Source organism: Pinus tabuliformis, chromosome 3_1 (genome assembly GCF_031772625.1).
Source record: "Pinus tabuliformis cultivar Carrire ecotype Pingquan chromosome 3_1, CPIR1, whole genome shotgun sequence".
Lineage (NCBI taxonomy): Eukaryota > Viridiplantae > Streptophyta > Pinopsida > Pinales > Pinaceae > Pinus > Pinus tabuliformis.
Window position 1 is genome coordinate 810,247,708 of NC_142301.1, and position 72,089 is coordinate 810,319,796.

The following is a 72,089-nucleotide window of genomic DNA, read 5'->3' on the forward strand; positions in this document are numbered from 1 at the left end:
AACCCTAGCAGACTGAAAGTTGTCTATTCAAAGAAACATGCATTCACACAACCATTATGCTATTATAAGCAAATTATATGATATGGGTACGTACCTTTGGTCCTACGTTTGAGAAGGCCCTTAGGGTCCAAACCCTTCTTGGAGTTCCCTTCTTCTCTTTTGTGCTACAAAACAACCAATTCAAAGAACATAGCAGTATATGAACAAAAACTTATAAAGAAACCATCTTCATGTTATAAAGAAAGGTAGTTAGTTATGAAATCCAAACATCCATTTACATATGAATTCTAAACATAAGTATCATCAACATAAAGAAGATTCATTTCGGGAACCAAGACATATGTTTCTTTTATTATAGACAAATAAAGTACATAAAAAAGGAATATTTTCACTTGAGTCACCTTCAGCAGGCTCCAAGCAAAGCTTCCTTCCGGATTCGTTCCAACCTCAAGCCTCTAACAAACTCCTTCCATGACTCCCTCCATGATGTCATAAATGGTGGATGAACATCAAGACACAAGGAAACAAAGGTTTCATGCACAAAATGGGGGAAGTGCAAAAGGCACAAGGGACTTCAGACCTGGTCAAGGGAAAAATCTCAGCATAATAACCTTTCTCTCTCTTCTCTCTTCCCTTTGGCCTTCCCTTTGAGGTCTTTTTATACCTCTCCCAAAGTAGTTTTTTAGTTGGGAGTTGGTTGGGAACAGTTGGGCCATGGGCACTAACGGGTGATCAGCAGGTAAAACCCGCGATCTCCGCCCGAAAATAAGGAATTTTATATTTTTTTAAGTGTTTTAATACATACACATGGGTTGGGTATACACATACCCGCGTATGCACGCGTTTAACTCAGGGCAATGTTGCGTATAAGGGATAAAACATTGTTTTTTAAATTTTAGGACCAGGTCTGGAAGGAGGGGTTGCCCTAGGCCATGAGTACAGCATCACAAACCATAGGAGTGATATTTGGAGCTATAACACTCCTGCATGGATACTGTAGTAAGAAGCCTAAGATTTCGGATGAAGACTTACATTACATCTAGCATGACTATAACAAAGCCTAGCATTCATGGACTCAAACATCTCCATTTGAAGCACGTTTGGGATATTTACCAAAATCTCCCTTAGATTTTATCTTTGGTAAAGATGTTCTGGTGGATGGAAACAATGATATAGATAAGGCCAAGTGCTTCATTGAATAGATTTAGTAGGTGCATCAGTTGGTACAAGAATAGTTGGAGAATTGTCAAGCCAAGTACAAGGAAAGACATGATAAGCATCATGTTGACCACAATGTCTAGGTGGGAGATCAGTTTTGGATTTAATTAATTAAATTATTTATTTATTTAATAAATTATTAATTATGGAGAGGATTGTGTTCAAAATTGGTGTCCAATCACCTTTGTGGTCAGTCAATGCCTATATAGGCACATCGCCATGATGGATTGTAATCATCATTCAAATATTGTATTCATTAATAAAAAATTATTACACATTTCTTTTGTCTTCTGCCACAAGTCTGCTACTATAGTATCCATGTGGCTTTCCTAACATGTGAAAGCATGACCCTCTAATTTCAACCACACAAATGAAATGTTTTATTCTTCCTCAACATGATGGACACTGAAATAAACTTCTTATTGATACAACGAGTGATTTAGTTTCAGAGCATCGATCTCACATGGGTATAACTTGATATCGAACTTTGTTTCCATTTTGAATACGGGCTATGAAATATTACAACATTTGATTTAGGTTGACATTTTTTGGGTCCTCTCTTTGGCTTGTTCTCTATTTCTTTCCAATCTCTTGATCTCCCCTTTGATTTTTCCTCTACATTAGAACCCTCGTAATCTCCAAATATCCTGAGCTTATTGCTCAAGTTTGATGTGAGGAGATTCATATTATGACTTATATCTGTAACTTGTACTTCCAGTAGCAAAAACCTTTTCTTTGTAGGATAAAAAGGGTCATTTATAGATTTGTCGGCTATGATTAGGGTTTTATGACTTTTGACCTAGCCGATATAGATCCCCTACAAATATCCATAATATACCCAAAGAATCATGTTTTGATACCAACATGATTTGTAAATTTTCATGGATATTCCATTGGATAGTTCATCACAATAGATTTGATAAAACTATAAAAATCTGAAATATACACTATTAGGGTTTTATTTGTCTTTAGAATTTTGGATTTGTAGATTATTGTTAATTGCATATGCATGCAAAATTGAAATTAAGTAGAAGATAGAGAATAATGAAATGAAAAATCACAAACCATGGTTTGACACAAGATATGACCTAGGAAACCCTTTAGGGAGAAAACCCAACTAGAAGGTGAGGTCACTTTGCTCTCTTCCTCTGAATAGAAAATGGCTGTGAGTATAAGGAAGTATAGTTTGTGGCCCATGGGATACTATAGTACATAAATCATCTTTGTTTTATTTATATCCTATCCCTCTCAACTTTATTTTTTTCATCTATGGAGAAAATGCACTCGAAATAATGGATCCCCTTTTCCTCCTAGTGGCCTAGTTGTAACACAACCCAATAGCCTACTAGTGGTTAGGTTTGACTACCTCAACTGTTAACCAGAGTTACAATATGGATTCCTCTAGACTCTTCTTCACAATAATCATGTGGCTTGCCCCTTTTCCATGAATAATAGGGGCTGATGTGACATCCTCCCAAATTATGGTGGTGAAAACAAGAAGCTCAACTTTTGAGCGACATAACTTTTGCATACAGGATCTGATTGATGCAGTTCTTGCACCGTTGGAAAGGTATTTGTATGTACAATACGAATGTATTGTTTCATTCTAAATAAAAAACAATTATCCCGAAAAAACATTATTTGATGCCTCTAAATGCTCCTTAGAGGTTTAAGACCCCAATTTTTCAAACTGAGTCTCGACAATAAAAATGGTCCCATGAGCTTATTCCTCCATTTTTTCCACTTTGAAAGCATTGAGATGGACGAAAAAAAAATATAATTATCCAATCCAGATCAAGGATGAAGAAGTGTGATGGAGTTGGAGGCCCAAGGTACTCATGACGCCTTACAGGGAAACCAACACACATTGAAGGTGAAAACTCAAATCCCACACACATCCTTACAACAAAATAGTGGCATCTTCCTAGTCATGAAGGATGTTACCTAGGATATTGTAGATATCCCATGCATTGTCACTAGTGATGTGCGTCTCCTGGGCTTCTAGGTATGCTACTATGCACGATAACAATGGGGGATGCTCTTGTCGAATTTCTCTATTCCCTACCTATACGAGGGGGGAAGAGGCATCCTACCTCTACCTCTACTACCACTAAGAGTTCTACCATGTTCCCTTACCGATGCAGCTGCAAAGGAGTTCTAAGACAAATTATTTTGATTTTGATTACCTTTTACTGTTAACAACCTTCGCTCATACCAGTTGATACCACTATTTGTGGTGCCCTTAAAATTATTTGTGTGTGAGCCATAATTTCGAACAAGATAATGAGTGTACAATGGCCTGAACACCCATCAAGTCTTGTTTGAGAGGAGGGTGTCATTTTAGCATATGTTGGAGTGATAGACAGGCGAGGGGGTAGGCTCAAGGCACTGTCGTTCCCTTGGATTAAATACAACAAGTGGGTCAACCATCGAGGTTGTAAATGTTTCCCTCTGCCAATGTGACACCCAAATCCAAGGTTATCTTTTTAATGGTTAATATTGAAAAATGAAATGAATTTAAATTAATATATTTCATTTTAATGTATTATTATTTTATTTATAATATCGATAGGCCTGTGTATTTCACAATAGGACTTATACCATTAACTTAAATAACTAAAGGCTTCAAAACTTTCCTCTTTTGTTTCTAAAATAATCATTCTCTCTAGTTTTGCTGCAAACTATTGCCAGGTTCACATTTACATAACTAAAGAATCAAGGAAATCTCATCACTCTTCTTTTCGTTCACCACAAAGAATCTTGTGTTTTCATTTCAATTTGAGATCTATATTGGATCCTGGCATATTGTTTATTTGTCAATTTTTTTTTATAAGTTCTTGGGATTCTACAGTTGTGACATCAAGTTGGTTATACATGTGTTTTCATAGTAATTTACATATTTCTTTTTAATAATATTTCTTTCTATTTAAATCAAAATAGCTATCCAAAAAATGTAATGAGATTTTACAATAATTTTAAGAAAATAATAATAATAATAAACTTGTATGCAATCAATCAAACTATTTTTGGTGGACTTGACACTTATAGCTTGATTTAACTACATTATTTTATAGATCGTTGTGGTAGTGTTTATAAAATTCAACTATTACAATTATAAAATTTGTCTTATTGAAATTCTAGAAACAAGGAATTAAATATACTCTCAGCAATGGCATATACCCAAATTGTCTATTCAAGACTCAAAAACATAGAAATTTATTCCAATTTTAGTAATATTTCCCTACAATATTTAATAATATAATTTAACAAGTGCCACTGGCATAGTGGTAGTTTGCAATTCAATTTTTTCTAGGGTAAAAATGGTAATTTGTAACATGAAGAATTGCTAGGTACATTTTGATTGCATGTTTCGGATCTCTATAAATTTTAAGGAAATATTGTACATGTGTACATGATAATATAGTGCCAATAAGAATCAGTTAAATTTATCTGTATATATGACATAAGAATTTGTTGTACAGGCAAGTTTTGTGGACCTCTATAAATTGTAAGGAAATATTGTGCATGTGTACATGATATTATAATAATAGAGGATGGGGTTCGAGAAAGATTTCAATGATAATGTAGTGGCAACCAGAATTACCCAAATTTATCTATATATATAAAAGAAGCATTTGTTGTACAACCAAGCCTTTTATCAACCTAAAAAAAAATGCTATATGAAAATTAAGTATTTTGATATTTCTTATATATTAATGCCTATTAACAATTATGAACTATTTAATTATATCTAGAGGCACTGCCACTATGGTAGATATGCTGTAATACAACATAATGTCTTGTAAGCATTTTAATAGGTCAAATTATATAAGAATAATTTAAAGAAATAAAATGAATTACAACAAAATATAAAATTAATAGTATAATTATAAATAATAATCAAATCATCCTAGATTCATCTTAACTCCAAATCTACTCACTTTAAAATATTTGTGTATCTCAATATATTAGAGCCCTCTAGGCCCTTAATACATCTAGGTTTGTATCTAAAGAGATTTAATCCTTCTCAAGTAGATAAAAAATTAAATTCAACCCATATTAATATATATAACTATACTAAATTATTTCATTTTAATATATTATTACACTATATAATATAATAAAATTTGTAAACATATATAAACTAAATCTAAAGTAGAACCCTTCATTCCATAATCACCTACTAAATTTAACTCACATTATATAATAAAAAAACTAGTATTATATATAACAAATATATTATAATCATTTTACATTCAAAAAACGTTTTGATCCCTATCACATGTATTAGTCTTGCCTTAGACATTTACGAAGTCATAAGATAATTTCCCTTACCCCAATATCCAACTAGGTTGAAGATTAAAAGGATATGATTCTTATTTTTCCCATTTACGAAGTCATAAGATAAATTATAGAAAATAAATAACGACAACAATGTACACAAGAAAGCAACAACAGAAATTGATAACGAAGTTTGACTATCTCAAATCCTACATCTTTGGGTCTAGTCTTCAATGGGGATACCTCTTTATTAATTCTTAAGTCATCAAAGTATATAAAAAAATACATCAATTATATTCTTGATTGGTCGTGTTGTATTTTTCTCAACCTTAGATTCCAACGCAATTAACGACACTCAAAAAGGCCTCCAAGATGTCCTAGAATGAGCCTCCATTTTTTTTTTTCTCACTGGTCTGTCACTGTCTCTGCATAAGAATTATTTCTGCTACATATAAATCTAACTTCTGCCTCCTTGGTGCGTTGGTCAAATTTTTATAATAAAATGTGAGAGGTATGGGGGTCAAATCCAGAACTCCCCGTCGGGTTATTGTGATACGAATAATATATAATCAAAAAAATTAAAAATAATGTTGGCGGGCCCAAAATTCCCTGTCGGTCACTGATTCCATGGCCTATGGGCCATCCTCAAAGCCTTAACCTTGCATTGGTTATGATCATATGGGGGCCTTCAGACTTAGAGGAGCATGGAAAGCATTGGCAGAGCTGCCAGATATTGCAGGCTCTACCACACTCCCCACCTTTTTTTAATATATAACAACCATTACACAATAAGTAAATCTGGTTCCAATATTTAAAAAATGAATAAAAAAATGGTGTAATGGTGAATGAGTGGTTTTGGTGTTGATAGGCCTTTGGTTTGAATCCCTCTAAGGACAGTCAGATCCATAACATTAATTTTGACGAATAATAATAATTCGTGTGTAACCCATTGATAGGGTTGCATGGTGGCCTCTTAATGGGTCCATTCTTGGAACCTTTACTATTCGCACCCTACTTGCTGGAGCCATGATTTGAGAACTCTAACTTTGACTTTTAATATTCTTTGACCAAAACATTGACTATGAATAATGTTTGCATACAGACTCAGTTTTTTCCTATTCAAGTTGTGTTGGATTTGTTTTTTCAAGCTCTATGTAGTGGAACTTTTTTTCCTTGAATCGGGAGACTTTGAATTTTTGGCTTTTTTAGATCCCATTTTGATCAATTGTCTTTCAATCTTTTACTCTTATTGTAATGTATATGAATAATTTATCTGCAATATTTGAAGTGTAAATGAATTTTACTATTGGGTGTGAAACATAGGATGAGTCTGCAACATGAATGAAAAAGTTTCTTTTATATATCCAAGCCCAAATGACATTGTTTGACGCTAGACAACCAAAAAATGTGAACCCTACATAACTAGAAATTGATATTGCAAAGAAGAAAATCAGTAGTAAAATCCATTGTTTTCACAAGAACAAATGGGAAAGTGTTGTTAGTTCGGTGGATTGACATTGTAAGAGAGGACTCGGTTCAATGATCCTTTTCCTCTTCCCGGAAGGAAGAGGAACAATCCATATAGCCTGCCCCATGATAGTAGCACCTATGTGAGAGAAGAATAGAGAGATACGCCTTTGCGTTGATTTCTGTGAAATTTTTGATGGTTATACCCATCAATTTAGAGATTTATCCAGACAGCGAACAAATTCATATGCGTGGAGACACTCATGTTCCATTCCCAACCATATTGAAATTTTTTGTTGAATTTTCTAAATTGAGTTTCCTATGTTTAGAAGTTAGTATATCTATATACGTCTTATCAATGGAGAAAATATGTTTTTTGGGACCTCATTTCAGTTATATGTAAAACTATAAATTTTTTAGTTAAAATATTGGGAAAGGGCTTTCGTACGCCTTCATTTCATCGTGACTTGATGAAGTGCTTAACTTCTTTGGAATTTAATCATCTCTACACAATGGTTCACCAAGAGACTGGTCGTCCTTCACCTTTATTAAACTATAAATTACCCCTAAAGGTGCAATGATACACTAAATAAATAGAAGATTTTGGAAGATCATCTTGAAAAAATAAATCACTAAATATGAAAACTCTTATATAAAGATCATATTGATCTCCATCTAGTTTAAAAAAAATGTTAAAATTCTTTATTACATTTAAAAGTAAGATGACATGGTATACTTTGATAGTTGTCACTAATTTGTTCTATTCTTCAGTTTTATTTACATGGCTCAACAACATGTTAGTTTGATTGGAAAAAAGATTTTCAAGCATATACATTGAGTTTTCATCTATAGCCATTGATTTTTAGGGTTAAATTCAATGCTTTGGGGTTTCTTCCTCAACTTCAATCAACCTAGGTAATTTCATATCCATTAATTTCATTTTAGAAAAGGCTATGCTTATCATTTTGAAGATGGATTTTAAATTGGTTGTTGTTGATTCATTAGATAACTTTATTTTATGGTTCTTCTCTCTAACCATTATGTGTTAATAACATTTTCAAGTTTCCATAGCAAAATTACTTTATATAAATTAAATTTCAACTTTTCAAACCAACAAATTTAATAATCATTTTCTTTATTAATATAAAATTGAAACTTAGCATTTAATTTACTCTAATAACATATTAAAACACTCCAATAATCAAAATTTAAAAATTATACCCTATTACAATCAATCTAATTTAAATTAAACAATAGCATAACCTACATAATGAAATGTAATGAAATCTTCAAATGATTTTCCTTACCCCTATTCATTCTCCAAATGACTTTGTTATCATTGCAGAGAGAAAGATATATGTGGACTTTCAATTGTATTTGTACTTTATGTTTGTTACTCAACTCTACTTAACAATCTTGTGATTTAAGTCTCCTCATGGGATGATAGAGCAGTGGTCTCATTGGGATGTTATCCCTGCCACCTAGTTTCAAATCCCATTATGAGACACTATGACTCGCCATAGTAAGGCTGGAATGACAGGCATCTTCAATAGTATTCGTAGGTCTAAGTCCTTGGATGAGCTATCAGATCTTCTAGTATGTTTGTCTTGTGGGTCATTGGATATACGCTTTATTGTAAACATTGCCCAAATTACACCAAAAAATTATTGATTCACCGTGGTTAAAAAATAAAATAAGATCCAAAGACTTTACAATCTTCTTCAAGGAGTTTATAATCTGCCATAAGAAATTCTTATTGGGATATTGTTGGTTTAAAAGGTTGAAATTTAAATATATATAGTAATCTTGTCATGGAAATTTGAAAATATTATTAACACATTATGGTTTAAGAGAAGAAGCACAAAGTAAATGTATCTAATGAATTAACAACAACCAATTTAAATCCATATTCAAAATGATAAGCAAATCCTTTTCTAAAATTAATGTCATGAAGATGAAATTACCTAGGTTGATTGAAGTTGAGGAAGCAATGCCAAAGCCTAAAAACAACCCTAAAAATGAATGGCTCTTGCTGAAAACTCAATGTATATGCTTGAAAATCAATTTTCTAATTAGACTAGCATCTTGTCGAGCTTTTTAAATAAAACTAAAGAATAGAGAAAATCAATAACACCTATCAAAGTATACCATGTCATCCTACTTTTAAATGTACTAAAAGGATTTCAACATTTTTTTAAAATCTAGATGGAGATTGATATCAATCTTTATATACGAGTTTTCATATTTGTTTATTTAGTTTTGCAATATGATCTTCCCAAATCTTTGATTCCTTCGATGTACCTTTTCACCTTTAGGGGTAATTTCTAGTTAATAACTTTTTATTAAAAGGTAATTTATTGAATGGAATTTTGTGGAAGTAATCATTTTTGAACTCTACCAACTATTATTCTTTTAGAGTACCATTTTGACATCTTTTTTTCTAACTTGAATTAGGGAACCCACCCACTCTAACCTATCTGCACAAGATCATGGGCCCACTCGTTCCTACTACCAAACGCTTTCTAAATTATGTCGAATAAAGCTGGCTAAAAAGTAGTTATGCTTCTCAATTGTCAATCAAAATGTTTTTAATTTGATTGAATCAAAATGTTTATATAACATAATAGGATATTACATTACATATCTTCTATATTGAGTTGGGTATAATCAATAATTATTAGGTGAATGGTAGATATTTAACCACCACAGAATATTCTAAAATATTCTTAGTATTAGTCACAAATGAAAAGTTGATATTTATCTCAAAAGTATAATAGCCATTTTTGATATGGCGTTGTCTAAACATGCTATGTTTTGGAGCTTTTGGCTAGAGTCCAAAGTTTTTGTTTTTGGCCAAATCTTAATTTTTTTTTTTAAATGGGTTTTTCATTGCATATATGGATTCAAAACCCTGAAAAACTTTTTGGGCACTTGGATTGTGGAGATTTTATAACTCAAACATGTGGTTCCAAGAAATCCCTACTAGATTTTGGGAAAATTAGACTAAAAAATATGCCCAAAAACCCTAAAAACCATAGAAAAACTAAACTACAACTTTTCATATCCCTCTTGTAAAGATTGCTATGAATTGTAATTCATATAAATAATATGGAAATGTAACCCATTGACTCATTGAGCAAAGTAGACATAGGTTCAAAGGTCTAAGGAGGAGGAGATGCTTATAAACCCAAACCACTGTATTTATTTCACCACTTGTATCCCTGATGGATTTATGGCTTTGATAGTGTAGCGTTGAATTCAAGAATGGGTTTCCTATGTGAAGGATAATCCATGTAGTCTTTGTCCTAATGTGAAGCATGAGTGCGAGTCAACATGCATGGAAACAAATTGGGAAGCAAAAGCCCTATAAGAGACAAGGCGAAGAGGATATCTGCAAGACACGTAAATGAGAAAAAATATGGTGTAGTGGTGTCAAGTAAGGGAGAGTTCATTGTTAAAAATAAATAACAACGAATGCGCAAAAAATGAGAACATTTAACTTGAAACTAGTAGTGTTCCTGGATCTGCTAGGGAGAATTAGCCTTTCTCCATCCTGTGTTTTCTGTTTGGGATAACATTTGTTGTCTTTCGTTAAGGCTAGTGTGTGTACCTATGACTCAATTGGTAAGGGAGAGTTCAATGGAGTTGAAACAACCAATGTTATCCTTGGGGCTAATAAACCACTACGGGGTTAGCTGAGGTTGATAAACCACTTGACACGTTGAGACGCTTAGGTACTAGTTTAAAGAATTGATACAATACTAAGTGCTAGAATTGGGGTCAATAAACCACTTATGTACTTGCTTAGTAAGTGGATAAACCACCTAGATAGTGGGCTTATGGCTCTTATAGTGTTATCTTAGAGAAGCCAATTTATAAGTCACCGAAATAGTGTGTTCATTCTCCTAGAATTGAGTTGTAACTCATTGAGAATTGAATGAACCCATGTGGTTGATTTCCTATTGAATAAAGAGTCACTATGGTGTTACTATTGGGGGAAGTTCATAAATCATGTGGAAAGTGGACTCTTCTTCTTACTATTTTTTGACTAGTTATTGGTGAGAATACTCCTTTGAGAAATTACCCCATCAGACTCTCAATTTGACTCGAGGGTTGTTAGCTACAAGACGGATTGAAGTGTAATAAAAGAGTTTAATTTTTTCCATAAATTTATATAACTAATTGTACTATTATTATTCATTTTCTTTTTGTGTTTTTTTTCAAGCTTATATAGTTATGCACTTCCTCTTTAGCCTAAATAAAACATAGTAATCAAATGATATCATAGTTAGTTGAAAGATGTAAAAATATTTTTCTCAAAAAACTTCCTTGGTTGACATGTTTAAATGATGAATCCAAGGAAACTCTACCTATGTCCAATGTGTTCACTGTTTTCTGTTTGTAGCCTGCAATTCAATTTTTTCTAGGGTGAAGATGGTACTCTGTAACATGAAGAATTATCAGCTACATTTTGCTTGCATGTTTTGAATCTCTATAAATTATAAGGAAATATTGTACATGTGTACATGATAATATAGTGGCAATAAGAATTAGTTAAATTTATTTGTATATATGATAGAATCATTTGTTGTATAGGAAAGTGTTTCAGATCTCTATAAATTCTAAGGAAATATTATACATGTGTGCATGATATTATAATAGAGGATGGGGTTAAAAAAAAATTCAGTGATAATGTAGTGGAAATAATAATTAGCCAAATTTATTTTTATATATGACATAAGCATTTGTTGTACAACCAATCCTTTTATCAATCTCTGTAAATTGTAAGGAAATATTGTACATGTGTACATGATAATATAGTAGCAACAAGAATTAGTTAAATTTATCTGTATATATGAGAGAAGCATTTGTTGTACAAGAAAGTGTTTTTGATCTCTATAAATTGTAAGGAAATATTGTACATGTGTACATATATTATAGTAGAGGATGGGGTTCGAAAAATGTTTCAGTGATAATGTAATGGCAATAAGAATTAGCCAAATTTATTTGTATATATGACATAAGCATTTGTTGTACAAGCAAGCCTTTTATCAACCCAAAAAAAAAGTGTTATATGAAAAGTGCATATTTTGATATTTCTTATATCTTAATGCCTATTAACAATTATGAACTATTTACGTACTTATTGCCCTTACCTCAATTTGTGTATTTCTTTTTAATAAGATTTCTTTCTATTTAAATAAAAATAGCTATAGAAATCAAAATAGCTATACTAGGAATGTTTGAATGAGATTTTTACAATAATTTTAATATAATAATAATAATAATAATAATAATAATAATAATAATAATAAATCGTATGTTATTAATGAAAATATTTTTTGTGGGCTTGCCACTTATAGTTTGATTTAACTGCATTATTTTATAGATCATTGTGGTAGTGCGATAAAATTCAACCATTGTAATTATAAATTTTGGCTTATTGAAATTCTAGAAATAAGGAATTAAATATACTCTAAGCAATCGAATATACCCAAACTGTCTATTCAAGACTCAAAAACATAGAAATTTCTTCCAATTTTTGTAATATTTCCCTACAAAGTATTTTAATAATATAATTTACTAACATATAATATATACGTAAAATTTGATTTCATATTTTTAATTAAATAAAAATAACTTATTATTTATGTTTATACAAACTAGCATACCTTGAGAGCATGAACATAAACATAATGCAAAGTGTAACAAAAGAGTTTTCTATTTTCTATAAATTTATGGAACTCATTGTACTATTATTATTCATTTTCTTTTTGTGTTTCTTTTCAAGCTTATATAGTTATGTGCTTCCTCTTAAGCCTAAATAAAAAATAGTAATCAAATGATATCGTGGTTAGTTAAAAGAAGTACAAATATTTTTCTCAAAAAAATCCTTGGTTGACATGTTTAAATGATGAAGCCAAGGAAACTCTACCTATGTCCAATGTGGTAAGTGCATTCTGTTTGTAGCCCACAATTCAATTTTTGCTAGGGTGAAAATGGTTGTCTGTAACATGAAGAATTGCTAGCTACATTTTTCTTGCATGTTTTGGATCTGTATAAATTGTAAGGAAATATTGTACATGAGTACATGATAATACAGTGGCAATAAGAATCAGTTAAATTTAACTATATATATGATGGAAACATTTGTTGTACAGGCAAGTGTTTCGCATCTCTATAAATTGTAAGGAAATATTGTACACGTCCATGATATTATAATAGAGGATGGGGGTTGAGAAAGATTTCAGTGAAATGTAGTGGCAACAAGAATTAGCCAAATTTATCTGTATATATGACAAAAGCATTTGTTGTACAACCAAGCCTTTTATCAACTAAAAAAAAATTGTTATATGAAAATTGAGTATTTTGATATTTCTTATATATTAATTCCTATTAACAATTATGAACTATTTAATTGCATCTAGAGGCACTACAACTATGTTAGATGTGTTGCAATACAATATAATGTCTTATAAGCATTTTAATAGGTCAAATTATATAAAGAAATAAAAAAAATTACAACAAAATAGAAAATTAATATTAATATTATAATTAATAATTAAATCATCCTAGATTCATCTTAACTCTGAATCTACTCACTTTAAACGATTTTTGTATCTCAATATATTAGATCCCTCTAGGCTGTGGATAAATCTAGGTTTGTATCTCAAGAGATTTAATCCTTCTCAAGTAGATCGAAAATTAAATTCAATCCATATTAATTTATATAACTCTACTAAATTATTTCAATTTAATATATTATTACACTATATAATAGAATAAAAACTTTAAAAATATATAAACCAAATCTAAAGTAGAACCCTTCATTCCATAATCACCTACTAAATTTAACTCACATTATATAATAACAAAACTAGTATTATATATAACAAATATATTATTAAAAACCTAAAATCGTTTTTTTATAATTACAAATATATTTCTCATTTTACATTTTAAAAACGTTTTGATCCCTATCACATGTATTAGTCTTGCCTTAGACATTTAAGAAGTCATAAGATAATTTCCCTTACCCCAATATCCTAACTAGGTTAAAGATTAAAAGGATATGATTCTTATTTTTCCCATTTACGAAGTCATAAGATAAATTATATAAAATAAATAACGACAACAATGCACACAAGAAAATGACACCAGAAATTGATAACAAGGTTCGACTATCTCAAATCCTACATCTTTGGGTCTGGTCTTCAATGGGGAGGCCTCTTTATTAATTCTTAAAGGTCATCAAAGTATATAAAAACATACATCAATTATATTCTTGATTGGTCCTATTGTTTTTTTCTCGACCTTAGGATTCCAACGCAACTAACGACACTCAAAAGGGCTCCAAGATCTCTTAGAATGAGCCTCCAAAGTTTTGTTATCTCGCTAGTATGTCACTGTCTCTGCATAAAAACTATTTCTGCTACATAAAAATCTAACTTTTGCCTCCTTGGTGTGTTGGTCAAAATTTTATAATAAAATGTCAGAGGTCGGGGGGTGAAATCTCGAACTCCTCATCAGGTTGTTGTGATATGAATAATATGTAATCAAATAAATTAAAAATAATGTCAGCAGGTCCAACCTTCCCATCACTCGCTGGTTCCACACCTATCCACATTACAATTTATATAATATATGGCCTATGGGTCATTCCCAAAGCCTTAACCCTATGTCAATTATGATATGGGGGCCTTTAGACTTAGAGGGGCGCAGAAAGCATTGCCGAAGCTGCCAAATATTTCAGGCTCTACCACACTCCCCACCTTTTCTTAATATATACCAGCCATTACACAATAAGTAAATCTAGTTCTGAGAGTTAAAACAAGAATAAAAAAATGGTGTAAATTTGTAATGGTGAATGAGTGGATTTGGTGTTGATAGGTCAAAGGCTTGAATACCTCTAAGGATGGTCAAATCCATAACATTAATTCTCAAGAATAATAATAAGCTGTGTGTCACCCATTGATAGGGTTGAATGGTGCCCTCTTAATGGGTCCATTATCGGAACCATGAGTTGGAACCTTTACTATTCAAATCTTTCTTATTGGAACCGTGATTTGAGCACTCTCACTTTGACTTTTGACCCGCTTTTACTATAAATTTGACTATGATTAACTTTTGCATACAGACTCAGTTTTTGCCCATTCAAGTTGTGTTGGATTTGTTTTTTCGAGATCTATGCAGTGGATGTTTTTTTCTCGAACCTGAAGAATTTGAATTTTTGGCCTTTTTAGATCCCATTTGGATCAATTGTCTTTGGATATTTTACTCTTATTGTAATGTATACGAATAAATTATCTACAATACTTGAAGCGTAAATGAATTGTATTATTGTGTGTGAAACATAGGGTGAGTCTGCAACATGAATGACAAGGTTTCTTATATATATCTAAGCTCAAATGACACTGTTTGACACTAGACAACCAAAAAATGAAAACCCATATCACTAGAAGTTGATATTGCAAAGAAGAAAATCAGTAGTACAATCCATTTTTTTTGCAAGAATGGATGGGAAAGCATTGTTCATTCGGTGGATTGAGATTGTCAGAGAGGACTTGGTTCAGTGATTCTCTTTCTCTTCCCATAAGGAAGAGGAATGATCCATATAGCCCACCCCCATGATAGTAGCATCTGTGCGGGAGAAGAATAGAGAGATACACGTTTGCATTGCTTTCCGTGATTTTTTTGAAGGTTATACCCATGAATTTAGAGATTTGTCCACAGAGCGATCAAATTCATATGCGTGGAGACACTCATGTTCCATTTCCAACCATATTGAAAAATTGTACTAAATTTTCTAAATTGAGTTTCATATGTGTAGAAGTTTGTATATCTATATAAGTCTTGTCAATGGAGAAAAGATGTTTCTTGGGACTTCATTTACATTATATGTAGAGCTATAATTTTTTAGTTAAAATATTGGGAAATGGCTTTTGTACGCCTTCGTTTCATCATGACTTGATTAAGTGCTTAACTTCTTTGGAATTTAGTCATATCTACATAATGATTCACCAAGAGACTAGTTGTCCTTCACCTTTATTAAACTAGCAATTGCCCCTAAACGTTCAACGATACACTAAAGAAATAGAAAATTTGGGAAGATCATCTTGAAAAACTAAATCACTAAATCCAAAAACTCTTATATAAATATCATATCAATCTCCCTCTAGTTTTAAAAACAAATGTTAAAAGTCTTTATTACATTTAAAAGTAAGATGATATGGTATACTTTGATAGTTGTCACTGTTAGTGCCTAGATTTACCTTAGGTTGAGGAAGGTAGGATCCAGGGCCAACATCAAACCACGCTTAACCTGGTAGCTAGCCCTACCAGGTCGAGAGAGGGTTCTCTCCGGGTCAATCTCAACAAATTATAATCGATTAGGGCTTGAGATGACTGATATAAATACTGATCTTAGGCTAGGTATATGTGTGAAAAGGTTTGATTGAGTAAAATGATGTTTTTGTTGGCTCAGATGGAAAGGTAGATTTTGGGTGTAGGGATTGAGGCTCAATCTTATAGAGATCTAAATGGGGCAAGGTAGGAAAATGTTTTTGGCACTTAAAATTGAATGATATGGAAGGATTTAGATAGGTGAGGAGATGGAGAGGGCAAGAAAACTCATGGATCCTCTCCAAACAGCTGAAAACATAAAAAACTAAAGCAGACCTCAAGTAGAGCACTGCAATTTCAATGGATTCTACTTACACTCTTGTTTGATTTAGCTGAGAAGAAATAAGAGAGATTGATATGATAATCACCCTATGAGTGACCTCAGTTGAAGATTTATTAAACAAAAGGTATTACAGACCCATGTGTTGGTGTGTGTGTGTTTTGTGTTATTGAAACAATGGATCGATCAGATTGCAAATACATAGAAAATAAGTTGAAAGACAACAGAGAAATACAGTAAGAAACAAAAAGACACAAACACTTTTTAATAAGGATTTCACCCTATTCTCCAGGACTACGTCTCCGGTCCAGCCTCAGTGGTGGCCTTGTTTTATTGTGTCTTTCAGTAGAGGAATTACAATATAGGAACTCAATGAGTTCTCCTGAAGCAGGTTTCGCTTGGCAGGGTGGTCCTTGGATTCCCCAAGCCACTCGGAGTACACAGACTCGTGTTCTTCCTACCAGCTCTATGACCCTCTATCTACAGTGGAAAGAGCCAACTGTGATGCTCAATCTGGAAATATTCCTCTATTGGAAGGCTTGAATCTTCAAGCTCTCTGGTGCTTGATGCTGCCTGCGGTCAGCTTGGCCCTCTCTCTCCTCTGCTTGGCTTTACTACTCACTGTGCTCAGTCCTCCTCTCAGGGTTCACCTTTCACTGTCTCTCTTAGTCGCTTGGACTCTTCTCTCTCTCTCTGTGAATCTCCCTTTGGCTGTCTCTGTTCATGGCTTTAGCCATTCGACCTCCATGCTTGTTCAGTTCCTCTCCTGCCTGCGTCGATTCACCTACCACCTACGTGCTTAGAGTTCCCCGTTCGGCATCAGCATGAACACTCAGGAAGTAGCCACGTGTCCTCATTGGAACAATGACAGCCCACTCGTCGATTCATTTCTTTCGTTATGCCATGGATATGTTCTTTCTCCACCGTGGTGGTCAACGGATTCCAAATCCCCTTAAATCACGGCTTAATTCCCTGTCGATTCTACTTCTGTCTATCGGGTGCAATCTCAGCTGTCCGATCTAGGCTCCTCTAGATCCAACATCATACGCATGTAGAGCGCGGTTGACTTGCTCGACCGATAACATGCGATCACGATGGTTTTTCTCTCACCTCCGCTGCCACACGTCGATCGCTGAGTGTGATCACTCCATTTTCTCTAAAACCTCTTACCGTTCGAGGGCACCCCAATCAAACCACCGGTTTCCAAGTCGTGGGTCCCACCTTCATACGATGGCACTTTTCGTTTCTCCGCCCAGGTCCTCTGGCTCCCAACGTGACCGAGTGCTTAAGGCTCTACCATTTCAGCCCTAATCGTGCATCGAAAATCAGCTCCTTTTCCCATTCTGGGGCTCCCATGGGCTACATCGACGTTTTGCGTAGTCTCCATGGGCCTCGGTTAGCGTGCATTGACCAAGGTCCTCATCGTTCCACGCCGGCTGCCATGGCCACTGGTTCAAGATGTTTTCGATTGTTGTTTTGGATTTCATTTGAGATTTGTTTCGTCCCGATACAGTCATGGTTCTATGACAGTTGTTTATGGATCTGATTTGGATCATAGGTAATGGCATACAATCACATAAATAAATGCACAATTACAAAGGAAAGCACTGTACCAAGACAAGTTGCCACATGGATCCCAAAGAGTGCTGCAAACCCTGGTCTCATTTCCTTAGCCAAAATGCTAATATGAGTGTACAATGAAGCTCAAGGCTTTCTCAAAAGTCCATCCTTCTACCAAAATCCAACCCCTACACTATGAAATTCATAAAATATATACATTTTCTCATCCTTTTACTAAGGGATTGAGCTCAACCATTTTCTTCAAAATAGAATCAATTACATTAAACTTGGGCCGAATTTCTGAAAATAGGTGTTGAAGATGAACTCATATCTTATAAACCATAGAACCTGTTACAAAAATAAAAGAATTTTTTGTAGATAATTTCATGTTGGAGAAAAACATCTCTCCAATTTGGGAAATTTGTTTCCATTTGCTCGCAATCCATTCCACAAAATCATCTCTAAAATAGAAAATCATTAAAAATTTAAATATGTGAAAATGAGCTGTAAATATCTAGTCACATATCCCAATTCGTGACACCTGTGAATAAAATGAAAGAGGTTTTTGTTATATATCTTGTTCTTAACAAAACCCTCCTTGGGTTTTTTAAAATTACTTTCCATCTATTGTAAAATGGCCCCTCACTAAAATGGCTAAAACAGTAAAAAATATGAAAATTTTGACTTGTTTTAATATAAGCTCCAAATATCACTGTATATCTCCAACATAGTAGCACCTATGCATAAAATGAAGGAGGTTTTTGTTATTTGGTATTTTATGAATAGAAACCTCTTTCACGTTTGAAAAATTCCTTACCATTATTTTACAAACTGATTTTGTACTAAACTTGTCATTGTTTGCAGCAACTGACCTCAAAACATGAATAACCAAGAATTACTCATTCATTTCAATCATATATTCTAATTCGGGAGCCGGTTATGGGAGTGTGATATACTGTTGGAAATATTTTTCTGAACTTCTTCTGATGGACACACTTGTGACATGTTTTTTTCTGAACACCATGTGCAAAACATCTAACAAAACCAGACATAGTAAGAGCTCATGTTGATCCTTGGTGACAGGCCGCAAAGACTAAAACTAATAGTCACTAATTTGTTCTATTCTTTAGTTTTATTCACATAGCTCAACAACATGATAGTTTGATTGGAAAAATTATTTTCAAGCATATACCTTGAGTTTTCATCTAGAGACATTGTTTTTAAGGCTTAATTCAATGCTTTGGTGTTGATTCCTCAACTTCAATCAACCTGGTTAATTTCATCTCCATGAATTTCATTTTAGAAAAGGCTATGCTTATCATTTTGAATATGGATTTTAAATTTGTTGTTGTTGATTTATTAGATACCTTTATTTTGTGGTTCTTCTCTTAAACCATTATGTGTTTATAATATTTTCAAATTTCCATAGCAAAATTACTTTATATAATTAAATTTCATCCTCCGGTGAATCATTTTCTACCACATGCAGGATTTGAAAACTCTTGGATTTCGTCTCTGAGCTCCCAAGACTAAAGTATATGGATCTCTCTGGAAATAAATTTAGCGGTTTGGTTCCCACCGCCTTCGGATAGCTACGAGAGTTGCACGTTGTAGATTTCAAACTATCAAGGTCTGCTTTATTACCAGATATAGAAGATTAATCTCTAGATCATTTATCAATTGTGTTGTAAGTTGTGTATTGTTGTGTGACGACCACCAAAACCAACACATTTCTCTCTGAAATTAGCCATTATCTACTAGTTTGTTTACTTGAGTTTACCTTGGCGAAGGGCTATTGAACCAACCTCTCAATTATCTGTTTCTAGATTACATGACATATGGAGTCCAAAAGAAAGCCTTTAGATAATATTCAAAAGAACTCCTCTAGGATGCCCTAGGCACCACTCTCCTATCAACCCAGAGGTTGTCTCTAGGAGGCTTCTATATCTTCTGAAGCACTTGTGTGACAGGAGATAGAAAAGGCTACAACAAGACAAAAGCAAGATACAATTTCTTTGAGTAGTCCCGAGGTAGAGTATATTCTAGCCTTTGAAGTAAGCATAGATGTGTTCTAGTTGAGGAAGCTACTAATTAACCTATTTGAAGGACCAATGATCCCTACAATGATACATTGTGATAACACCTGTTGTATATGCTTATTTGAAGACCCGGTGTTTCATGGAAAGACAAAGCATATCAACAACAAGTGTCACTACATTTCAAAGCTAGTACAATATGGTGTGTTGCAGCTACATTATATCTCCACTGATGAGCAGTTAGCTGATATATTGGAAAAATCACTTCCTAATAAAAAGCTTGTATATTTGAGAGAAAAGCTTGGTTTGGTTGATGTATCCTCCCTAATTGAGAGGGAGACATAGGAACATCATTCTTGTCTTCACTTGGGAATATAGAATGGAGGATTGGGTAAGCATCTAGCATCTGATACTCTTTGAGGATGAGGTAGGTAATCCAATATGAGAGTAGTCGTGGATCAATATTATTTGAGGACTAGTTATCCAATATAATAAAGTCCAAAGAAGATCATACTTTGTGAATACCTCGGTGGAGTATGTACCTTGAGAGATAATGATGATGGTGTCTATAAATCATTGGTCTCACCAGCATTGTGCTTTGATCTTGTGGAGAGATAGAGTTGTTAGTCAATGCCTTGCTATGTGAAAATGTTGGTCGATATGATGCTAAAAAAATGGGTTACTAATCCAACTCCTCTTATGAGATTTGTTTAGATTGAGAATGTCCATGTACCATTTATGAATACCTCGCTAGTTAAGAGGGAGCATTGAGAAATGTGTAACTAGGTTCGGTCTTCATAAATATGTAATGTACTTTGATTCTTGTAAATTGTAAAATGAAAGAAAATTACTATTATAATTATTATTTGGAGCATGGGTTTCATGCTCAGGGTATTTTATTTTATAGGTGAAGCAGTCATTGAGTGCTTCTAGGTTTTTTCATAGTCAAGAAGTGACAAGGGTCATTGTCATAAATTCAAGACCCCATTTAGCACATTATAACTTGTAAAAAATATTTTTGTCTTTAAATTCGGTTTGGCAGCTAGCAATTTAGCCTAAAAGGAAGAGCCACATCCACCCTAAAGATCCTATATATAGGAGGAAACTTGTCCTCCTTGAGAGACATTCATGAATCACTCATTCTCGCGAAGAAGGAGAAGAAGAAGAAACAACGAATGAAGAGGACGAAGTAGATTTTTATTTGATCTATTTTTCTCTCACATGTACTAAGGAGGACTAGGGTTTCTACTACATATCTAGGGTTTCTATCTACAAATTTCATCTTGGAGAAAAGAAGGCAAGAAGCTCAAGTGAAGGTCATCAAGGATCATCCTCAAGCTCCAAAAGTTAGAGAAAGGAAAGCGAAGGTCAAAGGAAGGCTCAAAAGGAAAATCAAAGCTAACACATATGGAAAAACTACTTGGGGGGTAAAAAAATCAGATTTGTAATGGAGGCTGAAATTCACTTGCTGGAGGTCGAAGAAGTGCTACTGGAAGAGATTTGACTAGGTTTGACTGGATCAAAGTTAGAACATCATCCGGAGAGGTTTTTGTTGGTCTTGGAGGGTATAGGTTTTAGTATTAAGGTATTGGAATTCATCAATTGAAGAATCTATAAGGAAGAGAAGAGATTTGCAGGTTTTCCTCTCAAGTGGAGAGGTTTTGGCCCTGGCTTGCAACCTATATTATGTGTTCCTATTATTCATTTTTTTGGTAGTTTCTTAATGATATACACACATAATAATAATAAACAAAACTAATAAGTAAAAATACATCACAAGTAGTTATCAAGTAAAGAGAAATCACTCTAATCATTTCCCTATAGATTTTTCAACATGCTATCAGAGCTTAGGTTTGCTAAGGGCATTATGAAGATCTATACTAAATTGAAGAAGTTCCTAAAGAAGTTTTCAAAGGTATCAATTCATTTCATGAAAGGCATCAAGGAAGCTTGAAATCTTATATTTACTACAAATAATGAAGTAATAATGACAAAGGGTGAGGGTCTCTTCTTATTACTCACTAGCACATTCCAAGATGATAACATTTGGGTAATTGATAGTGGTGCATATAGGCACATGACTGGTCATCACAAACAACTGAAGACATTATCAAAGGGAAAATATTCTTACTCACTGGAACTCGGATATAATAAGAGTTATCCTTAGGATAAAATGGATCAACTTCTATAGATTTGGAGAATGGAAGCAACATTCATCTCAATAACATCCTCTTTGTTCTAGGTTTTCATAAGAACTTACTTTTCATTTCAATTCTTGAATATATGGGTGATAGAGTAGCCTTCATTGATGGAAATTTTGTAGTATGGAGTAATAAATCAAACATAGAGAATGCTAAAGTAATTACTATTCGTGAAGGAAGACTTTGTAGGTTGATATCTCCTCTTGTACAAAATCTGGTTCAAATTGAAATCAACCCATGTGAACTTTGGCATAGAAGATTTGGTCATCTTCATTTCAAAATCCTTCCACTTCTAAGTTCTATAGTAGATGGAATCCATGAATTGAAACAACATCATGAAGGAGTATGTAAGGATATGCATTAGGTAAGAACACCAAGAGACCATTTGGAAGTAGTGCTTCATGGTCAAAATAAATATTAGATCGTATTCATTTCGATGTCTATGGACCTATGACCCCTAAAACACTTGGAGGTCATGTATATTATGTAACATTCATAGATGACGATTCAAGAAAAACTTGGGTTTACTTGATGAAATCCAAGGATGAAGTATTTAGAAAATTTCAAGAATCTAAAGCTAAAGTAGAGAACCTTACAGAAAGGAGAATCAAGATATTGATTTTCGATAATGGATGAGAATATAGATCCAAGGATATCATAGATTTTTTTAAGGAGTCTGGGATTAAGAGGGATTTAATAGTTCCATATAATCCTGAACAAAATGGAGTTACAAAATGAAAGGACCAAACCATTGAAGAAATTGTAAAAGAAATGTTGCATGTTCAATATCTATCGAAATTTCTGTGGGGAGAAGCCATGAAGATAGTTGCTTATATTCAAAATAAAATTCCTCACAAGACACTAGATAACATAACTCCTGAAGAAGTATTCACTGGGAAGAAAACATCTATGGATCATGTTTGAATCATTGGTTTTCCTGTCATAGAACAAGGACAAAGAAATATGTTAGACCCTTCAAGCATGAGAAGAACATTTTTTGACTACAATAACTCTTCTAAGACCTATAGGATCTACATAAAGGAAGGATACCGTGGACTCTAATGATGAAGAAATTACAGTATTTGAAGAAGAAGTTGATAGGGAAAAATAAGAATCCCACCATGAATATGAAGGTACCAATGAACCTATTCAACATGTGGTCATTCTCAAATCAAGAAAGAGTCCTAACTGGTTGAAGTCTACACTACTTGATGCAGAGGGTCATGGAGAAGCTCAAGGCACATTCAAGGAAAGAAAGAATCCTAAAAAATATTTTGGGTATGCATCCTACATGAGAAAACTAATAGAAGTAGAGCCATCCACTTTTGAATAAGTTTCCAATAATCAAGAATGGAAGAATGCCATGAATGAATAATATAAATCTATAATGAAGAATGGAGTTTGGGAGATCATTCCTAGGCTTGAAGACAAATCTTTGGTAACTTCCAAATGGACCTATAAGATCAAAGATGAAGTAGATGGAAGTATTGACAAGCATAAGACAATATTTGTGGCTAGGGGTTTCTCTCAACTAGAAGACATCTACTATGAGGAGACATTTTCTCTGAAAACAAGGTATACAACTATACATTTGTTGGTCTCTTTAGCTGCATCAATGGGATGGAACAACCATCAAATGGATTTCAAGACTACATTTCTAAATGACACAATTGGTGAGCAAGTCTATATAGAACAACACTTGGGGTTTGAAGTTAAAGATAGAAAGGAATATGTTTGGATATTGAAGAAGAAATTATACAACCTTAAGCAAGAACCAAAGGCATGGTATGCTAAGATGGAGGCATACCTACATAGATTAGGCTTCACAAAGCGTTATGTTGATCTGATTCTTTATGTCAAGTTTGTGAAGGGATAATCATTCTTCTGTATGTAGATGATCTTGTCTTAATAGGTGTAGAAGGTCAAATTGAAGAATGTAAGAAGAAACTAGCAACGGAATTTGACATGAAGGATATGGGTCTAATGCATTAGTATTTTGGACTAGAAGTATGTCAAGGACCTGATGAAATCTATATTGGTCAACGAAAGTATGTGATCAATATGTTGAAGAGTTTGATATGATGTAGTGCAAACAAATGACAACTCTAATTATCACAAACTTGAAAAGACTAAGGAGTTCTCAATCAAGCCCTATGGATCCTTCCAAGTATAGACAATTGATTGGCTCAATAATGTACTTGGTGAGTACTCGACCAAACATATGTTTTGCAGTTAATGTCCTCTGTCAATTCCAAGTGGAGCTGAAGCATGATCATTGGATAGAAGAAATACATATACTAAGATATATGCAAGGAACCATGCACTATTTCCTGAAATATGATAGGAGGAATGATTTCCACTTGATGGGATATATAGATTCTGACTGGGAGGTAGTGAACAGGGTGGAAGGAGCACTACTAGAGAATGTTTCAGTTTAGGATACTCCATGATCTCATAATGTTCAGAATCATTCGAGAACTCCAATAAAGATTAAAAAAGGGTTCCATCGCAAAATCAAAGGTCAACGGGCCATTTTCTCTCTCGTCTCGTTGGACACTCTGTGGTATATGATTGGCCTTGATAAGCTACAGTGTCATCCGATGTCAGCATGATGTGGCAGCACGACATGACATGTGGCAGGAAATTTTGGAATTTTGAGGGGCCTAAGGGGGATAATTTGGGTGACACATGTCACCACTCATGAGGTGCCATGTGGAGCGATGATGTCATATTGAAGGTTGGCATATTGGAGGTTGAGGATGTCAGTATTTTGTAACACTTGAAACTTGGAAAAGTTTTGATAAGGGGTCTTCAATATTAGGATTGACACATGGTCGAGAAGAGCTTATAGAACCAAGGGCGCTAAGCACTTAACAAAGAAAAAATGGCCCCAAGCAAGAATAAAATTCCTTAGTGCCTTAAAGCTAAGACTCGAGTCACCGAAACTAGTCACATGGAGGAAAATATAAAAGGGCTAAACAAAAGGGGCCAAGGACATCAAAACTCTGTTTTTGTAATGTCTTTAAGAATAAAATTCCTGATGAGTAAAAGCTATGATATAACACTATTGCAATAATATAAGACATATTGGGCTCCGATAGTGCAATACAGAGAGCTAAAGGCATATGTGTCAGCAGCTACAATATTTAATGTGGGAACAAAGGAGTTGGTCTGAGGAGTAATGGAAATTGTCAAAGATCATTGGGTCAAGGCAGTAAGGTCCATGATCCATGAGAAAGAGTGTTGGGTTTGACTTGATAGGATAAAAGCCATCTTTGTGCTCCGAAGCACATCTTTAGGGAGTAAATAGAGGTATGTGACTTAGGAAGAAGTCTATGGGTCACATGAGAATTAATTTCCTAGCATGGAGATCCACGTAGTTAGGAAATGAAAGGCTGCCAGGTCAATCTCTATTTTTGCACTGTGAGAAGCAACTGACAGTTGATCGCTCCCAACTCTAGAGAGTGGGGAAGTCAAGCAGTTAAGTCAAAAGAAACAGGTGAACCAGCTGAGTAACTAAAGAGGAACATCATGGAATAGAAGTGGCCTGATTGGAGGGCATAACAAGAATGACAGGGAGATATTTTCCTCAACCATAATTCAATTTTATTTATGTCTATTACTCTATAATTCTTGCATATTCAAGAACAAAATCAAATCTGATTGTAATCATTTTGGGTAGCAAAACCTTCGCACACTCAGACATCTATTCGATTAGATAATTGGATCTCCATTGAGATATTTTGTAATTGTGGTTCAAAGCTCCCCCTATCCTTATAAATAGAGGGAAGAAACACTTAAGAGAGGTTCCCCAATTCTACATTTCTAGAGGACTAAATTCAAATTTTACATGTTTTTTAGCCCTATTTTCAGAGAGAGTGGTTCCACTATGGTTCAATTTACTTGTTCATAAGGTGCTCGAGCATAATTGTTAAATGTAATGGACGAGTGATTTGGGCTCGACCTTCAGATATTAATGAAACAATTTTGTTGATTCCAATCGGAGCAATGCGTAGTATGTTTTCCCCTTTGTATATCATTTCATGTATGTCTTTCCTCATATGCGATTGTGTTATGAAGCTATCAGTTTCACTCTCTCATGGTTGTATACATGATGCTAAGTAGTGAGAAGTACCTGTGTAAACATAGATTTACTAGTGTTATTTGATATCCTATGGTACCTATATTTAAGCACATATTTACTCATGATAATTGGTGAAAAATGTATTCATGAGGCATAGAGATTGAGACCTTAATTCGTGCTCCAAATTTTCTGCATTTTCACCTCACCACTCTTCCATATTTCTACTTGAGATCGTTGCTTAGGATTTTATGTTATTTCTAGCCCTCTACATCGATTTCCCTCCTTTCCTTCCTCATGTTCATCTATCCTACAATAACAATGTTAATTTTTGTATTATTGTGTGTCAACCACCAGAACCAACACATTTCTCTTTGAAATTAACCATTATATACTAGTCTTTTTGGTTGAGTTTACCTTGGCGAAGGGATATTGAACCAAGATTTGAATTATCCCTTTCCAAATTACATGACATATGGAGTGTAGTAGAAAGCCTTTAGATAATATTCAAAATCACTCCTCTAGGATCCCCTAGGCACTGGTCTCCTATCAACCCAGAGGTTGTCTCTAGGAGGCTTCTATATCTTCTGAACCACTTGTGTCACAGGAGATAGAAAAAGCTACAACAACAAGGAGGAAGAGTATATTGTAGCCTGTGAAATAAGCAAAGAAGTTTTCTAGTTGAGGAAGGTACTAATTGACCTATTTGAAGGACCAATGGACCCTACAGTGATACATTGTGATAACACCAGTTGTATACGATTATCTGAAGACCCAGTGTTTAATGGAGAGAAAAAGAATATCAAAAAAAGTATCACTACATTAAGAAGTTAGTACAATATGGTGTGTTGCAACTACCTTATATCTCCACCAATGAGCAGTTAGCTGATATTTTGCCAAAATCGTTTCGTAATAAAAAGCTTGTATATTTGAGAGAGAATATTGGTTTGGTTGATGTATCCTCCCTAATTGAGAGGGAGAGATAGGCACATCATTCTTGTCTTCACTTTGGAAGACAGAATGGAGGACTGGGTAAGAATATGACATCCAATACTCCTTGAGGATGAGGTAGGGAATCAAAGTTGAGAGTAGTCGTGGACCAATATTATTTGAGGACTAGTTATCCAAGATAATAATCATCCAAAGAAGGTCATACTTTGTGAACACTTAGGTAGAGTATGTACCTTAAGAGACAAGGATGATGGTGTCTATAAATCATTGGTCTTGCCAACATTGTGCTCTAATATTGTGCAGAGATAAAGTTGTTATCCAAGGCCTTTCTATGTGACAATGCTAGTTGATATGATGCTAAACAAATGGGTTACCAATCCAAGCCTTGTTATGAGATCACTTTAGATTGAGAATGTCCATGTACCAATTATCAATACCTCCCTATTTAAGAGTGAGTGTTGAAAAATGTGTAACTAGGTTTGGTCTTCATAAATATTTAATGTACTTTTGATTCTTGTAAATTGTAATATGAAATAAAATTATTATTATTATTATTATTATTATTATTATTATTATTATTATTATTATTATTTGGAGGACGGGTTCCATGCTAAGGTCTTTTATTTTATAGGTGAAGCACTTGTTGAGTTCTTATAGGATTTTTCCTAGTCGAGAAGTCAAAAAAGTCATCATAAATTGAAGACCCCATTCGGCGTAGTGTAACTTGTAAATAATTTTTTTTCTTTTCTTTAAAAGTGTCTAAATACCCTCCAAGACCAAATTGGTTTGGCAACTGGGAATTCAGCCTAAAAGGAAGAGCCACATCCACTAGGAAAGAGCCTATATATAAGATGAAACTCGTCCTCCTTGAGAGACATTCATTCATCACTCATTCTAGCAAAGAAGGAGGGAGAAGAAGGCATCGAAGAAGGAAGAGGAATGAGAAGACTTTTGTTTGGGCTATTTCTCTCTCACACATGCCAAGGAGGACTAGTGTTTCTACAACAGATCTAGGGTTTCTATCTACAAGTTCAATCTTGGAGAAAAGAAGGCAAGAAGGTCAACTGTAGGTCACCAAGGGTCATCCTCAAGCTCCAAAAGTCATAGAAAGGCAAGTGAAGTTCAAAGGAAGTCTTAGAAAGAAAATCAAGGCTCACATATATGGCAGCATCAACTACTTGGGGGGTGAAAAATTTAGATTTGTAGTGGAGGCCAAAATTATCTTGCTAGAGGTTGAAGAAGTGTTATTGGAAGAGATTTGACTAGGCTTGACTAGATCAAGGTCACACATCATCCTGAGAGGTTGGTCTTGGTCTTGGAGGCTATTGGTTTCAGTCTTAAGGTCTTGGAATTCTTTAATTGAAGAATTAATAAGGAAGAGAAGAGATTAGCAGGTTTTCCTCTCAAGTGGAGAGGTTTTGGCCCTTGCTTGCAACCTATATTTTGTTTTCTTGTTCTTCTTGCTTTTGGTAGTTTTTTGATGATACACACACATGATGATAAGTAACAAAGATAATAAGTAGAAAAACATCACAAGTAGTTATCAGGTAAAGAGAAATCATTCTAATCATTTCCCTATAGATTTCTTGACAAAAATCTTCCAGAAGAAGATTCCTCTTAGGAAGCAGACAAGTTCTGACAACAATATCCCTCGTTACCTCTCCTTTGGGGGCAAAGCAATTTTTAAGGGAGGGACAATGTTATGAATAAATAATTAAATAATATCTATATCTATATATATATATATATATATATATATATATATATATATATATATTAGTTATTTATTTATTTATTAATTGTTATTAATTATGGAGAGGGTTATGGTCACAAAGGATTGTAATCATCATTCAAGTATTTTATTCATTAATAAAAAAATATTATACATTTTTTGTCTCTTCTGCATCAAGTCTGCTGCTACAGTCTCCATGTGGATTTCCCAACAAGTGAAGGCATGGCCCTCTAATTCCAATCATGCAAATGAAATATTTTATTCTTCCTCAACATTATGGACACTAAAATAAAATTCTTACTGCTACAACCACTGATTTAGTTTCAGAGCATCGATCTCACAATGGTATAACTTGATATTGACCTTTGTTTCCATTTTTGGGTCCTTTCTTTGGCATGTTCTCTATTTCTTCCCAATCTCTTGATCTGACTTTTGATTTGTCATCTACATTAGAACCCTCGTGATCTCCAAATATCATGAGTTTATTGCTCAAGCTTGACATGAGGAGATTTATAATACAACTTATTTTGTTAATTTTTATGATTTTTTTTTTTTTATCTTGGCATTGTGAAATATATCATGATGTTAATGTTTTTATGAATGTTTACTAGAGATTTAATTTTTAAGTTAGACTTGGTTCAATCATTAATCAAGTTTTAATTCATTTTAATTTCATTTTTTTAATTAAATATATCAAACTTTTAAAATTAGAATTATTTTCTTTTTTCTTATTATTAAATATAAAAAAATTAAAATGACATTACAATAATTACATTGATAGGCATGTCTATTTTAGAATAAGGCTTTGAGCATCGAGAATTTTAATTTAATTATTAATAATTAATACTTTAATTAAATCATCAATAATTGTTAGGTGGATGGTAGAAAATTAACTAACATAGTAGTCACCAATGGAAGGTTGAGGTTTATATTAAAAGTAGTTACACTTTGTCTGCACTTTTAATTAAATTGATTAATTAAAAAATATCATTTATAATCCCATGAAAATGTGGAGTGAATGTCAAAAGACAATATCTTGAGTGGATTGAGTTATACTCTTTGGAGATATGTTAGATTGTGTTGAAAACATATTTAATTTAGGTGGATGGTAGGCATTTAATGAATATTCTAAAATATTTTTAGTAGTAATTACAAATCAAAGATTAAGATTTATCTCAAAAATTGTTATGCTCTTTCCAATTTTTTAATTAAATTCATTAATTACATGGGAGTTTTGAGGTCGGCGTGTTTCGAACCACTGACTTCTTGATGATGAATCACACTAAATGGAGCTTCGATCTCAAAACTCTCATATAATTTATCCTTAAAAAATAACTTTATTACTTTAAGAAAATGTCATATAAATAAGGTCGTAGTCTAAGTGTTATATGAAAAGTGGGCGGTCACAACACTAACGAGTGTAGAGGAAGAAAAATACAAAGACATCGGGATTCAGCTAGAAGAGAAGAGTAGTGGCGAGGGTAGGAGTGGTAACAAGTTCAGGGTTCGAGTCTCGTGGTTGGAAGAAGAAGCGGGGAGTGGGTCCAGAAGAATGTTGAGTGTTTGCCGACTGCACCTTCCCTACAAAATTCCCATCATGGGTTGCAAGCTTAGGCCTTCTTTCCTCTCTTATCGTCCATATAACGCCATTACAACCGATGATGTTCCTGAATCAGCACCTGTAGATGGGTACTACCTTACATTCAAATGGTATCATATTATTCAGAGTGACAAAAAGGTTGCAGTGTGCAGTTTCCATCCATCAGAGCTAGCCACTCTACAGTCCTTGGAATGTGTGAAGGCTAAGATACCTATTTCAAAAAGCTATCATTGTTCACCAGAGCGTTATTTAGATTCATGGCGTCATAACCATGCATTGCATGCACGAGCGACTAGTGCAGTGCATGAGAATGGAACTGAGGATGATGAATTATTTGGTAGATTTGGCAACACAGGGAATCTGGTTGGTTCAAATTCAACTTCAAGAATTCAAAATGCATCTATATGCAATGGTTCTGCCTTGTTAAACCCGCCTAATGTTTCTGAAAGGGGTGGGGATGAGACATGGTATGAAGTTGGAGGTTAAAAAACATATACACCAATAGTTGATGATGTGGGCTATGCTATGAAGCTGGAATGTGTGGCAGTTGATACAGCCATAGGAATACTAGTAGGTCCATCTAGCACACTCACACTTCCCTAGTTATCCCAGTCCCTTCCCCCACTCCTCGACGCATGATTCCAATCAATTCAGTTGATGGAATTGCAAATACTGAGCTAGAAGGACGCACTATAGGTTCTCGCAGAATTCCGATGTAGGCCTAGGGCTCGCTGCTAGCATAACAATGCCAACAATGATGGTCCATTTACTTACCTAAGAAGAGCATAAGAATTTATTAGTTTCATGGATTTCAGTGAGTTGTCACTTCACCTATGTCCAATGTGTTCACTGTTTTTTGTTCATAGTCTGCAATTCAGTTTTTGCTGGGGTGAAAATGGTAGTCTGTAACATGAAGAATTGCTAGCTACATTTCGTTTACATGTTTTGGATCTCTATATCCAATGTGTTTCTTAGTGAAACATTTTAGGGTTCTATAGTTTGGAGGTGATGTATTTTCTATTTTGTGCGTGAAAGGATCACATTTAATGTGCTTTGCAAATCAATCCCTCTCAGGACACCACCTGCATATGCTATGTGCTGAAATGGAAAACTATTTTCATGTTTTCAAACTCTTACCCTATTCGCTCCACGCAAACATAGACTGGTGGTCTCATTGCAGGTGTAAGGATAATCGTTCAAATCTTGGAATGATCTCCTCTAGCGCGGTGGAAGTTCTTCTTCTATTTCCCTTGGAGTTTCAGTCATCTACCTCCAAACTTAGATATTCCACTAAAACAATTGAATTTCTAAATTTACCTTTAAAAATAACAAAACTTCACATACCTAGAACTGAAATAAAATAAAGCTCCAACTTATAACTTCTCAGGTCTGAAATCTATATTAACCCGCGTATACCTTTACCACGCGACTATCGTTATATCGCAGCCTCCACAACGGATGATTAAGATCATCCGTACTTCAACGGAATTAAGCCATAGTCAAATTGTTCATCGGGTCCAAATATTATATTAATCGTCGTTCACTTTTCCATGCGATATCCGTTGGAACTCACTCCTCCAATTTGATAGCCCAAATCAAGTACACTATTAACCTAGTTTGATAAAATATCGCGTCCAGTTTTGGGTTAAACCTCGACGTTGATTTGCACGCGACTACCATAGATCTAATGGTTCTGTTGGTCGAATGGTTCTAGGGTTCTTTCTTATGCTCTCTCGGCTTTTATCAAGTTTTTTTCTCCATTCCGCAAAGTATTTTCCTTCTGCCATGTTTAGACTGTGTTAAACTATATTTCTTTTAAACATATCCTAATTATCCAAACACATAGAAATAAATTTTTTAATCATTATAACACAAAGTTATATTATCAACCTCAAATTCTAAAGGCCAAACTGGAAATTAACAATACACAAAGATATTTCGAAGGAATCTAAACCTTCGGGATTTAACCTTTCATGCATAAAATACACAAAGGTACAAATATATGCCAATTCTTTTACAATCTAATTCTCCATAACCAAAATCTATACAAATCCTCTTACAATTGTTAAAAACTTACATAAATACTTTACATCCAACAATCTGATCCTCAATCCATGGATTGAATCTATCTAATCCTAGATAAATACCTAAACTACTTGATATTATCCTCAAGAAACTCAAATAAGTCTAAACTACTTGGATTAATTACAAAATCATTAAAATACCTACATTCTAGCTCAATTCCTATCTAGAAATCTTTGTAAATTGACAGCTAAAGGATCCCACTCCTTTGCTTGTAATGTTTTTTTTGGATTCTTGGAATAAAATGAAGCCTTTTGTCTTTAAGCCTCATGCTCCTGCATCAGACTCCTGAGGAAAAATTCTTCATGGGCTCCTATCTATGAGATATTCTATAGAATGGCCCAACTTTTGTAGCATGGTTTATGTCACCCAGGTAGCATCAGCAATTGGTTGATCTTTCCACTTGAGCAAGTACTATAAATACTCTTGTCCCCTTGTTTTCTTAAACACTCTTTTACCCAATATATTCTCTGGTTGCAATTCCTTTGTTGTAGGTAACTGTTTTAACCAATCCACCTCTTGTTCTTCCTTGTCGTCTACTATGTCATCTACCTGTCCCTTTTCATACCTGTACAAATCAGCAACAGTCAAAATTGGAGATATTCCAATACCAGGGGGTAACTCAATTTCATATGCATTTGCAGAAAATTTCCTTAAAACTCTGCATGGTCCAATCTTCTTTAGTTTTAATTTGTTATACTCCCTTTCTGGAAATCTTTCCTTCCTTAGGTGTGCCAAAACCAAATCTCCAACCTCAAAATTTACTACTCTCTTCTTCAAATATGCTCCATTCTTGTACTTTGTGTTGTTGTCTTGTAGCTGTTGTTTTACCTATTCATGAACTACTTGAATCTTTGAAGCAAAATCTTCTCCTAGGGCACTCCTCATTTCATCTTTACCCAAATCTCTCAATTCAAACACTCATCTTGGGTGCATTCCATAAACTATATGGAATGGACTCTGCCCTGTACTCCTATTAGGAGAATCATTATACGCATACTCAGCCTATGCCAAAACATGATCCCACTATTTTGGATGTTCACCTATGAGGCTTCTCAAAAAATTACCCAAGCTTCTGTTCACAAATTTAGTTTGCCGACTAGTTTGAGGATGATATGCAGAGCTAAAATTCAGTTTAGTACCAAGTTTCTTCCTCAAAGTCCTCCAAAAATGACCAAAAAATCTTGTATCTCTGTCTAAAACAATGCTCTTAGGTAACCCATGCAACCTTACAATTTCCTTAAAAAACAACTTAGCAACATAAGTAGCATCACTGGTTTTATAACATGGAATAAATTGTGCCATTTTTAAATCTGTCGATTACTACATAAATTGAATCATGTTCCCTTTGAGTTTTTGGCAAACCCAAAACAAAGTCCATACTTACCATATCCAACGGCCTATCTAGAGTAGGTAATGGAACATACAAAACTATTTTTTGGCTCTTTCCTTTTGCATACTGACAGACTTTACAATTCTTCACATACTTTTCTACTTCAGCTCTTATCTTTAGCTAGAAATAAAACTGATTCAACTGCTCATAAGTCTTGTCTGCACAAAAATGTCCTCCAAGTCCACCACTATGTTTTTCCTTAATCAAATTTTCTCTCATAGAACAATTTGGTATGCATAGATGATTTCTTTTAAATAACAGTCCTTCTTGCACGAAATAGTCCAGCCACTTACTTCTGTCTAACAGAACAAGATTTCTACAAGCTTCAAATGCCTCTTTAAAATCTAGATCTTTCTTATATAATTCCTTAAGAAAATCAATCCCCAACACTTGAATTTGACATTCTTGCACCAAAATGTTTTTTCTACTTAAGGCATTTGCTACTTTGTTTAATTGACCAGTTACATGCTTTAACACAAAATTTAAATTTTGACGGTATTCTACCCATTTTTCATGCTTTTGGTTAAGGTGTGGTGGTTGCATAATGTATTGTAATACATAGTTATCTGAATAGAGTAGGAACTCTTTAGACATCAAGTAATGTATGCACTTCTTCAAAGACTGCACCACTGCATAAAATGCCTTGTCATAAGAAGAATATTTATTCTTTGAATCATTCAACATTTCACTAAAATAAGCTACAGGTTTGTCCTCCTAACTTAAAATAGCTTCAATGGCTTCTCCACTGGCATCAAACTTCACTTGAAAAGGTTTATTAAAATCAGGAAAAATAAAAATAGGTTTCTCAGTAATCTTTCTCTTCAATAGCTGGAAGTTCCTTTCTGCTTCAATAGTCCATTTAAATGGTTGTTTGTCCTTATTTATAGTATCAATAATAGAAGCATTGATCTTACTAAAATTCCTTATGAATTTCCTACAAAAACTAGCCAGACTGTGAAAACTTCTTACCTCAAAGACACTTTTTGGGGAAGGCCTCTCCATGATTGCCTTGATCTTCTCAATATCCATCTTTAACCCCTCAACGGAAACAACAAAACCCAAATGGGTGGTAACTCATCACGCAAATCATCTAAAATGATATCACAATGTCTGTCCAACATCTCTTGAATTTCAATTGGTGAATCAGAAACCTTTGTGGAAGTAATTATTACCTTGGGTTTGCAAACCAATGCAAAACTTACCTCATCTTCTTCCATCTGCTGCAAGTACTCCTTTCCACTTAGCGAAAGGGTCTTTGGATTAGCTTTCTTTGATACGTCCTCTTCTTTCATAGGCAGCAATGTATGATTAACACCATCTTTGCTAAATTTATATATATTCTTCTTTCCATCATGCATAGATCCTCTGTCATACTACGAAGGCCTTCCCATAAATATGTGGCACACGTCCATTGGCATCACATCACACATAATTTTATCTTTGTATTTGCCCAACTGCAACTCCACTACACACTGCTCATTCACTATCAACTTATATCCGTTTTGAAGCCATGACACCTTGTAAGGTGTTGGGTGTTTCTTTGTCTTCAATTTAAATTTCTCCACCACTTATGTGGAGCCCAAATTCTCTGTACTACCACTATCAATTATCATCTGATAACACTTCCCTTGAACCTTGCACATAGTCCTGAACAAGGTTTTTCTCTATGCTGGTTCAACAGTTTCCTTAGCTGGCTTTAGTAAAACTTCTTTAACTACCAAAGACTCTCCTTTCTCTGGTACATTTTCTTCTTCTATTATCTTTGCTGCTTCCTCTTCAGTCTTAGCAACAATTGCATTCCTCTGATTCATTCCTATGTTTTCTGGGCACTCATAGGTTCTGTGTCCCAGCTTGTTATATATGTAACATTTGACTTCTCTTCCTCTGCCTCTACCTCCTCTTCCTCTAGAAAAGCTCCCTCTACCACTTGCATCACCTCTTGTGTGTGCATGATGACTTGAGCTGCTACTAGCTCCATCTCTAGTGTTGTAGACCTTCCTTTACCACCTCGACTTCCATTTCCTAGAAAAGTATCTATGTTTCTGGAAGACGTCTTCCTTATGAGTTTTTCTTCAGCTTTCATTACCATCTGATAAGCCTCTTCTACTATTTTAGGAGATAGTACACTTATCTCATCTTGGATCTCCATTGTAAGACCATTCACATATCTTGCAACCTTCTCATCTGTATCTTGGATTTGTCCTACTCTTATACTCACTTTGTAGAATTCCTCTATGTATTCCTTTGCTCTCATAGACCTCTGTCTAAGATTCTGCATTTGTCTAAATAATGTTTGCTAATAATCACTTGGAAAAAACATACTTTTCAATTTTTCCAACATTCCATTCCAATTCTTAATTGGTTGTTTACCAAGTCTTATTCTTTCTGCCTGCGCTCCATCCCACCAAAGTGTTGCATGTCCTTTTAATTTTGTGACAACAAAATTAACCTTCTTTCCTTATCCTATTTCTTCATAGTCAAATAATTTCTCAATGTCATTACTCCAGTTTATCAATTCTCCCGGGCTCAAGCTTCCTGTATAAATTAAAACTTCAAGTCTGGGCTTAGATGTGGATCTCAATATTGACTTAAAAAATCTCATTTCAATAGTTACATCTGCAGGTTCTTCATGTTTTGCAGCTCCAACTTCAGGTTCACTGACATCACCAGCATCTGCATCTCTTCCAATTTCCATTACTTCCAATCTAGGTTGCATTTGTTGCATAACTTCTAACAATTTTGCACTTGCAACTGGTCTTCCTCTTCTTTGACCACCACCTCTTCCTCCAACTATGAAAGCCATGGGGATTTCTTTTTCTGATCCTTCAGATCCCCTTTAGTGTCAGTAGGCTGCTATGATACCTCAAATGGTGGTCTATTTGCAAGTGTAAGGGATAATTGTTCAAATCCTGAAATGATCTCCTCAAGCGCAGGTGGAAGTTCTTCTTCTATTTCCCTTGGATTTTCAATCATCCACCTCCAAACTTAGATATTCCACTAAAACAACCGAATTGGTAAATTTACCTTTGAAAATAGCAAAACTTCACTTACCCAGAACCGAAAGAAAACAAAGCTCAAGATTATAACTTCTTGGGTCTGAAATCTGGATTAAACCATGTATACCTTTACCACGTGACTACCGTTGGATCACGACCTCCACAACGGATGGCTAAGATCATCCGGACTTCAACGGAATTAAGCCACAGTCGAATTGCTCATCGGGTCCGAAAATTTTATTAACTGTCGTTCACTTTTCCACGCGATATCCATTGGATCTCGCTCCTCCAATCAGACGGCCCAATTCAACTGCACTATTAATCTAGTTTGATAAAATATCGCGTCCGGTTTTGGGTTAAACCTTGACGCTTATTTGCACGCGACTACCATAGATCTAACAGTTCTGTCGATTGGATGGTTCTAGGCTTTTTTCTTAGCCTCTCTCGGCTTTTATCAAGTTTTTTCTCCGTTCTGCCAAGTATTGGCTTTCCGCCAAATTTAGACTGTGTTAAACTATATTTCTTTTAAACATTTCCTGATTATCCAAACACACGGAAATAAAGTTTTTAATCGTGATAACACAAATTTATATTATTAGCCTCGAATTCTAAAGGCCAAACAAGAAATTAAAAATACATAGAGATATTTTGATGGAATCTAAACCTCTGGGATTTAACCTTTCACGCATAAAATACACAGAGATACAAAGATATGCAAATTCTTTTATAGTCTAATTCTTCATAACAACAATCCAGCCAAATCCTCTTACAATAGTTCAAAACTTACATAAATACTTTACATCCAACAATCCGATCTTCAATCCATGGATAGAATCTATCTAATCCTAGATAAATACCTAAACTACTTGATATTCTCCTCGAGAATCTCAATTAAGTATAAACTACTTGAATTAATTACAAAATCATTCAAATACCTATATTCTAGCTCAATTCCTATCTAGAAAACTTTGTAAATTGATAGCTAAAAGATCGCACTCCTTTGCTTATAAACTTTTTTTTGGATTTTTGGAATAAAATGAAGACCTTTGTCTTTAAACCTCATGCTCCTACATCATAGACATTTTCTATCATTAGCTTAAATAACTGAAGGCTTCAAAACTTTCCAATATATTTTTTTGTTCATCCCGAAGAATCTTGTGATTTATCAATAATTTATTGCAAACTATATTGGTTAATTTGTTCATTTTTCTCTATGATTTACCCATAAAGAGCATAATCTAACCTTAAAAAAGAATCGTTGTTCTTGAATTTTTTTACAAATTAGTGTTTCATTTGCAATTTTTTATATAATTTATAAATAAACTACCTAAATAAAAATGAAGAGAAATCCATTTTTTATTTGGGATTTATTTGTAAATCACTCATTGAAACTTTCCAATAATATTTGTTATCCATATTTACTTGGAAGTGAGTGCTTCGGTGCGATTTCTTCTTAGCTCATAGAAAAAATGTGTTGATTGGCGAAGAGATCTTTGATATCCCGAATTTACTGCAAGTTAGTGCTTTGGTTGAATTTTCACTGCTCATATAAGATAAATTGGGTTGTTTGATGGGAAATGAGTTTTTTGCACTAATTTCATTATGTAAAAGAACATTTCATTTAAAACTTGCTTTTCTATATGCTTATATATGTAAAACAATAGCGCTTCCATTTTAGTTTCATATCTATATTGGATCTTGTGGTATTATTTATTTGTCAATTTTTTTTATAAGTTCTTAGGATTCTACAGTTATGACATTCATAGTAATTTACGTATTTCATTTCTTTCTATTTAAATCAACTTTTTTATAAGTTATTAGGATTCTACAATTATGACATCTAGTTGGTTATAAATTTGTTTTCATAATAATTTACCTATTTCTTTTTAATAAGATTTCTTTCTATTTAAATAAAAATAGCTATACGAAGAATGTTTCAATGAGATTTTTATAATAATTTTAAGAAAATAATAATAATAATAAAGTTGTATGTTATTAATCAAAATATTTTTCGTAGACTTGCCACTTATAGTTTGATTTCACTGTATTATTTTATATATTGTTGTGGTAGTGTTGATACAATTCAACTATTGCAATTATAAAATTTGTCTTATTGAAATTTTAGAAATAAGTAATTTATAGATTGTTGTGGTAGTGTTGATACAATTCAACTATTGCAATTATAAAATTTGGCTTATTGAAATTTTAGAAATAAGGAATTAAATATACTCCGAGTAATGGAACATACCCAAATTCCCTATTCAAGTCTCAAAAACATAAAAAGATCTTCCAATTTTAGTAATATTTCCCTACAAAGTATTTTAATAATATAATTTAATAGCATATAATATTATACAGGGAAAATTTGATTCTATATTTTTAATTAAAATAAAAATAACTTATTATTTATGTTTATACAAACTAGCATACCTTGAAAGCATGAACATAATCATAATGCAAAGTGTAATAAAAGAGTTTCCTTTTTTCTACAAGTTTATATAATTGATTGTACTATTATTATTCATTTTCTTTTTGTGCCTTTTTCAAGCTCATATAGTTATGTACTTCCTCTTAAGCCTAAATAAAACATAGTAATCAAATGATATCATGGCTAGTTAAAAGATGTAAAAAGAGTTTTCTCAAAAAAATTCCTTGGTTGACATGTTTAAATGATGAAGCCAAGGAAACTCTACCTATGTCCAATGTGTTCACTACTGTTTATAGCTTGCAATTCAATTTTTGTTAGGGTGAAAATGATAGTTTGTAACATGAAGAATTGCTAGCTACATTTTGCTTGCGTGTTTCGGATCTCTATAAGTTGTAAAGAAATAATATAGTGGCAATAAGAATTAGACAAGTTGTAAGGAAATATTTTACATGTACATGATAATATAGTGGCAATAAGAATTAGTTAAGTTTATCTGTTTATATGATAGAAGCATTTGTTGTACACGCAAGTGTTTCGGATCTCTATAAACTCTAAGCAAATATTGTATATGTGTACATTATATTATAATAGAGGATGGGGTTCGAGAAATATTCTAGTGATAATGTAGTGGCAATAAGAATTAGCCAAATTTATATGCATATATGACATAAGCATTTGTTGTACAACCAAGCCTTTTATCAATATTTATAAATTGTAAGGAAATATTGTACATGTGTACATGATAATAGAGTGGCAATAAGAACTAGTTAAATTTATATGTATATGTGACATAAGCATTTGTTGTACAACCAAGCCTTTTATCAATATCTATAAATTGTAAGGAAATATTGTACGTGTGTATATGATAATAGAGTGGCAAAAAGAATTAGTTAAATTTATCTGCATATATGACAAAAGAATTTGTTGTACAGGAAAGTGTTTTGGATCTTTATAAATTGTAAGGAAAAGCATTTTTTGTACAGACAAGTGTTTTGGATCTCTATAAATTGTAAGGAAATATTGTAAATGTGTACATAATATTATAACAGAAGATGGAGTTCAAGAAATATTTAAGTGATAATGTAGTGGCAATAACAATTAGCCAAATTTATCTGTATATATGACATAAGCATGTGTTGTACAACCAAGCCTTTTATCAATAAAAGAAGTGTTATATGAAAAGTGAGTATTTTGACATTTCTTATATTAATTCATATTAACAATTATGAACTATTTACATATTTATTGCCCTTACCCCAATTTACATGTTTCTTTTTAATAAGATTTCTTTCTATTTAAATCAAAATAGCTATACTAAGAATGTTTGAATGAGATTTTTACAATAATTTTAAGAAAATAATAATAATAATAATAATAAAGTTGCATGGTATTAATCAAAATAGTTCTAGTGGATTTGCCACTTATAGTTTGATTTAATTGCATGTTGTGGTAGTGTTGATAAAATTCAACTATTGCAGTTATAATATTTGACTTACTGATTTTAGAAATAAGGAATTAAATATACTCTGAGCAATGGAATATACCCAAATTGTCTATTCAAAACTCAAAAACATAGAAAGCTCTTCCAATTTTAGTAATATATCCCTACAAAGTATTTTAGTAATATAATTTAATAACATATAATATTATACAGGTAAAATTTGATTTTATATTTTTAATTAGATAAAAATAAATTATTATTTACGTTTATAGAAACTAGCATACCTTGAGAGCATGAATAGAAACATAATGCAAAGTGTGATAAAAGAGTTTCCTTTTTTTCTATAAATTTATATAATTGATTGTACTATTATTATTCATTTTCTTTTTGTGTTTTTTTTAAAAGCTTATATAGTTATGTACTTCCTCTTAAGCCTAAATAAAACATAGTAATCAAATGATATCATGGTTAGTTAAAAGAAGTAAAAAGCTTTTTCTCAAAACTATCCTTGGTTGACATGTTTAAATGATGAAGCCAAGGGAACTCTACCTATGTCCAATGTGTTCACTGCATTCTGTTTGTAGTCTGCAATTCAATTTTGCTACGGTGAAAATGGTAGTCTGTAACATGAAGAATTGCTAGCTACATTTTTCTGGTGTATTTTGGATCTCTATAAATTGTAAGGAAATATTGTACATGTGTACATAATATTATAATAGAGGATGGGGTTAAAGAAATATTTAAGTGATAATGTAGTGGCAACAAGAATTATCCAAATTCATATGTATATATGACAAAATCATTTGTTGTACAACCAAGCCTTTTATCAACCGATGTTATATGAAAAGTGACTATTTTGATATTTCTTATATATTAATGACTATTAACAATTATAAATTGTTTAATGGTATCTAGAGGGACTACCACTATAGTAGATTTGTTGTAATACAATATGATGTCTTGTCAGCATTTTAGTAGGTCAAATTATATAAAACTTATATAAAGAAACAAAATAAATTACAATAAAATATAAAATTAATAGTATAATTATAATTAATAATTAAATCATCCTAGATTCATCTTAACTCCGAATCTACTCACTTTAAAAGATTTTTGTATCTCAATATATTAGATCCCTCTAGGCCCTTAATAAATCTAGGTTTGTATCTCAAGAAATTTAATCCTTCTCAAGTGGATTGAATTTAATTAATTTATATAACTCTAGTAAATTATTTCATTTTAATATATTATTACACTATGTAATATAATAAAAAAATTAAAATATATATAAACTAAATCTATAGTAGAACCCTTCATTCAATAATCACCTACTAAATTTAGCTCACATTATATAATAACAAAACTAGTATTATGTATAACAAATATATTATAAAAAAACTAAAATCATTTTTTTATAATTACAACTATATTTCTCATTTTACATTTAAAAAACGTTTTGATCCCTATCACATGTATTAGTCTTGCCTTATACATTTATGAAGTCATAAGATAAATTATAGAAAATAAATAACGACAACAATGCACACAAGAAAACGACACCATAAATCAATAAAAGAGTTCGACTATCTCAAATCCTACATCTTTGGGTACGCTTTTCAATGGGGAGGGCTCTTTATTAATTCCTAAAGGTCATCAAAGTATGTAATAAAATACATCAATTATCTTCTTGATTGGTCTTGTTGTGTTTTTCTCAACCTTAGGATTCCAATGCAATTAACAACACTCAAAAAACCCTCCAAGATCTCCTAGAATGAGCCTCCAAAGTTTTGTTATCTTGTTGGTATGTCACTGTCTCTGCATAAAAACTATTTCTGCTACATAAATGTCTAACGTCTGCTTCCTTGGTGCATTGGTCAAATTTTCATAATAGAATGTGAGAAGTCGAGGGGTCAAATCCTAAAATCCCTGTTGGGTTGTTGATATATGAATAATATATAATAAAAAAAAATTAATGTCTGCTAGTCCAACCTTCCCCATGACTCGCTCATTCCACACCTATCCGCATTACAATATATATAATATATGGGTTGTGGGTCATTACCAAAGCCTTAAACCTGCGTCAATTATGATCATATGGGGGCCTTCAGACCTAGAGAGGCACATAAAGCTTTGGCGAAGTTGCCAGATCTGGCGAGCTCTACAACACTCCCCACCTTTTTTTAATATATAACAACCATTACACAATAACTAAATCTGGTTTCGAGAGTTAAAACAAGAAAAAAAACACTGGTGTAATGGTGAATGAGTAGATTTGGTGTTGATAGGTGTTCGGCTTGAATCCCTCTGAGGATGGTCAGATCCATAACATTAATTTTGAAGAATAATATAAAGTCATGTGTAACCCATTGGTAGGGTTGCCTAGTGGCCTCTTAATGGGTCCATTCTTAGAACCATGAGTTGGAACCTTTATTATTCAAACCCTACTTACTAAACCCATGATTTGAGCACTCTGAATTTGAATTTTGCCCCGCTTTGACCAGAACTTTGACTATGAATAACTTCTGCATACAGACTCAATTTTTGCCCATTCAAGTTGTGTTGGATTCGCTTTCTTGAGCTCTATGCAGTGGAACTTTTTTTTCTTGAATTTGGAGACTTTTAATTTTTGGCCTTTTTAGATCCCATTTGGATCATTTGTCTTTCAGTATTTTACTGTTATTGTAATGTATACGCATAAATTATCTACAATGTTTGAAGCATAAATGCATTTATTATTATGTGTGAAATATACGATGAGTCTGCAACATGAATGACAAGGTTTCTTGTATATATCCCAGCTCAAGTGACAATGTTTGACATTAGACAACAAAAAAATGCAAACCCTACATAACTAGAAATTGATATTGCAAAGAGGAAAATTAGTAGTACAATCAATTATTTTCGCAAGAACGGATGGGAAAACATTGTTAGTTCAGTGGATTGAGATTGTAAGAGAGGACTTGGTTCAGTGATTCTCTTTCTCTTCTCGAAAGGAAGAGGAATGATCAATAGAGCCGACCCCCACGATAGTAGTGCCCGTGCGCAACAAGAACAGAGAGATACGCCTTTGGATTGATTTCCGTGAAAATTTTGAAGGTTATACCCATGAATTTAGAAATTTGTCCACAGAGCGAACAAATTCATATGCATGGAGACACTCATGTTCCATTCCCAACCATATTGAAAAATTGTACTAGAATTTTCTAAATTAAGTTTTGTATGTGTAGAGGTTTGTATATCTATATACATCTTGTCAATGGAGAAAAGATGTTTTTTCAGAACTCATTTTAGTTATATGTAAAACTAGAATTTTTTAGTTAAAATACTGGGAAAGGGCTTTCGTACGCCTTCATTTCATCGCGACTTGATGAAGTGCTTAACTTCTTTGGAATTTAATCATCTCTTCACAATGATTCACCATGAGATTTGTTGTCCTTCACCTTTATTAAACTAACAATTTCCCCTAAAGGTGAAATGATACACTAAAGAAATATAAGATCTGGGAAGATCATCTTGAAAAACTAAATCACTAAATATGAAAACTCTTATATAAAGATCACATCGATCTCCATCCAGTGAAAAAAAGAATGTTAAAAGTCTTTATTACATTTGAAAGTAAGATGACATGGTATACTTTGATAGTTGTCACTAATTTGTTCTATTTTTTAGTTTATTTACATAGCTCGACAACATGTTAGTTTGACTTGAAAGATTATTTTCAAGTATATATATTGAGTTTTCATCTAGAGCCATTGTTTTTTAGGATTAATTCAATGCTTTGGTGTTTCTTCCTCAACTTCAATCAACCTAGGTAATTTCATCTCCATGAATTTGATTTTAGAAAAGGCTATTCTTATCATTTTGAATATTGATTTTAAATTGGTAGTTTTTGATTCATTAGATACCTTTATTTTGTGGTTCTTCTCTTAAACCATTATGTGTTAATAATATTTTCAGATTTCCATAGCAAAATTACTTTATATTATTAAGTTTCAACTTTTCAAACCAAAATTTAATAATCACTTTCCTTATTAACATAAAATTAAAACATAACATTTAATTTACTCTAATGACATATTAAAACACTCCAATAATTAAAATTAAAAAATTATACCCTATTACAATCAATCTAATTTAAATTAAACAATAGCATAACCTCCATAATGAAATTTAATGAAAACTTCAAATGATTTCTCTTACCCCTATTCATTCTCCAAACAACTTTGTTATCATTGTAGAGAGAAGGATATATGTGGACTTTCAAATTGTCTATGTACTTTATGTTTGTTACTCAAATCTACTTAGTAATCTTGTGATTTAAGTCTCCTCGTGGGATGATTGAGTGGTGGTCTCATTGGGATGTTATCCTTGTCACCTAGTTTCAAATCCCATTAGGGGACACTATGGCTCATCATAGTAGGATTGGAATGATAGGCGTCTTCGATGGTATTCGTTGGTCTCAGTCCTTGGTTGAGCTATCAGAGATTCTAGTATGTTTGGATTGTGGGTCATTGGATATACGCCTGATCCTAAACATTGCCCAAATTACTCCAAAAAATTATTCATTCACCATGGTTAAAAAAGAAAATAATATCCAAAGACTTTAGAATCTCCTTCAAGGACTTTATAATCTACCATAAGAAATTATTATTGCGATATTGTTGGTTTAAAACGTCGAAATTTAATCATATGTAGTAATCTTGTTATGGAAATTTAAAAATATTATTAACACATTATGGTTTAATAGAAGAAACACAAAGTAAATGTATCTAATGAATCGACAACAACCAATTTAAAATCCATATTCAAAATGATAAGCAAAGACTTTTCTAAAATTATTGTCATGAAGATGAAATTACTTAGGTTGATTGAAGTTGAGGAAGAAATGCCAAAAGATAAAAACAACCCTAAAAATGAATGACTCTCGCTAAAAACTCAATGTATATGCTTGAAAATCAATTTTCTAATTAAACTAGCATATTTTCGAGCTATGTAAATAAAACTAAAGAATAGAGAAAATCAACGACAACTATCAAAGTATACAATATCATCTTATTTTTAAATGTACTAAAAGGCTTTCAACACTTTTTAAAAATCTAGATGGAGGTCGAATATCGATCTTTAAATACGAGCTTTCATGTTTGGTTATTTAGTTTTTCAATATGATCTTCCCAAATCTCTAATTCCTTCAATGTACCTTTTCACCTTTAGGGGCAATTGCTAGTTAATAATTTTTTTATTAAAAGGTAATTGATTGATTGGAAGTAATCATTTTTTAACTCTAACAACATTATTCCCATTATTTTTTTAGAGTACCATTATGACATCTTATTTTCTAACCTAAATTAGGGAACCCACCCACTCTAACCTATTTGCACAAGATCATGGGCCCACTCGTTCCTACTGCCAAACGTTTTCTAATTTATGTCAGATAAAGTTGGCTAAAAAGTAGTTAATCCTAATAAGGAGGCTACAAAGTTCACTAAATATTGTGACCTATGCTTCTCAATTTCCAATCAAAATTTTCTTAATTTGATTGAATCAAAATGTTTATATAACATAATAGGATATTACATTACATATCTTCTATATTGAGTTGGGTATAATCAATAATTATTAGGTGGACGGTAGATATTTAACCGTAACATAATATTCCAAAATATTCTTATTATTAGTCACAAATCAAAAGTTGATATTTATCTCAAAAGTATGATAGCCATTTTTGCTATGGTGTTGTCTAAACATGCTATGTTTTGGAGCTTTTGGGTAGAATCCAATGATTTTCGTTTTTGGACAAATCTTAATTTTTGTTGTTTAAAATGGGTTTGTAGTATACCTGGGGAGATAATATGGGGTACAAAGGGAGGTACCCAAGGGAATAATGTAATAATGGAATGGGCCATAGTAATAAATAAGGTGGTTAACCCATATCATGTAAGGGACCACAAGTAGTTAGTAATAATGTAATGGGCTCATGGTATTAGATAGATGGTATTGAGGGAACCATGGTAATGACCCATGGTATTGTATGTATGAGGCCTATATAGAGGCTAAAAACTCCCATTGAAAGATGTCAAGGAATATTGTATGAACAGGCATATGGCTTGTGGAGTGCTCTCCTTCCTTAAGGAGTGAATGTATGGTGTTGTCCTACCTTAAGGGTTTGATCAATAAAGAAGAATTTCTATATTCAGATCTTTTTATTTTTGGTGATTATTTTTAATTATTGGGTATATTGGTGTTATTTTCATATATTTTCAGGTAGAGTCCATGGAATCTACATGGTGTGTGCTCCATGTGTTTCATTGGCTGTTGTAATTTTTTTGCCAAGTTGACATTTATGAGATTTTGCTTGCAACTCGCATTTATAGACACAATGATTTTCTCCTTCTGAATCAATCCATGAACCTACAATAAGGATATAATAGTAGGAAATAACCCCACATGTTTCCCCATATCTTATTTTCTAGCCGGAGACCATTTGTCTAAAAGGGCTCTTTCAAATTCTGCATCTAAAAGTTTGGTCAACTGCTTGTTGTCAAGTGAGAACCACCATTTAGCAGCCTCATCTTTGAAACCAAGCCACACTAAATCCTTCCAATATTTTTCCCATAATGACTTTTTTTTTTATGAATTCTTCAATAGTAGGGCCATTATCGTTTCTTGTAAAAATCATCTTGCTAGACGACACAAAAAAAAATTCACTTACTTGGTGAAAATTTAGAGTGGTCGCAGTTTAGTCAATATGCTCAGAATCTTTATTATGATCTATTTTAAAAAACGGAATGACCATTCTGCATCTTCCCATGTGATAGAAATCCCAACCTAGGCACTACAATTTTAGATCCATGCTACAACTCTCTCGCCATCACCAAAAATTCTAAAAAAGGAGCTGATCTTAAATCAACGATATCACCCTCATCTGGACTCCGATTCGACTGATTTTTTTTTTGAATTTGGGAATTTTTCACAAGAAATCCAAATATGAAATTAGATTTTTCACCAGAACAAACACATCTGCTTCGCAAACTCATCGCCCCAAAAATTGTCTGCAACAACACTTCTTTTTAAATCAACGAGATCTCCTTCATCTAGACTCCAATTCGGCCGATTTTTTTTCATAAAGAATACAGATCTGCAATTGGATTTTTCAGATTTTGCCCCAAAACGTATAGATTTGATCTGAAAACTCATTGCCCCAGAAAGTTCCTGCAAAAAATTAAAAAAAATTCTCCACTTTTTCCCAAGAAAGTGCTCTGATTCCACTTGTTATAGATCTGATCTGAAAATATATGAAAATAACACCAATATACCCACTAATTGTAAATAATTACCAAAAATAACAAGACCTAAATATAGAAATGCTTCTTTATTGATCAAACCCTTACGGTAGGTCAATGCCATACATTCATTCATTAAGGAAGGAGAGCCTCCACAAGTCATATGCATGTTCATACAATATTCCTTAACATCTCTCAATGGGGAGTCTATAGCCTCTATATAGGCCTCATACATACACTACCATGGGTCATTACCATGGTTCCCTCAATACCATCTATCTAATACTATGGGCCCATTACATTATTACTAACTACTTGTGGTCCCTTACATGATACGGGTTAACCACCTTATTTATTACTATGTACCATCCCATTATTACATTATTCTCTTGGGTACCTCCCTTTGTACCCCATATTATCCCCCCAGGTATACTAGAGGGTTTTTGACTGCATATATGGATTCAAAACCATGAACAACTTTTTGGGTACTTGGATTCTGGAGATTTTGTAACTCAAACATGTGATTCCAAGAAATCCATGCTAGATTATGGGAAAATTAGACTAAAAATTGTCCAAAAACCCTAAAAAATGTAGAACAGCTAAACTACAACTATTTGTATCCCTCCTGTAAATATTGCTATGAATTGGAATTGATATAAATAATATGGTAATGTAGCACATTGACTCATTGAGCAAAGTGGACATAGGTTCAAAGGTCTAAGGAGGATGAGATTCTTATAAAGCCAAACCACTATATTTATTTCAGCACTTGCATCCCTGATGGATTTATGGCTTTTCTAGTGTAGCATTGAATTCAAGAATGGGTTTCCTAAGTGAAGGATAATCTATGTAGTCTTTGTTCTCATGGGAAGCACGGGTGTGAGTCAACACACACCGAAAAAAAATGGGAAGCAAAAGCCCTATAAGAGACAAGATGGAGAAGATATATGCAAGACATGTAAATGAGTAAATATACGATGTAGTGGTGTTGAGTAAGAGAGAGTCCATTGAGAAAAATATAGAACAATGAATGCATAAAAAAGGAGAACATCTAACTTCAAACTAGTAATGTTCCTGGATCTATCAGGGAGAATTAGCCTTTCTCCATCCCGTGTCTTTTGTTTGGGATAACATTTGTTGTGTTTTGTTAAGGATAGTGTGTGCACCTATGATTCGGTTAGTATAGAGAGTTCAGTGGAGTGAAAATAGTCAATGTTATCCTTGGGGCTAATAAACCACTAGGGTGTTAGCTGAGGTTGATAAACCACTTGATAGGTTGAGACACTTAGGTACTAGTTTAAAGAATCGATAAAATACTAACTGTTAGACTTGGGGCTAATAAACCACTTATTTACTTGCTCAATAAGTGGGTTCATGGCTCTTGCAATGTTAGCTTAGAGAAGCCAATTTATAAATCACCGAAATAGTGTGTCCATTCTCCTAGAATTGAGTTGTAACTCATTGAGCCTTGAATGAACCCATGTGGTTTATTTCCTATTGAAAAAAGAGTCACTATGGTCTTACTATTGGGGGAAGTTCATAAATCATGTGGAAAGTGGACTCTTCTTCTTACCATTTGTTGACTAGTTATGGGTGAGAATACTTCTCTGAGAAATTACCCCCTCAGACTCTCAGTCTGAATTGAGGGTTGTTAGCTACAAGATGGATTGAAGTGTAATAAAAGAGTTTCACTTTTCTATAAATTTATATAACTGATTGTACTATTATTATTCATTTTCTTTTTGTGTTTTCTTTTCAAGCTTGTATAGTTATGTGCTTCCTCTTAAGCCTAAATAAAACATAGTAATCAAATGATATCATGGTTAGTTAAAAGAACTAAAAAGATTTTTCTCAAAAAAATTCCTTGGTTGACATGTTTAAATGATGAAGCCAAGGAAACTCTACCTATGTCCAATGTGTTCACTGTTTTCTGTTTGTACCCTGCAATTAAATTTTTGCTAGGGTGAAGATGGTAGTTTGTAACATGAAGAATTGCTAGCTACATTTTGCTTGCATGTTTTGGATCTCTATAAATTGTAAGGAAATATTGTACATGTGTACATGATAATATAGTGGCAATAAGAATTAGTTAAATTTATCTGTATATATGAAAGAAGCATTTGTTGCATAGGCAAGTGTTTCAGATCTCTATAAATCGTCAGGAAATATTGTACATGTGTACATGATATTATGATAGAGGATGGGGTTCGAGAAATATTTCATTGATAATGTAGTGGCAATAAGAATTAGCCAAATTTATCTATATATATGACATAAGAATTTTTTGTACAACCAAGCCTTTTATTAATCTCTATAAATTGTAAGTAAATATTGTACATGTGTACATGATAATATAGTGGCAATAAGAATTAGTTAAATTTATCTATATATATGACAGAGGCATTTCTTGTACATGCATTTGTTTCGGATCTCCATAAATTGTAAGGAAATATTGTACATGTGTACATGATATTATAATAGAGGATGGGGTTCGAGAAATATTTCAATTATAATGTAGTGGAAATAAGAATTAGCCAAATTTATCTGTATATATGACATAAGCATTTGTTGTACAACCAAGCCTTTTACCAACTGAAAAAAAAAAAGTGTTATATGAAAAGTGAGTATTTTGATATTTCTTATATATTAATGCCTATTAACAATTATGAACTATTTACGTATTTCTTCCGCTTACCCCAATTTACGTATTTATTTTTAATAAGATTTCTTTCTATTTAAATCAAACTAGCTACATGAAATCAAAATAGCTATAGTGAGAAGTCATAAGATAATTTCCCTTACCCAAATATCCTAAATAGGTTGAAGATTAAAAGGATATGATTCTTATTTTTCCCATTTACAAAGTCACAGGATAAGTTATAGAAAATAAATAACGACAACAATGCACACAAGAAAACGACACTAGAAATTGATAATGAAGTTCGACTATCTCAAACCCTACATCTTTGGGTTCGGTCTTCAATGGGGAGGCCTTTTTATTAATTCTTAAAATTCATCAAACTATATAAAAAATACATGAATTATATTCTTGACTGGTCCTATTGTGTTTTTCTCAACCTTAGGATTCCAACGCAACTAATGACACTCAAAAGGGCCTCTAAGATCTCCTAGAATGAGCCTCCAAAGTTTTGTTATCTCACTCGTTTATGGGTGTCTCTACATAAAAACTATTTCTTCTACATAAAAATATAACTTCTGCCTCAAATGACATTGTTTGACATTAGACAACCAAAAATTTCAAACCCTACATAACCTGAAATTGATATTGCAAAGAAGAAATTCAGTATTCCAATCCATTAGTTTCGCAAGAACGGATGGGAAAGCGTTGTTAGTTCGATGGATTGAGATTGTACGAGAGGAATCGGTTCAGTGATTCTCTTCCTCTTCCCGGAAGGAAGAGGAACGATCGATATGTCCCACCCCCATGATAGTAGTGCCCGTGTGCAAGAAGAATAGAGAGATACGCCTTTGCATTGATTTTTGTGAAATTTTTGAAGGTTATACGCATGAATTTAGAGATTCATCCACAAAGCGAACAAATTCATATGCATGGAGACACTCATGTTCCATTCCCAACCATATTGAAATTTTGTACTGAATTTTCTAAATTGAGTTTCGTATGTGTAGAAGTTTGTATATCTATATACGTCTTGTCAATGGAGAAAAGATTTTTTTTGGGACATCATTTCAGTTATATGTAAAACTAGAATTTTTTAGTTAAAATATTGGGAAATGGCTATAGTACGCCTTCATTTCATCGTGACTTCATGAAGTTCTTAAATGCTTTGGAATTTAATCATATCTACAAGCAACATTGGTTTCAATAACAACATTCATCTCAATAACATCCTATTTGTTCTAGGTTTGCATAGGAACTTACTTTCCATTTCAATTCTAGAAGATATGGGTGATAGAGTAGCCTTCATTGATGGAAAATTTGTAGTATGGAGTAAGAAATCAAACATAGAGAATGCTAAAGTAATTTGTATTTGTGAAGGAATACTTTGCAGGTTGATATCTCCTCTTGTACAAGCTCTGGTTCAAATTGAAATCAACCCATGTGAACTTTGGCATAGAATATTTGGTCATCTTGATTTCAAAATCATTCCACCTCTAAGTTCTATAGTAGATGGAATCCCCAAATTGAAACAACATCATGAAGGAGTATGTAAGGGATGTGCATTAGGTAAGAACACCAAGAGACCATTTGGAAGTAGTTCTTCATAATCAAAATAAATATCGGATCTCTTTCATTTTGATGTCTATTGACCTTGTTGGGTGTGGAGCCTGATTATCTTCTATATTCAAAGGTATTGCCACATTGGACCCTAGTTTGAAATGTCGCCCGTAAAATATTCACTACAGGGGGGTTCGGGGGGGTGGTTGTGACCTTTGGTGAGCGCCCCCCCCACCCCCCCCCCCCCCCCACGGGGGGTTTTAGGGGCAGCGCCCCCAAGGCTAAGAATAGATGTAAAATTTCCTTGTAAAAGTATATTAATTTCTAGTCAATCTGGGTCGTTCATTAGGAGGAGATCTAACAGTAGAAGTTATGTTTAATTTAGGGTTTTTTGCCCTAGAAGGAAACCCCTCACTATATATGAGGGAATTGTATTGCATCTATGTGGATTTGTATTTTGAGTGAGCAAGAGAGAGGAGATTGAGAGCGAAGAGGGTGTTACAGTGGATCTGCTATAGGTTGTATCTTTTCAGTTTTCTAGATAATATAAAAGGAAGGATTGGTTGTTTCTTCATGGACGTAGCCCAAACTGGGTGAACCACGTATATCTATGTCTCTCTTATTTTATGCATTTTCTATGTTTTTATTTATACAATATTTTATGTGTTCCATTGCTCCGTAATATATAATTTTCTAACAATTGGTATCGGAGTTGAAGGTATTTTTGGCTGAAAAACTGGCAGGAGAGAAGGATTCCTAGTTTGAGTTGGAGTAATGGCGGAAGATGGTAAGTTTAGGGTCGAGAAATTTAACGACCAAAACTTCTCACTGTGGAAGATGAAAATGGAAGATTATTTGTATTAGCAAGACCTATACCTACCATTGGGTGGAAAAAAAAAGATGCCAATGGGTATGACAGATGAAGAATGGAACCTTCTCGGTAGAAAGGCACTCAGAACAGTACGGTTGTGCCTCGCAGCGTCGGCTGCCTTCAATATTTCGAAGGAAACAACAATGGACGGTTTGATTAAGGCATTGGCGAAACTATATGAAAAACCCTCAGCCTCAAATAAGGTATTTCTTATGAAGCATTTATTTAATATGAAGATGTCGGAAGGTGGATCTGTTGCAGACCATTTAAATAAATTTAATACTGTTACAAGTCAGTTAAGTTCTGTAGGGGTAAACTTTGATGATGAAGTTAGAGCTTTGTTATTCTTGTGGTCTTTTCCAGAAACTTGGAATGGTTTAGTAATGGCCATTAGTAAGTCTGTTTCTGGATCTGGTAATTTAAATTTTGATGATGTTGTCGGTGCTATCCTTAGCGAGTAAATGCGACGAAAAAGCTCCAGTTAGACATTGGGTAATGCTTTGAGTGCAGAGTCTAGGGGAAGAAAAATGGAAAGACAAAAGAGCTCAGGATATCACAGTAAATCAAGGAAAGGCAAATCCAAGTCCAGATCGAGGATAGTCTGCTAGAAATGCGGAAAGAAAGGACACCTAAAGAAATATTGTAGATTTGAGAAGGGAAAAGAAGGAGATGCATAGCAAGAAAACAATCATGAAGCAAATGTGACAGGTGAGGTGTTACAAGATGCTTTGATTCTTTCTTTGGAAAATATTACTGATTCCTGGCTGGTAGATTCAGGGGCCTCATTCCATGCCATACCCGATAAGAAATACTTTCATGACTATGTTCAAGGAGATTTTGGACAAGTCCGTTTGGGTGATGATAAACCCTATAAAATTGTTGGAATGGGTAAGGTTCTTGTAAAACAACAGAATGGAAACCAATGGCTACTAAAGGAGGTAAGGTATGTTCTAGATCTGAAGAAAAATATGATTTCAACAGGGCAGTTAGGTGGTGAAGATTGTGTGACAACTTTCACAGATAAATCTTGGAAGGTCACCAAAGGAGCCCTGGTAATAGCAAAAGGTGAAAAGGTTGGTACATTGTCTTTATGTAATGGTATTTCTAAATCTGTTAATGCTTTAACTTCCAAAGGAGCAAATGCAACATTATGGCATCATAGGCTCATACACATGAGTGAGAAGGGGATGAAGATCCTTCACTCAAGGAATTTGTTGCTAGGTTTGAAGAATGTTGATTTGGACTTCTGTGAGAATTTCATTTATGGAAAACAAAGAAAGTCAGATTTCTGAGAGTTGGGAAAGAAAAGAAGAGCGAAAAATTAGAGCTTGTGCATACAGATGTATGGGGACCTGCTCAGGTATCATCTCTCGGTTGCTCTCATTATTATGTTACTTTTATTCATGATGCAACTAGGAAAACTTGGATTTATTGTATTAAGAATAAATATGATGTATTTGATACTTTCAAGAAATGGAAAGCTTTGGTTGAGATTGAGACATGAAAGAAATTGAAGTGTCTCAAATCAGACAATGGAGGTGAATATTGTAGCAACGATTTTGATAGGCACTGTTCAGAGCATGGATTTCACAAAGAGAAGACAGTTCCAAGAACACCACAAGAAAATGGTGTGTCAGAAAGGATGAACAGAACAATCATGGAGCGTGCAAGGTGCATGAGATTGCATGTAGGATTGCCTTTACAATTTTGGGCAGATGCTGTAGATACTATTGTTTATCTAATAAATAGAGGGCCTTCAAGTTCCTTGGATGGTGGTCTTCCAGAGGAGGTATAGACAGGTAAAAAGGTAAACTACTCTTTTTTAAAGCCTTTTGGTCGTGAGGCCTTTGTCCATATCAATAAAGAAAATATAACAAAGCTTGAGGAAAAATCAAAGAAATGTACCTTTATTGGATATGGTGTTAATGATTTTGGTTATCGCTTATATGATTATGAAAATCACAAAATCATTAGGAGCGGAGATGTAATATTCAATGGAAAGGTCTTGTATAAGAATCAGTTGCAGGAAAAGAAACAGGAAAAAGAAAACAAGGAATACACAGTTCTTGATGAGATCACTGAAAAAATAACAGTGCCTGAAAATAATAATAATCAACAACCACAACAACAACATCCACCACAACAGCAACAGACACCTCAAACACCTGAAAGTGGTGTTAGAAGATCTACCAGGATAAGTATACCCCCTGAACAATACTCTCCTTCATTATATTATTTATTGTTGATTGATTCTGGTGAACTCGAATGTTATGAAGAAGCAATGTAGGTTGAAAGCAGGAAGAAGTGGGAGTTAGCCATGGAAGAAGAGATGGACTCCTTAATGCATAACCAAATTTGGGACTTAGTCAGGTTGCCTGCAGGTAAAACTGCATTGCATAATAAATGGTTTTACAAGCTGAAGGAAGAAGATGGAGGAAAATAGAGGTACAAAGCTAGACTTGTGGTGAAGGGGTTTGCACAGAAGAAAGGAATTTATTTTGATGAAACATTTTATCTTGTCATTAAAATGACTTCAATCATAACTATTTTAAGTCTAGTAGCAGTTGAAGATTTTCATCTTGAGTAGTTAGATGTAAAGACAACCTTTCTCCATGGGGATTTGGAGGAAGAGATATATATGCAGCAGCCACAAGGATATGAGGTAAAAGGGAAGGAGAAACTAGTGTGCATGTTGAAGAAGAGATTGTATGGCTTAAAATATGCTCCAAGGCAGTGTTATCTAAAATTTGACAAGTTTATGTCTGAACAAGATTATACTAGATGTCACGCTGATCATTGTGTTTATCTGAAAAAGCAAAATGATGGCAGCGATATTATATTGTTATTGTATGTGGATGACATTCTTGTTGCAGGGTCTAACATGCAGGAAATAAATGGGCTGAAAAGAAAATTGACAAATTCATTTGCAATGAAGGATTTGGGAGCTGAAAAACAAATCCTTGGTATGAGAATAACTAGAGACAGGAAAAATCGCAAATTAACATTGTCTCAGAATGAGTACATACAAAAGGTGTTGAAAAGATTTAATATTCACAATGCAAAACTAGTTAGTACACCTTTTACTAGCCATTTCAAACTTAGTAAGGAAATGTGCCCAAAGACCCAAGAAGACATGGATTATATGTCTAAAGTTCCATATGCATCAGCAGTTGGAAGCTTAATGTATGCAATGGTATGCACAAGGCTTGCTATTGCATATGCAGTGGGAGTTGTACGTAGGTACATTAACAATCCAAGAAAGGAACATTGGATGGCAGTGAAATGGATTCTCGGATATTTGAAAGGTACCACAAATCAAGCATTATGCTTTGGTGGTTCAAACATTTCTCTACAGGGATATGTTGATGCAGATATGGCAGGTGACAGAGATAATAGGAGGAGCACTACAGGATATGTATTTACTGTAGGTGGAACAACTGTCAGTTGGGTTTCAAAAATCCAAAGTGTTGTTGCACTTTCAACAACAGAAGCATAGTATGTTGCTGCTATAGAGGCTAGTAAAGAAATGATTTGGTTACAATGGTTTATGGGTGAATTAGGTAAAGAGCATGATATGGGCATGTTATACAGTGATAGCCAAAGTGTCATTCATCTTTCAAAGAACTCATCATTTCATTCTAGGACTAAACACATATAGCTCAAGTACCATTTCATACGATCAGCGTTGGAAAATGGAGAGTTGAGGCTGGAAAAGATACACACTAGCCAGAATCTTGAAGATATGTTAAAAAAAGTTGTAACCAAGGAGAAACTAAGAATATGCTCAGTTTCAGTTGGTCTTCAAGTATGATGAAGAAGATGAGAAACAACCAGGTCCAAAGAGGAGTCATTGTCGAGCAAATGAAGCAGCGGTGGAGTTGCTATAATCACTCTCCAAGTGGTAGATTGTTGGGTGTGGAGCCTAATTATCTTTTGTATTCAAAGGTATCACCACATTGGATCCCAGTTCGAAATGCCGCCCATAAAATATTCGTTGCAAGGGGGGCAACTGTGACCTTTAGGGAGTCGCCCCCTTGGCAGGGGGTTTCAGGGGCAGCGCCCCTGAAGCTAAGAATAGATGTAAAATTGCCTTGTAAAAGTATAGTAATTTATAGTCAATCTAGGTCGTTCATTAGGCAGAGATCTGACGGTAGAAGTTATGTTTAATTTAGGGTTTTTTGCCCTAGAAGGAAACCCCTCATTATATATGAGGGAATTGTATTGCGTTTATGTGGATCTGTATTCTAAGTGAGAAAGAGAGAGGAGATTGAGAGCAAAGAGGGTGTTACAGTGGATCTGCTGTAGGTTGTATCTCTCCAGTTTGCTGGATAATATAAAAGGAAGGACTAGTTTTTTCTCCGTGGACGTAGCCCAAACTGGGTGAACCACATATATCTGTGTCTCTATTGTTTTATGCATTTTTTGTGTTTTTATTTCTGCAATATTTTATGTGTTCCATTGTTCCGTAATATATAATTTTCTAATAGACCTATGACTCCTAAATCACTTGGAGGTCATCTATATTATGTAACATTCGTAGATTATTATTCAAGAAAAAATTGGGTTTACCTAATGAGATCCAAGGATGACGTATCTAGAAAATTTCAAGAATTCAAAGCTAAAGTAGAGAACCTTATAGAAAGGAGAATCAAGATACTGAGGTCTGATAATGGATAAGAATATAGATCCAAGGAGATCATACCTTTCTATCAGGAGTGTGGGATTAAGAGGGATTTAATAGTTCCATATAATCCTAAAAAGAATGGAGTTACAAAATGAAAGAATCGGTACATTGAAGAAAGTGTAAAAGAAATGTTGCATGTTCAATATCTATCGAAATTTCTGTTGGGAGAAGCCATGAAGGCACTTTCACATATTCAAAATCAATGTCCCCACAAGACACTAGATAACATAACTCCTAAAGAAGTATTCACTGGGAAGAAAACAATTGTGGATCATCTTTGAATCTTTGGTTTTCCTATCTATATTCAAATACCAAAGCACAAAGAAATATGTTGGACCCTTTATGCATGAGAAGAACATTTTTTTGCTACAATAACTCTTCTATGGCCTATAGGATCTACATAAAGGAAGGATACCATATAGAAGTAATTCAAGATGTTATATTTGATGAAAGTATTGCGTTATCTAAGGAAATTCCCATGGAATCTAATGATGACGAAATTCCAGTATTTGAAGAAGAAGTTGACAGGGAAGACGAAGAATCCCACCATGAATATGAAGGTACCAATGAACCTATTCAACTTCTGGTCATTCTCGAATCAAGAAGGAGACCTAACTAGTTGAAGTATGCAATACTTGATAAAGAGGGTCATGGAGAAGCTCAAGGCACATTCAGGGAAATCAAGAAGCCCAAACAATATTTTGGGTATGCATCCTACATGAGAAAACTAACAGAAGTAGAGCCATCCACTTTTGAATAAGCTTTGAATAATCAATAATGGAAGGATGCCATGAATGAATAATATCAATCTATAATGAAGAATGGAGTTTGGGAGATCATTCCTTGGCCCGAAGACAAACCTTTGGTAACTTCCAAATGGACCTATAAGATCAAAGATGTAGTATATGGAAGTATTGACAAGCATAAGGTGAAAGTTTTGGCTAGGGATTTTTGTCAACTAGAAGACATCGTCTATGAAGAGTCATTTCTCCTAAAACAAGGTATACAACTATGCATTCATTGGTCTTTTTGGTTGCATCAATGGGATGGAACATCCATCAAATGGATGACAAGACTGCATTTCTAAATGGCACAATTGATGAGGAAGTCTATATAGGACAACCCTTGGGATTTGACGTTAAAGACAGAAAGGCATATGTTTGTAGATTGAAGAATAAATTATACAACCTTAGGCAAGAACCAAGGGCATGGTACGCTAAGATGGAAGCATACCTACATAGATTAGGCTCCACAAAGAGTTATGTTGATTCGATGCTTTATATCAAGTTTGTGAAGGGAGAATTGGTAAGCATTTTTTTTTATGTAGATGATCTTGTCTTAATAGGTGTAGAAGGTCAAATTGAATAATGTAAGAAGAAACTAGCGACAAAATTTGACATGAAGGATATGGGGCTAATGCATTACTATTTTGGACTAGAAGTATGGCAAGGACCCGATGAAATCTATATGGTTCAACGAAAGTATGTGATTAATATGTTGAAGATTTTTGATATGATGTAGTGCAAACAAATGACAACTCTGATTATCACAAACTTGAAAAGACTAAGGAGTTCTCAATAAAGCATTGTGGATCCTTCCAAGTATAGACAACTGATTAGCTCTATAATGTACTTTGTGAATACTCGACCAGACATATGTTTTGCACTAAATGTTCTCTATCAATTCCAAGTGGAGCCAAAGCAGGATCATTGGATAGAGGAAAAACATATACTGAGATATTTGCAAGGAACCATGCACTATTTCCTGAAGTATGATAGGAGGAATGATGTCTGCTTGATGGGATATACAGATTTCGACTGGGGAGGTAGTGAACAAGATGGAAGGAGCACTACTAGAGGATGTTTTAGTTTAGGATTCTCCATGATCTCATAATGTTAAAAACCATCACAGAACTCCAATAAATATTAACAAAGGATTCCATCGCAAAACCAAAGGTCAATGAGCCATTTTCCCTCTCCTCTCATTGGACACTTGATGGCATATGATTGTTCCTGATAAGCTATAGTGTCATTCGTCGTCAGCATGATGTGGCGATACAACAAGACACGTGGCAGGAAATTTTGGCATTTTGAGGGGCCTAAGGGGGACAATTTGGGTGACATGTGTCACCACTCACGAGGTGCCACATGGAGTGATGATGTCATATCGAAGGTTAGCGTATTTGAGGTTGAGGATGTCGGCACTTTGTAACACTTAACACTTGAAAAGGTTCTGATAAGGGGGCTTCACTATTAGGGCTGACACATGGTCGAGAAGAACTTATAGAACCAAGGGCACTAAGCTCTTAACAAAGAAAAAATGGCTCTCGGGCAAGAACAAAATTCCTTACCACCTTAAGGCTAAGCCTCGAATCACCACAACTAGTCCCATGGACGAAAATATAAAAGGGCTAAACAAAAGGGGCCAAGGACATCAAAACTCTGTTTTTGTAATTTTTTTAAGAATAAAATTCCTGATCTGTAAAATCTCTTATATAACATTCTTGCAATAATACAATACATATTGGGCTTTGACAGTGCAATACAGAGAGTTCAAGGTGTATGGGTCGACAGTTGCAATATTTAATGCAGTAATAAAGGAATTCGTCTAAGGAGTAATGACGATTGTTAAAGATAATTGAGTCAAGGCAACAAGGTCCATGATCCACAAGGAAGAGTGTTGGGTTTGCCTTGACGTGATACAAGCCATATTTGTGCTTTGAGGCACATATTTAGTGAGTAAATGGAGCTATGGGACTTAGGAAGCAGTGTGCAGGTCACATGAGAATTAATTTCTTAGCATGGAGCTCCACGCAGTTAGGCAATGAAAGATTTCCGGGTCAATCTCTGGTTTTGTACTGTGAGAAGAAACTAACAGTTGATCACTCCCAGCTCTAGAGAGTGGGTAATTCAAGCAGTTAAGTCGAGAGAAACAAGTGAACTAGCCGAGCAACTAAAGAGGAACATCATGGAAAATAAGTGGCTTGATCAGAGGCCATAACAAGAATGATAGGGAGATACTTTCTTCAACCATCATTCAGTTTTCTTTATGTCTATTATTCTATAATTTTTGCATATTAATGAACAAAATCAAATCTGATTGTAATCGTTTTGGGCAGAAAAACCTTCACACATTCAATTTGATTAGATAGTTGGATCTTGGTTGAGATATTTTGTAATTATGGTTCAAATCTCTCCCTATCCTTATAAATAGAGGGAAGAAACACTTAAGATAGGTTCCCCAATTCTACATTTCTAGAGGACTAAATTCAACGTTTACAAGTTCTGAGCCCTGTTTGCAAAGAGAGTGGTTCCACTCTATATCAATTTGCTTGTTCATAAGGTGCTTGAGCATAATTGTTAAATGTAATGGGCAAGTGATTTGGACTCGACCTTCAAATATTAATGAAGCAATTTTCTTGATTCCAATCATAGCAATGCGTAGTATGCTTTCCCCTTTGTATATCATTTCATGTATGTCTTTCCTCTTCTAAAATTGTGTTATGAAGCGGTCAGTTTCACTCTTGCATGGTTTTATATATGATGGTAAGTAATGAGAAGTACCTATGTAAACACAGGTTTACTAGTGTCATTTGATAACCTACGGTACCTATATTTAATCACATATTTACTCATACTAATTGGTGAAAAATGTATTCATGAGGCATAGAGATTGAAACGTTAATTCGTGCTCCACTTTTTCTTCATTTTCACCTCATCACTCTTCCATATTTCTGCTGGAGATTGTTGCTTAGGATTTTGTGTTATTTCTAGCCCTCTACATCGATTTCCCTCCTTTCCTTCCTCGTGTTCATCTATCCTACAATAACAATGTTAAGTTGTGTATTATTGTGTGTCAACCACTAGAACCAACACATTTCTCTCTGAAATTAACCATTATCTACTAGTTTGTTTGCTTGAGTTTACCTCGGCAAACGAATATTGAACCAAGATTTGAATTATCCCTTTCCAAATTACATGACATATGGAGTGCGGTAGAATGCCTTTAGATAATATTCAAAATCACTCTTCTAGGATGCCCTAGGCACTGATATCCTATTAACCCATAGGTTGTCTCCAGGAGGCTTCTATATCTTTTCAAGCACTTGTGTGATAGGTGATAGAAAAATCTACAAGAAGAAGAAAGAAAGATACAATTGTTTTGAGTAGTGCTGAGGAAGAGTATATTGTAGCCTGTGAAATAAGAAGAGAAGTGTTCTAGTTGAGGAAGGTACTAATTGACCTATTTGAAGGACCAATGGACCCTACAGTGATAAATGTAGTATACCTAGGGGGGATAATATGGGGTACAAAGGGAGGTAGCTAAGGGAATAATGTAATAATGGGATGGGCCATAGTCATAAATAAGGTGGTTAACCTGTATCATGTAAGGGACCACAAGTAGTTAGCAATAATGTAATAGGCCCATGGTATTAGATAGATGGTATTGAGGGAACCATGGTAATGACCCATGGTGTTGTATGTATGAGGCCTATATAGAGGCTAGAGACTCCCCATTGAGAGATGTCAAGGAATATTGGATGAACAGGCATATGGCTTGCGAAGTGCTCTCCTTCCTTAAGGAGTGAATGTATGGTGTTGCCCTACCTTAAGGGTTTGATCAATAAAGAAGCATTTCTGTATTCAAATCTTGTTATTTTTGGTGATTATTTATAGTTATTGGGTATATTGGTGTTATTTTCATATATTCTCACATCAGATCTAGAACAAGTAGAGTCCATGGAGGCTGAACCAGAAGATGTTCCAGGGATGCTTACACATCAGATGATGAGCTTTTGATGGTTGATAATCAAACACAAACAAAGGTTGAACCAGAAAAGTTTACAGGTACTGATACATCAGAGGAGGACTCAGTGGTTGAAGTAATATTGGAAGATAAGAAACAATAGTAGGCACCACAACGTGTACCAGATACCAATCAGGATCCATTAGGTGGTGAATTAAAGAGAGATATATTGTTGGTTAACACTTCAGCATATCACCACCCACATCACCCGGCAGGAAAACAACCAACAAGATGGCAATGAATTAGCCACAAGGACAACAACCCCTGCATGACAGATAGAGAGGAGCGAAGAGCTACCAAGGTCAACTTCCATCTCAAGCGAGCGAGGCACCAGTGAGATCGGGGGTTCACCTTTCTCTTGGATGGCTAGATGCACATGCATGGTACCAGTGGACTACTCTTTTGAGTAGATCTTATTATTTGTGTTCTTCCCATGTTTCGGGGATGAAACATGTTAAAGGGGGTGGAATGTAGTATACCTATGGGTGATAATATGGGGTACAAAGGGAGGTACCCAAGGGAATAATGTAATAATGGGATGGTCCATAGTAATAAATAAGGTGGTTAACCCATATCATGTAAGGGACCACAAGTAGTTAGCAATAATGTAATGGACCCATGGTATTGTATGTATGATGCCTATATAGAGGCTAGAGACTCCCCATTGAGAGATGTCAAGGGATATTGTATGAACAGGGATATGGCTTGTGGAGTGCTCTCCTTCCTTAATGAGTGAATGTATGGTGTTGCCCTACCTTAAGGGTTTGATCAATAAAGAAGCATTTCTATATTCAGATCTTGTTATTTTTGGTGATTATTTATAGTTATTGGGTATATTGGTGTTATTTTCGTATATTTTCGGATTAGATTTATAACAGATACATTGTGATAACACCAGTTTTATACAATTATCTGAAGACATAGTGTTTAATGGAAAGATAAAGCATATCAACAAAAAGTATCACTACATTTAGAGGTTAGTACAATATGGTGTGTTAGAACTACATTATATCTCCACCGATGAGCAGTTAGCTGATATATTGCCAAAATATCTTCCTGATAAAAAGCTTGTATATTTGAGAGACAAGCTTGGTTTGGTTGATGTATCCTCCCTAATTGAGAGGGAGAGATAGACACATCATTCTTATCTTCACATGGGAAGACATAATTGAGGATTGGGTAAGAATATGACATTTGATACTATTTGAGGATGAGGTAGGGAATCCAAGATGAGAGTAGTCGTGGACCGATATTCTCTGAGGACTAGTTATCCAAGATAATAATCATCCAAAGAAGGTCATACTTTTCAAACACCTAGGTGGAGTATGTACCTTAAGAGACAATGATGATGGTGTCTATAAATCACTGGTCTCGCCGACATTGAGCTCTAATATTGTGGAGAGATAAAGTTGTTATTCAAGGCCTTTTTATGTGACAATGCTGGTTGATATGATGCTAAACAAATGGGTTCCCAATCCAACTCTTCTTATGATATCTCTTTAGATTGATAATGCCCATGTACCAATTATGAATACCTCCCTAGTTAAGAGGGAGTGTTGAAAAATCTGTAACTAGGTTCAGTCTTCATAAATATGTAATGTACTTTTGATTCTTGTAAATTGTAAAATGAAATAAAATTATTATTATTATTATTACTACTACTATTATTATTTGGAGCATGGGTTTCATGCTCAAGGTCTTTTATTTTATAAGTGAAGCACTCGTTGAGTTCTTCTAGGATTTGTCCTAGTCAAGAAGTCAAAAAAGTCGTTGTCATAAATTGAAGACCCCATTAGACACATTTTTACTTGTAAAGAATTGTTTTTCTTTTCTTTAAAAGTTTCTAAATACCCTCCAAGACCATATTGTCTTGGCAGTTGGCAAGTCTAGCTAAAAGGAAGAGCCACATCCACTAGTAAAGAGCCTATATATAGGAGGAACCTCTTCCTCCTTGAGAGACATTCATTCATCACTCATTCTAGCAAAGGAGGAGGAGAAGAAGGCATCGGATAATGAAGAGGACTAAGAAGACTTTTGTTTTGGCTATTTATCTCTCACACATACTAAGGAGGACTAGGGTTTCTACAAGAAATCTAGGGTTTCTATCTACAAGTTCGATCTTGGAGAAAATAAGGAAAGAAGGTAAAGCACAAGTCACCAAGGGTCATCCTCAAGGTCCAAAAGTCATAGAAAGGCAAGTGAAGGTCAAAGGAAATCTCGAAAAGAAAATCAAGCCTCACACATATGGTAGCAACAACTGCTTGGGGGCCGAAAAATTTAGATTTGTAGTGGAGGCAATATTATCTTGCCCGAGGTCAAAGAAGTGTTATTGGAAGAGATGTGACTGGGTTTGACTAACTCAAGGTTACACATCATCCTAAGAGGATGGTCTTGGTATTGGAGGCTATTGGTTTCAGTCTTAAGGTCTTGGAATTCTTTAATTGAAGAATCTATAAGGAAGAGAAGAGATTTGCAGGTTTGCCTCTCAAGTGGAGAGGTTTTGGCCTTGGCTTGCAGCCTATATTTTCTTTTCTTGGTCTTCTTGTTTTTGGTAGTTTTATGATGATACACACACATAATAATAAGTAACAAAGCTAATAAGTAGAAAAACATCACAAGCAGTTATCAAGTAGAGAGAAATCACTCTAATCATTTGCCTATAGATTTCTCGACAAAAACTATTAGAGAATACTTGATCAAGTGGAAAAAGCTTCCAAAAGAGATTCCGCATGGGAAGCAGAGAAGTTCCGACAATAATATCCCTCGTTACCTCTCCTTTGGGGACAAAGAAATTTTTTAGGGAGGGGCAATGTTATGAATAAATAATTAAATAATATATATAGATATATATATATATATACTAATTAATTGTTATTTATTATGGAGAGGGTTATGGTCACGAAGGATTGTAATCATCATTCAAGTATTTTATTCATTAATAAAAAAATATGAGACATTTTTTGTGTCTTTTGCATGAAGTTTGCTGCTACAGTCTCCATGTGGATTTCCCAACAAGTGAAGGCATGATCCTCTAATATAAATCACGCAAACGACATCTTTTATTCTTCAACATGATGGACACTGAAATAAACTTCTTATTGCTACAACCATTGATTTAGTTTCAGAGCATCGATCTCACATTGGTATAACTTGATATTGATCTTTGTTTCCATTTTGAATATGAGCTATGAATAATTCACAACATTTGAATTACGTTGATATTTTTTGGGTCCTTTCTTTGGTGTGTGCTCTATTTCTTCCCAATCTCTTGATCTGCCCTTTGATTTTTCCTCTACATTAGAACCCTCGTAATCTCTAAATATCTTGAGCTTATTGCTCAAGGTTGACATGAGGAGATTCATGATATGACTTATATCTGTAACTTTTACTTCTAGCCACAAAAACCTTTCCTTTGTAGGATAAAAAGGGTCATTCATAGATTCCTTGGCTACGATTAGGCTTTTATGACTTTTGGCCTAGCTAATATAGATCCCCTACAAATATCCATAACATACCCAAAGCATCATGTTTTGATATCAACATGATTTATAAATTTCCGTGGATATTTCATCATAATAGATATGATAAAACTATAAAAATCTGAAATATACACTATTAGGGTTTTATTTGTCTTTAGATATTTGGCTTTGCAGATTATTTTTAATCCCATATGCATGCAAAATTATAATTAAGTGGAAAATAGAGAATAATGAAATAAAAACTCACAAACCATGATTTGACACAAGATATGATCTAGGAAACCCTTTAGGGAGACAACCCAACTAGAAGGTGGGGTCGCTTTTCTCTCTACCTCTGAATAGAAAATGGCTGAGAAAACAAAGAAGTATGCCTTGTGGTCTGTGGGATACTATAGTACATAAATATTCTTTGTGTGCTTTATATTCTATCCCTCTCAGATATTTTTTCTCATCTATGGAGAAAATGCACTCGAAAGAATGGAACCCCTTTTCCTCCTAGTGGCCTAATTATAACACAACCCAATAGCCTACTAGTGGTTAGGTTTGACTACCTCAATTGTTAACCAAAGTTACTATGTGGATTCTTCTAGAGCCTTTTCACCATAATCATATGGCTTGCCCCTTTTTCATGAATAATGGGGGATAATATGACACCCTCTCAAATTATGGTGGTTGAAATAGGAAGGTCAAATTCTGAGCAACATAACTTTTGCATGCAAATTCTAACCTTTTGAGCGACACAACTTTTGCATACAAATTCTGATTAATGTGATTCTTGCACCGTTGGAAAGGTAATTGTATGTACAATATGAAAATATTATTTCATACTAAAGAAACAAAGTTTTATCCCCAAAAAACATTGTTTGATGCGTCTAAATTCTTCTTAGAGGTTTAAGACCCAAACTTTTCAAACTGGGTCTCACCACTAAAAATGGTCCCATTAGCTTATTCCTCCATTTTTTCCACTTTGAAAGCATTGAGATGGATGAAAAATAATATAATGATCTAATCCAGATCAATGATGAAGCATTGTGATGGAGTTGGAGGCCCAAGGTACTCGCAGTGCCTTACAGGGCAACCAATGCACATCGAAGGTGAAAATTTAAGTCCCACACACATCCCTAAAACAAAATAGTGGCATCTTCCTGATTCTGAAGGAGGTTACCTAGGATATTGTAGATAGTCCATGCATTGTCACCAGTGATGTGCATCTCCTAGGCTTCTAAGTATGCTACTATGCATGATAACAATGGGGCATACTCTCATTGAATTGCTCTATTCCCTAACTGTACGAGGGGGGGAAGAGGCAACCTCCCTCTGCCTCTACTGCCCCTAAGAGTTCTACCATGTTTCTTTACTTTGGTAGCTACAAAGGAGCGCTATGACAAATTATTTTAATTTTTATTACCTCTGATTGTTAACAACCATGGATTATGTGAGTTGATACCCCTATTTGTGGTGCCCTTAACATTTTTTGTACATGAGCCATAGTTTCCATCAAGATAATGAGTGTACAATGGCCTAAACAACAATAAATTCTTGTTTAAGAGGAGGGTGCCATTGTAGCATATGTTGGAGTGATAGACAGGCGAGGGGGCAGGCCAAGGACAATGTCACTCCAAGTTTATCTTTTTAATGGTTAATATCAAAAAATAAAATGAATTACATTAATATAATTCATTTTAATGTATTATTATTTTATTTATTATGTCGATAGGCATGTGTATTTTTCAATAAGACTCGCAAAAATTTAATTTAATTAATAATAATTATTAAGTGGATAGTAGGGATTTAACTTCCATGAAATATTCTAGAACATTCATGTATCAAAGGTCAAGATTTATTTCAATATATCTTTCAATCAAAATGATTAATTAAAAGAAAATAGTCATATTATGTGTCATATGAACATGAAACATGTTTTTTTGGGAATGTGATATTAGTATACCACGCTATGGTATTTTAACCAAGCCTATTTACAAGCTAAGAATCTCCATGATAAAATGGATTTGAATCTTATAGTTAATAATCTTGTTACATGTGTGTATTATATATTAATTCACAATAATAATAATAATAATAATAACTTACTATAAAATTATATGTTGTTAATTTTTATGATTTTTTTTATCTTGCCATTGTGAAATATATCATGAGGTAAATGCCTTTTATGAATGTTTACTGGAGATTTCATTTATAAGTTAGACTAGGTTCAACCATTCATCAAGTTTTAATTCATTTTAATTTCAAATATTTTTAATTAAATATATCAAACTTTTTAAATTAAAATTATTTTTATTTTTCTTATTATTAAATATAAAAAATTAAAATGGATTTACAATAATGATGTTGATAGGCATGTCTATTTTAGAATAAGACTTTGTGCTTAGAGAATTTTAATTTAATTATTAATAATTAATATTTTAATTAAATCATCAATAATTGTTAGGTGGATGGTAGAAATTTAACTAACATAGTAGTCACCAATGAAAAGTTGAGGTTTATATTGAAAGTATTTACACTTTGTGTGCACTTTTAATTAAATTGATTAATTAAAAAATATCATTTATATTTCCATGGAAATGTGGAGTGAATGTCAAAAGACAATATCTTAGTAGCTTTAGATTGTGTTGAAATCTATTTAATTTAGGTGTAGCTTTAGATTGTGCTAAAATCTATTTAATTTAGGTGGATGGTAGAGATTTAAGGAATATTCTAAAATATTTTTAGTAATAATTACAAATTAAAGATTGATATTTATCTAAAACATTATTAAGCTCATTCCACTTTTTTAATTAAATTATTAATTAAATAAGAATTTGTTTAATTAAATTCATTAAATATATAGGAGTTTTTAGGTCGGCGTATTTTGAAGCACGCACTTCTTGATCATGGATCACATAAGTGGTGCGTCCACCTCAAAACTCTTATATAATCTATCCCTAAAAAGTAACTTTATTACTTAAAACAATGTCAAGGTCGTATTCTAAGTGTTATATGAAAAGTGGGCCGTCACAGCACTAACGGGTGCAGAGAATACAAATACCAAGACAGCGGGATTCAGCTAGAAGAGAAGAGTAGTAGCGAGGGTAGGAGTGGTAACAGGTTCAGGGTTCGAGTCTTGTGATTGGAAGAAGAAGCGGGGAGGGGTCCGAAAGAATGTTGTGTTGAGATTTTCTGTTTTAGTCAAATAGGAAAAAATCTCTGAAGGATGACAACAATAGGGATTCAGTTCCTAGATTAGCTCCAGGTTGTTGGGAGGGAGTTAATGGCTCCTATATTTGATGTGAGGGAGTTATGAGGCTGTTAGATTCTCTATGCTATTTAACAGGCAGTCATTCGGATGATTTGCTAAGAGAGAGTGTGAGGATTTCATGATGTAATCTCCAAATTTGATTAATATATTCCTGATGCCTATGTTTGGTGGACGTAGCCCAGATTGGTTGGGTGAACCACGTTAAAAGTTGTGTCTTATGTGTTTGTTGATTTATTCTGCTGTGTGTTTAATAAATTGTTGTGCACCTGATCCAACAATTGGTATCAGAGCATGTTGGAGGTGCTGGTGCTGTGAGGTTGCTTTGAGTGCGTGGATGATTAAAGCCTGCCTGTTGCCTGGATCGTTTGCTGGCAGAGCACGTTGGAGGAGCGCTGGAGGTGGAGCGCTAAGGAAGCTGATGCGTATGACTGTATCTGATGCGTTTTATGTCTGTGCGCATGGAGGTATTCAAGAGCTGATGCGTTTTTTCTGCCTGGGCACTGGAGGCAATGCTGGTATTAAATGGTGCGTTTCTTAATTGTTGGTTATTGTTTTAATTGCTGGTGCTGCATAATTGCCCGGATATAATTTGCTGTGGAGCACTGGCTTTTATGTTAACGCTGCCATATAATTGCCTTGTATGTTAACGCTGCCATATAATTGCCGTGGTGTGTTTTTTGCAAACGTGTGGATGTATAATAAACGGGTATTATGAAAACGGTGTGGATGTATTATAACGACAGCTGGGTATGGCTTTGAAAAATGAGTTGCAGACCATCTACGTATCTTTCACCCTGCATTTTGAGAGTCCGTAGACTATTGACATACTATTTGCCTTTTTGGAACACACGTGAGAATCTATTACAATTAAGGAGATGCAATAATGCGTGAGTTGTAAAAACGTTGGGTGTGAAAATGTTGTGTGAAAATTGGAGCCTTTATTTTCACTTAAACATATTCGATTGTTTTTTCACATAAAAGAATTCGTTTGTTCTTTTAGTGAGGAAAATAACACGATGGACCATTAAGAAAGCACTTATATTGGTGCAAATAAAACAAGAAGTTTTGTTTTGAGATTATTTTTTATTGCCCAATTTGCACAGTAAACAAACAAACAAAAAGTTTTTTTTAAAAACAAAGGCAAAGGCAGAAAGACATAGGCAGAATTTTTTTTTTTGTGAAGGGAAGATATTTTTTGTTTTAAAGGCATAGGCAATTTTTTTTTTAAATTGCTGGTTGGATATTGGAGATTATTGTGTTTTTTGTTGATACAAATGGTGAAAACTCAAAGTGCCCGGTTTGAAATTGAGAAATTTAATGGCAAGAATAATTTTGAGATCTGGAAGGTGAAGATGCACGATCTGCTGGTTCAACAAGGTGTGGCAAAAGCACTGTTGGGGAAAAACAAAAGACCTGCTTCCATGACGGAGGATGAATGGGATGAGATGGACGATAAAGCTCTGAGTGCAATTCGGTTATGTCTGGCGGACAATGTTCTGTTCAACATTGTGTCAGAGAAATCCGTCGCAGGCTTGTGGTCGAAGCTTGAGAAGCTCTATATGACGAAATCTTTGACAAACCGAATTCTCCTGAAACGGCAGCTTTACAGTTTGCGGATGAAAGAAGGTACCTCAATTGCTGATCACCTGAATGTTTTTAATACCTTGTTGGTGCAATTAAACAGTCTAGATGTGAAATTTGATTCAGAGGATAAGGTGATAACTTTATTATGTTCATTGCCCGAATCCTGGGATCACTTTGTTACTTCCATAACATTTAGTACATCAGAAATTCTTGAATTTGATGATGTTGTTGGAGCCTTGTTGGCTGAGGAGACGAGGAAGAGGTCGAATGCAGACACCTCCACATCAGAGGTAATGATGGCCAGAGGTCGCTCACGAGAGAGACACTCCGGGGGAAAGCATAGCGACTCTCATTCGAAGTCCAAAGGAAAGAAGCCAAAGGTGAAGTGCTGGCATTGTGGCAAGGCTGGACATCTGAAAAAGGATTGCTGGAAGCGAAAACAGGCTGCTAAAGAAGGCTCTTCGACAGAAAAGAAGGAAGCCAACACCACGGATACAGGTTCAGTATCAGGTTCAGGTATGAGTGATGAGGTATTATCAGTTAATGTTTCAAAACATGATCAACATTGGTTGTTAGATTCTGGGGCATCTAACCACATGTGTATACATAAAGATTGGTTTAAAACATATATATCAATTGATGATGGTGTTGTGTACATGGGTAATGATGTAACATGTAATATTGTTGGGATTGGAAGCATACAATTACAAATGTTTGATGGCACAACCAAAATATTAACTGATGTGAGGCATGTACCAGATTTAAGGAAAAATTTGATTTCA